Source organism: Equus caballus, chromosome X, assembly GCF_041296265.1.
Source record: "Equus caballus isolate H_3958 breed thoroughbred chromosome X, TB-T2T, whole genome shotgun sequence".
Classification (NCBI taxonomy): Eukaryota; Metazoa; Chordata; class Mammalia; order Perissodactyla; family Equidae; genus Equus; species Equus caballus.
Window position 1 is genome coordinate 32,589,176 of NC_091715.1, and position 71,041 is coordinate 32,660,216.

The 71,041-nt window shown below is 50.5% G+C and overlaps 2 long non-coding RNA genes across 4 annotated transcripts in view; one reads left to right on the forward strand and one right to left on the reverse strand.

Moving 5' to 3' along the window:
• Positions 1-6,602: 6,602 nt before the first annotated feature.
• LOC111771445 (uncharacterized) lies at positions 6,603-29,069 on the forward strand. 3 transcript variants are annotated; one of them, XR_002805306.2, is made up of 3 exons: positions 6,603-6,739; positions 7,068-7,236; positions 23,038-23,531. It is a non-coding gene; the product is annotated as an uncharacterized lncRNA (long non-coding RNA). The 3 variants fall into 3 exon arrangements; XR_011434821.1 differs by lacking the exon at positions 6,603-6,739 and adding an exon at positions 27,650-29,069 and having other exon boundaries at positions 6,858-7,236; positions 23,038-23,139; XR_011434820.1 differs by lacking the exon at positions 6,603-6,739 and having other exon boundaries at positions 6,858-7,236.
• A 35,441-nt stretch (positions 29,070-64,510) lies between these two features.
• The window catches only part of LOC138921939 (uncharacterized), a 7,041-nt gene continuing 510 nt past the window's right edge, over positions 64,511-71,041 (reverse strand). The window contains exons 2-3 of the long non-coding RNA XR_011434952.1: positions 65,605-65,808; positions 64,511-64,768 (exon numbers count right to left, since the gene is read on the reverse strand). This is a non-coding gene — a long non-coding RNA (uncharacterized lncRNA). The remainder of the gene's footprint in view (positions 64,769-65,604; positions 65,809-71,041) is intronic.

The following is a 71,041-nucleotide window of genomic DNA, read 5'->3' on the forward strand; positions in this document are numbered from 1 at the left end:
AGATCCCCTTGACCCACACTCAATGACTTTTTCTGAGCTCATTCAAAATGTAAATGGAGAGAATAGAATTGTGCCCAACACTGCAAAATGCCTACCCATGATCCATTTTTTCCTTCTGATGCTCGTAGAATCCCAATTTTGTTTGGGGTGATGATGTACATAGTTAAACAGCTTACTCCCAGACTCCCTTGCAGCTATGCACAAGCAAGTAACCCAGTGTGGGCCAAAGTGATATAAGTGGAAATTACTGAGTAGGACTCAGAGGAATTTGTTGATTGTTTTTCAAGGTGAAAGACTCAGCAGGAGTGAGCCCTTTGACCTGTGTTCTTGTTCTTCTCCTGTCATCCTGACTGACGTATGGTCACAATGTTGGAAGGCAGAGCAGCCATCTTGTAGCTATGTGAGAGCAGCAGAACAAGAAGCAAGAAGCGGTCTATAACCATGATGATTTCCTGGAGCAAATGCACCAGGCCTAGGCTGCCTATTTCAAAACTTCTTATCACAGAAGAAAAATAAAGGCCTTTGTGCTTAAGCCATTGGAGTCTGGTTTCTGTTCCATGTAGCCACATGCAATCTAGACCGATGGGAAGTACCAGAAAGAACGCACAGCTAATTAGCTGCAATTATTATTCCACTTACTTGTGTATATCCCCTGCTAGAATGTAAGCTTCATGAAGGTGATAATTGTGTTTATTGGTTTGCTACTGTATCCCCGATACTGAGTACTGTAGAGACCCAACAAGTCATTGTTGAATGAAGGGATAAGTGAACAAAGAATGATCTTCACGTCCGACTGCTCCATATGCATTGTTTTATTTCCCCAACAAGATTATTCCTCAAGTGCTGATACCCAGACTTCCTTGGTGTCCCCCAAAGCACACATCACAAAGGCAAAGCGTAACTGGATAAAAGAATGATTGGTGGTTGTGGGTTTGAATCCCAGCACAGTCAGTTACAAGCTGAGTGGCCTTCAGCAAGTCATTTACCCTTTCTGAGCCTGGTTTCCTCTCTGTAAAATGAGGAGAACACCTACCTCACAGGGTGGTTGTGGAGATTCTGAACAACGTCTATGTCTTAGATTGGGTGTGGCTAGTTTATTTGGGAGGTGAGCTCAGGGAGAAAGAGTGAGGCAGCAGAGAGAGAGAAACAGGGGAAGGAGGAAAAGTCACAGTAAAAAGGGATTACAGAGTCCTGTAATGTAGGCAACTGGGGGCTTGATTCCACCAGGACCTCTGAGAAACATAGAATGCCTCCTAGAATTGTCTGCCACAAACACAGGAGGCTGAGGTCTTTTTCTTCATTAGTTGAGTTGAGCATTCCCCCCAATAGAATTATCTCCCCCACATTTCTGGGCTTTTTTTCCAGGCTGAGCAGGTTCCCATGCCTTTACAAAGGCCATGAAGCAGAAAAACTAAAGATGCACACTGCGTGCTTGAGATAAGACACTATTTCAGCGTGAGTCTGAACTCATACGGACTGATCCATCTGCACTGGGGCAGATAGCAGATGTTAGGGGCACCCCAAGCATCAACTGCATTGTGTCAAGAGCCTGCCCCTTTATAACCATCCAAATGGCCCTCATTAGAAAGGTGAGTCCATCCAGTGTTGATGAAGATGTGGGGAGAGGGGCACTCTCATGCACGGCTGGTGGGCATGTAAACTGCAGCAGCTTTTCTGAAAAGCAATCTGATTTTGGCTTAGTGAAATTTAGCTGGCACATGTGCTGTGATCTAGTGACCCTCCTCCTGGGTGTAAAGCCCAGGGGAATTGTCCCATGCACAGGTCCAGAAGGACATCTTTATAAGGATGCTCACTATTGAGCTCTTGTTGGCAACAACTTGGAGGAGAGTTGGACACAACCTGGGTGTCTATCCTTAGGGGACTGGATAAGAAAAATAAAGTGGATGTACAGTGTGAAATACCATGAAGCCGTAAGAAGCAACACACAAAACTGATATACGGCAACATTGATAGCTCTTCCTGACATCGTGTTGAGTGAAAAAAGGTAAGAAAATGAATGAGATTTATAACACAATATCAGTCATGTAAACTGAAAACCCACTCGCAAAAAGGTGTTACCTATTTTACATGGGTCCATGCATATATAAAGGACACACACCAAGCAGACAAAGGGGATGCCTATGTGGGGGAGGGGAAGAAAAGTGAGGATTGGAGATGATGGGGGAAGGTGGAGGGAATAAGACAAGCAGGGCCTTACATGGCCTGGGTTTCCTTACGTGCTACGAACTGAGGATGATTAACCACCTCCCTCTACCTAAAGGCCTAAATAGATTTTTTTTTAAGTAAATAAAGTGCCTGGAACACAGTAGGTGTTCAATAAACGGTTGCTAAGACTGTGGCTACAGGGACAATTGAGCAATTTGCCACAAAGACAAAAGCCTGACATCTCCCCTAGAAACTAGAAGGCAGAGAGGAACGGCTTTCTCCACCCTATGTCTCATATCTGGGGGGGAGGGGCGGGGCGGTTAATATCAGGTCACTGGACCCCCAAGGCAGTCTGTCAATTTGGATGGGAAAAAATGATATATATTTTTACACTAACCTGTGACTGTCATTTAGCAAGTCCACAGTTGCATTAGTAGTATCTATGAGTTTATCACCAAGAGGAATCACAGATATTTTTATATCCTACTGTAGTCGTTGCAGATATCTTGAAATATCCTCAGCACTACTTGGAAATTATGGTAGTTATTACACCTGCCACTAGATCATATTTAATGCATTAGTAAATGTGCATTTATCACATATCTGGGTTTTTCTTAATTTTGTAACTGTATTTCAACATAATTGGTTTCCCTCTGATTTTCTATGTTTTGCTTTATGTGACTAAAGCTATTATTCTGAGAAAAGGTCTGTAGGCTTTGCTAGATGTCACAGGGGCCCATGGCATAGCAAAGGTTGAGACTCCCTCAATGGGTTTTGTCATCATCTCCTTCAGTTAGAGGATTTGTGAGAAATCCACAAATAGGACTTTCCATTGCACTGTCCTCCCTGGGCAAGAATGAGTTAAATGGTGGTCATCCAGCTGGCGTGGTGGCTGCTGCCTCTCAACCCTAGGGGGGTGGGGAGGAGAGGAGCAGAGAGGAGGAAGCACGAGGGAGGAAAAAAGGAAAAAGAAAGAAATGGGAAGATAATTTCCCTGGCTTCTTCACATCACTGAATTGAACTTTGCTTTTAATAAAAGTATTATTAAATAGAAATGGCGTGCTCATTATTTTGCATTTAGGTGATATTCAGAGACACGGTCCCAGTAATTATTTTCACTAGGCAATGCCGACACGTTCTAGTTTTTTTTTTTTTAAAAGATTGGCACCTGAGCTAACATCTGTAACCCATCTTTTTTTTCCCTCCTTCTCCCCAAAGCCCCCCAGTATATAGCTGTATATTCCGGTTGTAGGTCCTTCCAGTTGTGGCATGTGGGATGCCACCTCAACATGGCTTGATGAGCGACGCCATGTCCGCACCAAGGATCCGAACCAGCAAAACCCTGGGCTGCCGAAGCGGAGCGCGCAAACTTAACCACTCGGCCCCGGGGCCAGCCCCCGTTCTGGTTTTCCGAATGCAGTTGAACCAGCATCTCCCCTTCCAGGCATAGACTTGCCCCAGGCTATGGAGAGGCATAGACAGTCTCTACTGTCTTCGTCCCCTTGCTGCCCTGGAACCAACAGGCACCCTTAACTAGGCCCAGAGGTTTTGCACTGGTCCTGGGGTACCTCGTTCTGACATGGAGAAATATCCCACCTCCATCACTGTGACGTTTGCGTTGGAAGGCACCCCAGAGAGAGGCGCTCTGTTCTTTGTACGCCTCACAGCTCTGCAGACCCAGGTTTACTTTAGGTTCTCCTCAAGGCAGACCCTGACACAGGATTCAAGTGCAAGTGGCTTATTGAGGAAGCCCTGGTAGAGACAAGGGGCGGCAAGACAATTCCAGAAGCGAGGGCAGCCAACAATGGGTATGTTATTAATCCAGCCACCACAGTGGACAAGTGGATCTCCATATCCCGGGGAAATTCTGGGAAAGGTGCAGACCATGCACCTCAGTGCCACCCTACCCAAGGCACAAGGGAGCCAGGGCATTTATACACTAACCCCCAGAGTCATTGGTTCAGGACTGCTCCCAGGTGCTGTCACTTCTTCAGCACTTCCACCTTGCACAAGCAAAGCGGCCTTTTGCAGTTTTGAAAAAAGTCTCGGGCACAGAGCTGCTGACACTGGCTTTGGGGTTGAAGGGAGCCCGCTGAATCGGGAAGGTGGGTGGGGAAATGGTGGGCGACCAATAGTATCTGCTGCAGGCGCAGTGCTTGCAAGCAATCTGCTGGTCCTTGCGGTGACAGTCTCTCCACCTCTCCGGCTCCATTTCCCCATCTCTGCAAAAGGCAAGCGTCTCTCCAAAGGTTGCAAACTCGTGGCCTGCAACCACATGAGGTTCGCAGGTGTGTTTTGTTTGGCCCACGTGACTTTTTTAAAATTTTAGAATTGCACCAACTTAAAATGAGGAGGTTTCGGGGCTGGCCCAGTGGTCGAGTGGTTAAGTTTGCGTGCTCCACTGTAGGCGGCCCAGTGTTTCGTCGGTTCAAATCCTGGGCGCGGACATGGCACTGCTCATCAAACCACGCTGAGGCAGCGTCCCACATGCCACAACTAGAAGGACCCACAACGAAGAATATACAACTATGTACTGGAGGGCTTTGGGGAGAAAAAAGGAAAAAATAAAATCTTTAAAAAAAAAATGAGGAGGTTTCACCTGAAAACATGACTTTTTATTTTCTCTAGAAAAATCTAGTTGGCAACACTAGAACCCCAAACTGGATGATCCAACACTATTTAGCTCTGGGAATCTGCTTTCCCCTTTTCCGCCCAAAGCCAAATGGTTTAAGGGAAAACTTTTGCAGCTTGCCAGCAAATTCTCTCCTATCGCCTTTTTGGAAATTGTTTTTTGTCTGTTTTGTTCTGGTTTTTGTAGAAGACAATGCAACTTCTCTGCCTTTTTACATAGTTAGGGGTGGGGAATCAAGTTAACATCCCAGGTAGCCTCAGCCTGCCCGGCCAGGGTTTAGAACCAGGATGTTTTAGCATCAGCTGGCAGGCCCGCTGCTCACAGGGAAGGCCCCGCCATCTGTCCCCAGAGATGGGGAGGGGGCCGTCTTTCTCCCTCCACACCTGCCCTCAAACTCGGGCCCAGGAACATTTTATATTCCAAGAACAGCTCTGGTCTGTGCCAAATATAGGACCCCAAATGCCTCTGCTCTTTCCCACATCCTCCTTCAGCTCCTTGCTCTGAGATGAGTCAGATGTCTCCAGCTCAAAGAATCTCTCCTCGGCTGTTGGGTTCCAGCCAAGCCCCAGAGGCCACCAACTGTGCCCATCAACAGAAGTGGAAGTCGAGGGCTCTCAGCCAGTCGCTTCGCTGCCCTGGGAGTCAGCAGCTGATGACACAGGCTGGCCCCTGATTGCCAATCTAGATGGTGCTTTAAAACAGCCATCCCCGGCGATCCCCTCAGACGCAGATGTGATTAGTCTAGTCTCTGAGGCCTTCGAGAAAAACCTCAGTGACTGAATAATAATGGGAAAGCCGGGCTGAAAGGGTGGAAAGTCTGAATCCAAGGGTCTTCTCGAATGAAATAAAGTTTTATTCATTCCACGTGCGTGAAATAAGGCGCACAGGAGGGTCAAGGAGCAACTCTGGCTTAATGAATGGATGACAATCATCCACTGGGTCACTTTCTTCTTTTAAGAACAGAAATGGGTACCATTAAAATGATTTTCTAGTCCTTTGAAGCAATTTGAATTCTTGACTGAGTTGGGAGTTGCCTTTCTAAACATGATTGAGAACATGGCTCTGGCAGCAGACTGCTTGGGTTTCAAATTTGGGCTCTCACTGTGTGAGCTTGGGCAAGTCTTAACTTCTCTGTGCCTCAAAATCATCACCTGTAAAATGGAGAGAATAATAAGAACTCCCTCACAGGGTTTTGAAGATTAAATGAGACATCCATGTAAAACACTGCAGACAGATTCTTGTTCAGAGTCGGAACTCAGTAAATGTTATACATTATTGTTGTATTGTCATGAATGATTTTTTTCCAAGGATAGTGCCAAGATTAACATCAGTTCTGGTTCTCCATGACAAAAAAAAATAAATCCAAATTTCTGAATAGTGGGGTCTGAATTGATGAGCTCTTCCGAGCATCTTGCTTTGCTACCAGCCCCTGTCACAGTAAATCTGATAAGCAATGTAGGGGGTGCGCACTCACCGACAATAGCCCTCAGTGGGGCTGTTGGCATAGCCCAGCCTTGGCTGCCGGCCTTGGTTGAGAGGAGGGCAGGGGCCTGGCCCCGGTGGAGCAGAGTCTCCGTGCAGTGCCCACGGGCCCAAGGAATTCGTGTATCCAGCTGGCCTCCCCCCTGCATATTCGCAGGTGGAGGGGAAACATCAGAATCCAATTTTTTGTCACCTTGTGAAATTATGAGCCTCCATTCCAGTTGTGTTGGTATCATCAGAGCACAGGGGACACGTGGGGTGATGGCTGTTGCTGGGTTACTCCTTGTAAGTTCAAACAGTTCCACATGCTGAATGACAACATATTTGCCGTGACCTGGGTAAATTAAACTGATGCTTCCTGCCTAGGTAGACTTTGACGTGATTCGGTACATCTGCTTCTGATGAAGGGCATGCCTCACTCAGTAAAGCAGGAAATAAAAAGGCAGCACTACCTTGCCGGTTAGTCTCCCTCCCTCCGTTCCTTCCTTATTCCCGTCCTTCTCTTCCCCTCCCCTCCCTTCCCCTCCCCTTTCTTCTTTTGCCCTCTCTCTTTCCCTCCCCTTCTTCCTTCCTTCACTCCTCTCTTCCTTCCTTCGCTCCTCCTCTCTCCTTTCCTCCCTCCTTCCTTCCCCTTCTGCCTTCTTTCTTCCATCCTTCCTTCCCTCCCTCCCTTTTCCTTCCTTCCCTCTGTCTCTTCCTCCCCCTCCTTCCACTTTGCTTCTCTCTCTTCCGTCCTTTCTTCTTTCCAACCTTTCTTTTTCTTCTCACTGTCATTTTTTTTTCTAAGAGGAGAAACGCCAGTGCAAGCTGCTCTGTGTTCTTGGCGCCAGACCCTGTTCTCCATGTGTACACAAGTCTGAGTCCTGTGTCCAAACAGAAGACAGAAATGTGATCAGGGCCGGGTACAGGAGGGGATTTGACAGGTCTTCTGCATCCCAAGTCTCCAAGATGCAAAGGTAAAGTCGGGCTCTTTTCTTAAAGGTTAAATTTCACATTCTAATTGCCTCACGTGGAGGCTGCTCTGAGCCGGGGCTTCCACAGTCGGCTTGGCAGCACTCCCAGCTCGCTGAAGCTTAGGTCTCCCGCCGAGTGCCTCCCTGCTTGCTCCAGCTCCATGAAAACTGAGGCCACAACAACAACAAATACCAACGGGCTGGGCAATAAGTGAGTCCGCAGTGCTAGGGGAATCCCATTTTAGCCCTTCATGCTTTTACCGAGTGGATGCTTGTTCCAGCTACTGTCACTCTAAGACTTGGTGGCTTAAAACAACAATTATTATTGTCTCTTGGGTTCTGGTAGTTGACTGAACTCATCTGGATGGTTCTCGCCTGGGGTCTCTCAAGCCATCGCAGCCAGATAGTGGCTGGGGCTGGAATCTTCCAGAGGCTCAACTAGGCTGGATCGCCAAGATGGTGCAGGCACGAGGCTGGTGGTTGATGGGAGCTCAGCTGGGACTGTCCGCCTGAATGCCTACATGTGGCCTCTCCATGTGGCTTGGGCTTCTCTCAGTGTGGCGATTGAGTTCCAAGAGTGTCCTAAGAGGGAGCGCAAGAAGCTGAACCTTCCAAGAACAAGCATCCAAGAAGTAGTATTCCAAAGGAATTAGGCAGAAGCTGGGCAACCTTTGATAACCGAGCCTAGAAGTTACATAGTAGCACTTTCTCCGTAATTGATTGGTTAAAACAGTCACAGAGCCCACGCAGACTCAAGAGGAGAGGACCTGGACTCCAAGTCTCAAGGGGAGGATGTCAAAGAATTTGGGGGACATATTTTAAACGTGCTACAATGTTAAAAAACAACAACTCTGCTCATTTTCTGTGGCTTAAAGGTCCTGATTGTACTGAAGTCTAAAACACCAGTCTTTCTCTGCTACTAATGCCAGCATCTGGAGGGGAAGCTGGAGGATTTGGAGGGAGGAACAAATGGCACATTTTACTGCTTCTCTTTCAGTTGTCCTTTTAGGGCATAGATAACAAACCGGAAATGCCCAAGATGAGTGTAGCCTGAAATGAGTTTAAAAAATTCATCCAATATTTTAAAGGTTGGAGATTTCACATAAGACTCTGAATTTCCAGCATCTCTTTAAAAAGTAGATCTGAGCTGAATGGCAGCTGCCCTCTTTAGACGGGGCTGATGTGCACCAGTTAGCCACAGTCCCCACCCATTCCTGTTGCCCCCAATACTAAGATTGGATATCAATACCCATTTATCTATATGGCTACACTGTTTGGGTTGTTTTTTTTTTTTTTTTTTTTTTGCTTTTATTTTTGTTTTAGTTAGAAAAACATTTATCTTGGTACCATATCTTTATCAAAAGTGGGAGAATACAACACTAGACCAAGAGGGCCGCATATCCAACACAAATGGGAAAAGACATTTTTAATGGGCATAGAAAACTTCCTATGTGTTTTTAATACACTCCAAAGAGGATCTGTGTTGATTGTTCTTGGACCCTTCCCTCTCTCTCCTCTTCCCTCTCTTCCCTCCATCTTCCCCATTTCCCCCTCTCCTCTCCCTCCCTCCTTCTCTTTCTCTTGCTTTCAATAGTTAGCGGGAGGATGGGGAAAGGCGATCAATTCTTGTTAATAACGCTGAATTGATTTCATTTTTAGTCTTATGCTATTACTTGAGTTAAAACAGTTTTTTCCTCTCCTGCTGTTTGTCTTTTACACGCCAACCAACAAAATAAACATTTGGGACCTCAAAACACTATCTTTGGTATAAGAGACAGATCAAAAGCCCTCCTGGCCAAGCCTAAAGCGGTCCCCCAAATGAGGTGGGTGGTCTGCTCTCCCCCGGGAGAGGCCCCTTGCCAGCGCAGCCCTGGGCCTTTGTGGCTGTGTTTACGTTCCAGGCCAGGAGAGGCAGCTACTCCGGAACAACCACTCCAACTGGTTGTTCAAAGTGCAGCAAACTATGAGACAACTGACAAGTGGTTTCTTTGGACTGACAACTCTGTCCTGGCCACATTTGGTGTTCAACACTTGGCTACAGAGTCCAGCCCCCTTGGCCTGAGAGAGGCCTGTCACCTTCCCATGCTTGGCTCGGGATTCTTCTGTTCCATCCACCATTTCCAGCCCTCATTTGATTGATTGCAGAAATCTGTTTTCTTCTCTCTCTCTCTTCCCCGGAGCTTGGGTCCGACCCTGTTAGCCCCTTGTTCGCGGTTCTCCCTGGCAGCACTTGGCCCTGGTTCATATACTGCAAATGAGCGTGTTCGAACTCTCTACTCCTTTAACACAGACAGCAGTCTTCAGAATGTCCCTCCTGGATTTCTTTGAGGAGGAGGAGTTCCTTTGAGAGGGAGCTGGTGGTCTTTCTCTGCAGGACAACCTCCCACGCTGGCTCACAGCGTAGTCCTGGGAGTCCCTGGATGGAGGAGCGTCCATCCTCCGGGGGCCTGGTACCCTACAGCAGCACCCATCGGGCACTATGAGGTAGAAGAGCCAAGGTGGGGAGTAGGGCCTGGTTCACTTGTCTCCATGTCAAAAAAGCAAATGTTTTGGCAGAAAATTTCCCTTCAAGAATGTTCCGATTTTTGAAGGAAACATTTTTCCAAATCATTTCCTCAGGGGAAACTACTCAGCTATCTCAGGGAGGAAAATATTCCCCCTTCTGAGCTCAGGATGCTACTTCGACTCATAGAGGAGATGTACCTGTGAAGTAGTGAAATTGATTTCCCGACTCCTGCGAGAACCAGCTTGCATGTGGGTGTGTGTGCATGTGCATGGATAGGCATTTGTGTGTGGGCATGTGTGTCTGTGCACACGTGTCCACGTGCATGTGAGTGTGGGGGGGTCTGCATTTGCTTGCATGCACGTGTGTGTGTATTCGTGATTGTACATGTAGGCACAAGGAGTGTGTGAGCCTGTGTGTGCATATGTGTATGTGTGTGTACACATGTGCACTCGTGCATCACAGAAGATCACAAAGGAGCCTAAAGGGAAAGAGGGAAGGCAAAGGCTGCTCTGCCGAGAGCCTACTGAAGGGTGGGATGCTGGAAATTCCGCACAGTGCCCTTGCTCCCATGCCTCGCCCACAACTCAATGCCCTCTGGCGTCTGGCCCCATAAAACCCAGAAGTGAAGTCATTTCATGTGTCCACATGCCCGTCACTGCCTGAGGTTGGGTCATCAGGGAAGCATGTGAGACTGTCCCCCAACCTACAGCCCCCACCACAGTGGGACCCCGCAGCCAGGTGTTTGCCCATGGTGCCCACTCTCACACCTGCTCAGAGCTTCCTAGACTTCACAGTGACACCTACTTCTGGGCATTTCCTATTTTATGACATAAAGAATCCTAAAATTTTGAAGTTGACCAAGAAGGAAATGATTTGAATTTAATGATGCGGGACAAGGACCCTAAATTATTTGAGCTTCTGTGTCCTCATTTATGAAATGAGGATGCTAATATCTTCTTCCTCAAAGGACTCAGCGTGTGTGCAGCTGGCTGGTAGATGTATGTAAAACTAGCCTATTACATGGACTGACGTGGATAGGGTCATAATGGGAAACAGAATTTTCTCCAACACCTGCCTTTAACCCTGTAACCATCTGCTCCACTCTCTATCCTTGGACATCTTTACCAGCTCCCATACCTTCCAGTAACCTTTGGGGATTGAATTGCCCAATCTGATCCACTCCAGCCTGGCCTCAGGTTTGGGGACCTGCCGTGGGAACAAGGAGGACAGTCTGTGCCTGCACCGTACCACCATCTCACACGCCTCCAGCCCCTTTCTTTGGCTATTTCTAGGTCTGCCTTCTTTCCTCTCCTAACGCATTGGAGTCTGGGAGGAGAGATGGGAGAAAAGAGCACCTTTCATACCTGACTAGCCCTCCCATAATCCCATCCTTGGGCTCTCTCCAAGGAGGGACCCAAATCATGTGCTCTCGTGGGGCATATTTATGGGCGCTTGGGAGGTTCCGCAAGGCCCTCAGCACTGCACCGTCCCTGACGACCTCACCCTCTAGCTGAGCTCACATGGCACCCTCTCAATTCCTGCCCATCCTGGTTCCCCCCACGAGCCCTCCCAGCTGAGGCCCCTCCTTCAGCAGGCAGCTTACCTCCTGCAGGGCTCCCTCAGGCCCGGGCAGCCCACTCCCTCTGACCACTCCAAGTCCTGGGAGTGCGATCTGGCTGCCCCTTCCTGTGTCTCCCTCATCTGCCATCATGGCTGATTCCAGCCACCCTTCCTCCTTCCAGATTCTTCAGGCAGAAAGCAGGCGCTGGTCTCTGCTCTCTTATGTCTCCAGCCTCCCACGGCCAGGTCAGGCTCTCCCAGGAATTCCAGGGCACAGGTGCGGGCAGTCCAGAACCCTCTGCAGCTCAGGATCACATCTCTGAGGAGAGTTGCCAGGTGCCCCTTCTGGCAGGCTCTCATTGTACAGATGACAGCACTTCTCCTAAAGACCCTGACTTGTGCTGGTGGCAGGGTATGTGGCGGGAAGTGGAACATGGGAAGAGCAGGAAAAACACCAGGTGCCTCCCTCCAGATGAACTCCCCTCCATACAGACACACACGCGCACGCGCGCGCGCACACACACATAATTCTCACATTTCTAGACAGTCAGCTTACAAAGGTTTACAGGCTCAGGAGGGAGATGTTCATGAGGCAATTTTTCACTCACATGAAGTTGAGTATGGTGGTTGAGAGTGCAGGCTTGGGGACAGAGTGTCCGGGTTCAAATCTGGGCTCTGCCGCTTCTCAGCTGTGTGCCTTTGGGCAAGTTACTTCACCTCTCTGTGCCTCCATTTCCATGATTGTGAATGAGGACCTTCCCTATAGGATTGTTGTGAGGGTTAAAAGGAGTTGCTATAGGAATGTGCTTCATAGTTCCTGGTACGTATTGGCTGCTCAATCTGTGATAGCTATTGTGGGATCCAGCCAGTTACCATATGAAATGCTAGGCACTTAGTATATAGTGAGCACTCAATAAGTATTAGCCTTTGGCCCCAATAAAGACATACAACATTTTGGGGCTTAAAGTGTAGATCTTGCAGTCCAACTTTAATTGACACTTTAAACTCCCAGACAAGGAGATCTGATCATGCCATTCTTCTTCTTTTAATCTTTTCGTCATTCCCCTTATTGGGGACCAAGATGTCACTTCCCTCCGGCCCACAGGCATGGTACTTAACTACTTGTCGTCTCCCTGGCTTGATATGCTCACTCTTGCCATCAGGCGTCTGCTCATGCTGTCCGCCCTGCTGGAAATGACTTTCCCCACCTTCTCCGCCACAGTAAACTCCATTTAATGTGACAGCCATGGGAGGGCACCACCCAGGCTTCCTTCCCGTGAAGAATGTTCTGGGAGGAGTGCTGTTTGTTGACAGCCCCCAGCTGCTGCCCCTTCAGGATCTGCAGCTACCAAGGCCACACTCTTCCCAGGCTGTTCCCATCCATGACTGAGCACGGTGGTGGCACCAGAGCCGGGCCATTCTGCCTGACACGGGACTTCTCTCAGGGGCAGTCTTTGCTCTGGGGCTCCGCATTGGCCTGGCTGAGATTTCCTCAGAGCTGTGCTGCTTCTGTGGCTCTTCCTATGCCATCCCCCTTCCTTCCCTCTCCTTTCTCGGGGGCCAGCCCTGCATCCCGGTCTAAAGGCTCTCCCTGCCTGTTCCCGCTCCCTCCGCCTTGGTCCTTCACAAGTGTCTAATTCCATCTTGGCGTCTGCTTCCCTGAGGACCTGAACTGACATGCTCTGCCATCAAGTCCCAGCTCAACCTTCACTTCTTGGAGGCATGAGAGATCCGCCTTCCCCCAGGCTTCTCTGGGCTCCTGGACCACCTTGTGACCACCTCAGCCAGAGCCCTTCTATTCTGCTATACTCATCCACTTCCTGTCTATCTCACCCAATAGCTGAGGGGAAGAGATCTTCCTATTACTGTCTGAATTCACAGTGCGTGATAAAATACCAGGTGAGCAGTAGGCACTTAAGGTTTGTTGAATGACTAAATGAATAGCGTAGGAAGCCAAGCTAGAGAACTTATGACGATGGAGCTGGGAGGATGTAAGCATGGGAGAAATTCTTCAGAACCAAGAAAAGAAAAAAAAGATTTAAAGAGCAATTTCCACATTGTTCAGGGATTTCAAAACCCTGAACTCTATGGCCTGACCATAATTCTAATGTTTCATGAACCAAAATACACACAACTCAGTTTATTGCCAATCCTTTTCTTCTTCTAATGACGATATCTCTCTTCTTTTAGAATGGAATTTGCTGAGAAAAATAGGACCGGCTTTAGAGCAATTTGGTCCCCAATTCTTCCAGAATTTGGAGGACCACTAGTTTAACCAAAGATTGCTTGATTTCAGAAAACTGAAGCCTCCAGAGCTAGCTAAAGTAAGGGCTCTTCAGGTAAGGAAGCTGGGCTCGTTCAGAGGCCCCAGGGCACACAGCCCAGGCAGGTCTCAGGACAAAGGGCAGCCAAGAGCTGGGAGGTTAGGAGCTGGGGTCAGGACCTCCTAGCCCGCCAGGCCATGGGCCTCTGTCCACACTTCTGCCTGACAGGCCCTCCTTCTGAATAAAACCAGCTGTTCGTCACTTCTCAGAGCTGGCGTCTGACTCAGGAGATCAACTAAACCCCTTCGGGGCCTGATCCCAAAGTGCTGAGAAGGGTCTAGCTTGGGCCCTCAGTTTATGGCCAGAGGGTGTGGTCTCAGAGCCATGAGTGGGGCTCTTGGGGTGACACTGGGAGACAAAGCGTGGACCAATGTGGAATGCGTGCAGCCCTCATCCCCACCTCACAGTCACAGAGCAGGCTGGAGAGGCAAAAGGGGCCCAAACCTCTCTGTGCCTCATTTTCCTCACCTCAGAGATGCAGGGCACGGAGAGCGCGACATTTGGACTCTGTTTTCCTTCAGAGCCCGTAAACCCCATCACTATGCGCCCCCTGCCTAGACTCTTTAAAGTAATACTCAGCAGCACTTTCCCCGTCACGTTCAGCAAAGCCATGAGCTCTAAAAAATATACTACATTTAACATTTGAAGGCAAATTTTTATGTAATTCCCTCATAATAACAAAAATCATTCAAAGCCACTTTACCGACAGAAAAGAAATATCTATGCATACACTTAGATCATTTAAGCCAAATGCCTTTTTAACAACATTTCTCAATTAAATATTCAGCAGCGATAATATTAAGTCTGAAGCATTTTTTCCAGTTTAAAAAAAATCTGAGGTGAAAGAATCCAAAATGTAGAAGATCAGAAATTAGAATGAAAGTACCACAGCGTCTGACGCTTGACCGAAAGGGCAGAACGACAGGTCAAAGCCGCCTCTCTCTGGATTTGCTGGCATTTAACTAGATGCAAAATGTCAGCACAGAAAATGGCTTGTTCAATGCAAATATTAACAAGAGAGGAGTGTGTCGGCGTGTAAATGGAGCTTCCGCGACCAGGGCCTTTCTGGCTCACCCCCCGAGGTCGCTCCCAGGCCACAGGGGAACTTCCTTTTGGCTTATTTTCACCCTCTTTGCTGGAGGTAAAGCTGCAGGGCATTTGCTTCATGAGAGAAAGGGCAAGCTGATGCAGGAACCACTAAGCAAGATGGTTTTCTTCGCTTGTGGTGAGGTCTCCTTGTTCTATTCTAGCCTATTCTAGCCTAGCCTAGCCTATGCTAGGCCACTCTACTCTCCACTCTACTCTACTCTACTCTACCCTATGTTATCCTATCCTTTCTATTCTATTCTATTCTGTCCCATCCTATCCTATCCTATCCTATCCTATCTTATCCTATCCTATCCTTTCTATTCTAGTCTATCCTTTCTATTCTATTCTATTCTATTCTATTCTATCCTATCCTATCCTATCCTATCCTATGCTAGGCTACTCTACTCTCTTCTATCCTATCCTGTGTTAGGCTACGCTACTCTACCCTATTCTATTTTCTTCTATCCTATCCTACACTGGGCTACTCCACTCTATTCTGTTCTATTCCATCCTCCCCTATCCTATGCTCCTCTACTCTATTCTTTTCTAGTCTATTCTGTTCTGTTCTAATGTTTCTCCTGCATGTGTTCCCAGGAGACTGGCACTTAGTAATTGTTAATTTTATCAAGACTGGAAAGAAGGAAGAAGAGTTAGAAAATCTTTTCCCTTTTTCCCCCTCTTTCCTGCAGTGAGGTTTGAGTGGTAGCTCAAGCTGTGCATTTAGCTCTCTGTCCTTGCTCTTCTCTGCACAGAGTAGTCTCAGAAATACTTTCCTTCTGGTGCCTTCCCCAGCTCCCTGCATTTGTGGTCTTGCTCTGAAAAGGGAAGCTTGCATATGAGTCTGACTCAGTGACAGGTGGCAATCTTAGGGCTGCTCTCTCAAATATTAAGAGCCTTGATTCGAGAGACACGGAGGAGGGATGTCTGCCCACCCCTGTCTGAGATGGCAGTTTGATGAGTCCACCGCTAGTGACAGTCAGACCCTCAGCGTGGCAGCCTCAGAAACTGGATGCTTTCAGCCCCCTGAAAATGGATTGGCTCACTCCCCCAGCTCAACAGAGACAAATCTACAAACCAGTATGACTAATCAGACTAATGCAGAGTGATGCCAAACATTCCCACCAGCCTGGCGATCGTATTGTCTGCTTATGAGCAAATGATATGGGCAGCCACGTTAGCTGACAGCGGCTTGGTGTTTGGAACAAAGTCTGGCTTAATTGGAGCATTAAAGGAATTGTTGAAGGGATATTAGATGGTTCATTCACCAAGTTGCCGGTAAAGCTACTGAATTAGCCTTGGAAAGCAGGTAGGATCAGAGGGCAGCTGGGGAGCCAGACTGAAGCCAGTAAAAACATCAGCTTGTACTGCCAACAGATGACAGACACTCCACTCCTTTGATCACTGGTGTCTGCTGAAAACTGGATGTTGCCGCCACCATGGCTGCTGCGAGAAAGAATTCTTCACTTTTCCTGGCTCCAGATCTATGGCGAGTATACCTAACGGGCTGAGCCTAAGTGCATGTGGCCTACCACTAGGAATGTTTGAAGGGCCAGTATTTCGTTTGGGTTTCCCCAGGGAAAAATCCTGAGATAAGAATTTGAAGGCAGAGTTTACTTGGGAAGTAATCCCAGGAAGTACCAGGAAGGAAGCCAGATATTGAGAAAGGAGAAAGGAGAAGCTGATAAAGGATGTCTCTTGGAGCAAGTACATCACCACTGTGGGCAACTGGAGCTCATTCTTCTCCGGGACCTCTGGGAGGCAGTAAAGACCCTCTTGGAGTTGTCCTACCTGAGGGGTGAGGATACTGGAGTTTTAAGCCACCAATTCCCATCTGTCATTGGTTGAGGGTGGCCTTAACTCCCAGGGGATGTCAACTTCCCTGTCTGTCCAGCTTGCCCTATGTGGAGAGTCACACGTGCTTGCGTTGGCACATATAGGAGCCGTGAGTTCCAAGAGCTTATGCGTGGGCACCATAGTGTCTGCTACAGTAAGCGCCGTGCATTTATAGCTGCTTGAATGACAGGGGGCTCTGCCTCCTACCTAGATGCAGAGAAAGGGGATTCAGATGCCGAGCAACCAAAACTACAACATTCTCTACAAGTGGATACCTTTTGCTTTATCTGCCAAACTCTCCTTCCCCCCCTTCCTCTGTCAACTGCCCTGGCCCCCAAAGCGTGGTGGTCCTTATGGGAGTGACTACTTTTTAACATGGTCACTGGGCTCTGCTAATTGATCCAGAGTGGCATCTGACCCATGAAGGGCCAAATCGGAATTCTTCCTTGGAGTTTTCTAAACTAGAAAGGAGCAGGTCTTTCTCAAGTGGCCTAGGATTTAAGATGCAAAATTCAGAAGCTCTGAATGGGCACACGAGAGAGAGTAAGATGCACACCGAGAGTCCCAGATTGGAGGGGAAGAAAGCATCTCAGCAGCATTCAAGTCCCTGGTATGAAGACTCCAGTCTCTGACAGGAAGGCTCAGCGCTTTCCCTGTCTTTCCCACCTTTCAACTTCCCTGGGATTCTGTGATCCAACATGTTGTCCTCTTTGCCTGTTTGCAACCAAAGAATCCTGACTAATATGGCGACCACAGAACTAGAAGGAAGGAGTGGGGTGATTTCTGCAGTTTGGGCTCCCCAGGGAGCAGACCCCAAGAGGAGCTGGCACAGGACGTCCCAGAAGTTTCTGGAGGAGAGCTCTTGGAGTGAACGCTGGTGGGGAGTGAGGGAAGCCGGATCCGGCAGAGGAGGAGCTCAAGCTGCAACACCTACAACTGAGAGGCCTCAGCCAACCCAATGGGGGCTTTGGAGCCGAGAGAGCCTTGCAGAGTTGTCCCAAGTTGGGCTGAGGGCCCTGGGCCTATGTACCCCGCAATGGTCAGCCACTGGATGCAGGCTGCCCTGGGAAGGGAGCCAACCTTGGAAGAGACAGCTCTCTGCAGCTGGGGCCCTCCCTGCAGGGGCAGACAGCTGAGGCATTTCTGCCAGTGGCTGTCTCAGCTGCTGGGGGAGTCGGTCCTGTGGTCCTGAAGGGGAACCTGGGTGGCAGATCACAGCATCCACTACAGCGACCTTAGAAACATCTCTCAGATAAGCCTGAATGAGGACTGGCTCCTAGCGGAGAGGACACGGTGGCTCGCTAGTCGTAATCATTTACTGAAGGCTCTAGGCTTAGGCCTCTGCAAGCATCGTGCTGGCTTGTCCCTCCCTGAGGCTGGAAATGCCTCCCTGTGCTACAGCCGGGGAAACTGGAGCTTAGAGAGTTTAGGAGCTGGGTTAAGACAGCAGAGCTAATAAGTGGCTGAGCCGAGATTCAAAACACACCTCAGACCTCACGGACACCCTCAGCACATTGTGTTGTGATTGTCATTGGGCTGCCTCTCTGCACTCCAGGCTGCGTCTCTGCACACCCACTGGTGTATCGCCGTCACCCCACCCAAGGGTGCTCAAGACATATTTCTTGAATGAAGATTAACTGGCCCTCTTTAGAGCTTAGCTCAGGTGAATCCACTGTCCCAGTTGGCGTGAACATCATGCCAGGCCTCCATCTGTTTTAAAGGATAGAAGGGCATTCCTTCTCTTTGGGGAGAAAGTGCAAGGATTTAAGGAAATGTTTCCGCAGTTGAGGCTACGGACGATCTGTTGACGTGGTCTGAAGGGTTGTAGGCTGTTTAATGTCCCTCTGTACCATCCATTCTGCACTTTGTACCGACTCAGCAAATTGGTATGAATTTAGGCTACTGACAAGGACCTTGGAAATAATGTGGCTTCTGCAGGTTTAAGAAAGGAAAGAACTTGAAAGCAGTCCTAACACAGTCTGAGATCATGACCTCCGCAATCCAGTGCCTCCAAGGACTTGGCCCGGGATGGACTACAGTGGCACGTGTGGCTTGCTTGCCTCTGGTGCCCCTGCCCGAGGGCTCCAAACCTGCCTCAAAGTGCCAGCCTGGAGACTCGGCGACCCTCACTGCTGCACCCCTGTATTTCTCCTTGCAGTCAAATGCCCGAAGCACGTTATCTCAGGGCAGCCTTCCAACCCCAGAGGCACTGTTGCTTCTCTTCCGTGGCTTGATGTAGGGGGGCAAGCAGACTCTGGAATTAGAAGACTTGAGTATGACTCTGACTTGGCCATGTACTGACTGGGACTCCACATTTCCCAAAGAAGACCCATTGAGTGCTAGCATCCTACTACATGTTAAATAGGAACAGTGTATCAGGGAGCTCTTGCCACTAACAATGATGCTGGATTACAAGCAACCCCGAAACTCAGTGGCATACAATGGTCAGCATCTATTTTTTACTCATGCATCTGCAGGTTGGCTGGGGCTGTTCTGCTCCATGTGTCTCATTCTGGGGTCCAGGCTTGAGGGGCAGCAGCCCCCCGGGCATGTTCTTCTCACAGAGACTGGCAAAGCACAAAGGCCAATGGAGAAGCCTAGGGTTAAAACTGGCATGCTGTCACCTCCACCCTCATTCCATTGGCCAAAGCGAGTCACATGGCCAAGCCTTTCATTCATGGGGAAAGGAGGTCTACTCTTTCCATGATGGTTTAGAGAAAGGAAGTGAATTGTTGTATAAAAATTTCATCTGCTACACTGCATGGGGAAAAGGTTCCATGGTCGAATAAATTGAGATGTTTTTTAAAAAAGCCAAAAAGAGTTGAAGTGTTAGAAGTTTGGGAGGGGTGTCAATTAATTTTAAAAAAACGGTCAGAGTTCTCAGAGCCTTTAACGTATAGGTCTGCTCTGAACCTCCAATTGGGAGGTAAGGAATGTAATGTTTTCTAACATTTTTTCCGCCATGCTGCAGTGTTCTACAGAAGTCGCTTTAGGAAAGGTTGCCGTAGACCACGGTCAAGTCACCTAACCTCCCTGCGCCCCGGGGAGCCAGGCTGTTTTAACAGGAGGAACGCTATCTGCCCTGGAGGATGCTCTGGTGATCCCGTGAGACAGGGTGTGTGCAGTGTTGTAGCACAAGGTTGAGGGCACATGTATGCCAATTCACCAGGGAGTTCAGCCCGTCTAGAGACCCCATAGTCAGAAAGAGGGCTCCCTCGCATGGGACAGGCCAGATCCAAGCCACTGGGCATTCATGCACTGGACTGGGCAGCAGAATCAGCCATAAAAACGGATGTAAAGTTGCCCTGAACTCTGACAGTGGTGACACGCAGCAGAGGCCCCACAGATGGAGGAGTGGTAGGGGTTACAGGGTTCCGGGGTTCTGTGCGAGCAAGTTTTGAGAGACTCCAGGTCAAGCTGGTGTGGCTACAGCTGGGCAGCAACGTTTCAGGGAAGGTTCCAGTGGGACGCCGGCCTGAACTGACCCCTCCTCCTGACCCCAAGGAAAGGCCTTCAGGTCAGAGATCGGGAGCCCCAGTCAGGTTGTAGTGCCCTATGGGGCAGGAAGCCATGCACATCACAACACCCCAGGCCCCCGAGCACGGTCTGGTTTCAGTCAGAACCCTGTCTTTTCTCTGCACCCTCCAGAAGTCTGTGTCCTTTTGCTTCTGTCCCACCCCCTCCCAGCCAGTGGGAGACCTGGTCCTCTTTGCCTTTATCTTAACAAAGCAGGACCGTCCCTTCCTGTGGCCTCCACAAACAATGAAATACCAGAGTCATTAGCATAAGGACACGGAGGCAGGAACAAAGTTCACAGAAGATTTCCATTCCACTCAGGTATGAGGAGGAAATTCTCCACGGAATGGCATGCTTCTCCTTAGTTACACATGTGGTTTGTGTTTCTGTGGAAAAAAAAAAAAGTCTCCAGGTGCTGTTCTCGAAAATCTCACCCCCATCCCCGCCTTGGCAGGCTCCCAACTGCCCAAGTCTGTAGACGTGCCAGGGCTGGGGCCGACAGCTTCGAGCATCTTCCACAGCGCCCCCAGGAAACACAAGAGACTGCTCTACACAGTGGCTTTTCTCCCATCAAAAACACTCAGATATTTGTCCTCTGCACCTCTCGGGGTTGTGTCTCCTATTGTTCATCGGAACAATATTTTCGGGTTTCTCGCTCCATTTAAGGCAGGGATCCTCACCCTAAAATCGCAGGAAATGCGTCTCGGAGGCCTCCAGGGCTGTGCCGTGAGCTCCAGTGTCTCTGAGCGACGAAGACGGCGCAACATCATTTCGCTGTTGTTCTTGTGTTTCGCTTGTAGACATTTTTAAAGGAAACAGACACGGCATCTTTTTCCTTTGGGAAAATATCTTGGGAGGGAAATGAAATCCTGGAAATATGCAGATGCGTCCTTAAAATGAAAACATCTCAGGGTGGAAAAAAGCTTGTAATAGTCAGGTCTTCCTCCAGGCGTCTATTTGAAGGGAATAGTGTTGGAAGGAAAAAGCAAGAGAGCTGGGCCCTTAGGATGGCCCGACGATGAGGGAGCGAGCAATAACCTGCGACTTTACGGTTCCATAAAGGTGCCCAGCTCTGCTACTTAACCAGCCACGTGACTTGGAACAAATTACCCAATCTCCCCGTGACTCAGTTTCCTCCTGTATCAAATGTAGACTCTAACATACCCACTTCATGGGGTTGTTATGAGAATTAAATGAATCAAGCTTCATACAGCTCTTACCACAGTACCTGGTATGTAGTAAGCACCAAGTGTTTGTGAAATAAACTCCAGGAAGAGGGCTACCCTGAGAACATAACGTGGGCCAACACCCAGGACATCCTGGGAAGACAAGCAGCATTCATCTTTCTTATCATTGCTTTGTCCTTACTGGCTTCCCCCACCACCTCCGTTTTCTCCGTGCTCTTACCTTCACACAAATGCCCTCTCATGCTGCCTTTGCGTGTTCCACTTCCTTCTTTCAAAAGGGAAAATGAGAAAAGAAAGAAAATACAATTCTAGGAATGATAGCGAGAGGACTTGTATTTTAATGGCAGAGAAAATATAAAGTCAAAGGAATGAACCTCTAATTGTAGAATTTGTGGTTGCTGGTGAGGGGACAGCTTGGTGAGGCAGAGGTGGCAGAGCTGGGCAGGATAGGAGGCGAGGAAAGAGGCTCAACCTAAAATCCCTCCATGCAGGCAGCTGCCTATTGGACCTGCCAGAAATGCCAGCCCCTCCTGTGTGCAAGGAAACATGCTTCTCTGGAGGTCAGTCCCACTCCGAATGGAAGGAAACCCACTCATGCCCTGAACTGGTTCTCCCAGTTATGGAAAAGGCCCCCAAACATCCCCTGATTGGCATACCACAAAAGCCGCATCCCCGCGGTAATGGTGATGATAATAGCATTGGTAATAGCTGCGATGCAGCTGTTACTCAGCCTTGTGCATCTTCAGAGCCTCCTGGGGATTGGCTATGTGCTAAGAATAGTCCCAGCGCCAGCACTCAAGAACAATAGGCCGACCAAAGTGAGCCCCGCAACGCGGGATCCTGCTTGCCGAACCGGCTGCCAGCCGTGAGGGGCGGGACAGAGATCTGCTGAGTGTGCTGTGTCCAGGAGGATCCTCGGCTGTGGGTTCAGGCCGGGGAAACCCTGGAAGAAGGGCCAGGAAGGGATTCTTCTAAGCCATAGCATTCAGACTAACCCCGCTGTCAAATCCCACCTGTGGCCTGGCTCCTAGGACCAGCTCCCTCACTGACTTCACCGCCCGGAGCTGAGAGAGTCAGCCGCGTGCTCCATGACTGGCGTGGAGAAGACGTAGTGCCGCCGGGATAGCGTTAGCTATGAGTGACGGAAGATGCCATTGAAGACTGGTTGAAGTTTCTTTCTCTCTCATGTAAATAAGGTTCCAAGCTAAAAGGGTGACTTCAGAAAGCCGACAGGATCCAGGCTACTATTATTATCATTATCATTGTATCACTGTAATTTGCGTGAAATACACAGATCATGAAGGTACAGAGTTTGACGAGTTTTGACAGATGTGTACAGCGTGTAATCAACAACCCAGTCAAGATATAGGACGTTTCCATCATCTTAGAAAGTTTCTTCGTGCTCCTTCTGGTTGACCTTCGCCTCTCAGGGAACCACTATTCTGACATCAATCCCCATGGAGGGCATGGTTCTGCCGTGTTGTCATATGTATCAACAGTCTGTTGAGTTTTGTTGCTCAGTAGTATTCCATTGTATGAATACACCACAATTTGTTTAATCACCTGTTGATGAGCATTTATATCGTTTCCAATTTGGGGCTATTATGAGAAAAAGCTGTTGTGAACATTTGTCTGCAAATCTTTGCGTGGGCACAGGTTTTCATTTCTCTTGCGTAAACAGGAGTGAAGTTGCTGAGTATAGTGTAGGTATATGTTTAATTGTACAAGAAATTGCCAATTTTCTAAAGTGGTTCTACCATATCAGGCTCTTTCTATCTTGCTCCTCTAGCATCCTCCAGACATGACTTCTACCTCACGGTATTCCATGGCTGCCTGAACTCCAGCCATCATATCCACATTCCAACCCACAAGAAGGAAGATGGAGGAAATGGTATGCTTCCTTCACTTTGCTAACACTTCCCGGAAGCTTCACATAATACTTCTGGTGACATCCCATTAGCTGGAACTTAGTCACATGGTCAGGCACGGATCATTTCTGTCTTGCTCGGGAAGGTTTCTCCAGAACTTATCTTGGGCCTTAGCTCATGGGATGGGCTCAACAAATGCTTGTGAAATAGTGGAAGGAGGGAGGGAAAGAGGGAGAGAAGAAAGAAGAGAAAAACAGCCATGGCAGCCAGCCCCATGACTTGAGAAAGTTCTCTGGGATCATTATGCTCATCTGACAAGAGGACTGTTTTTAAAGGGCTTTCACAATGCTTCAGTTAAGTTGTTTCAAACATCTCTTGGATGCCATTAAATGTCATTGTGGGAATTGTCAAGAAAGTCCTTCCGTGGTCTGATAAGTAAGGGACATTTTGACTTTGTTATCTGATGTGGATAGTTTGGGAATTTTGTTTTCCAATGTAGAGTAGGATGTGTGTGTGTGTGTGTGTGTGCACTCGTGTGCATGCACGTGTGCATTCACTCACACAGGAAACCTGCTTTGGACCTTTTCCTGTCAGAGTCTCACAATCCGCGTGGTGATAAACGTGTTGTCATCGAGAGCTTGTGCCTTGGATATTGAAATGAGGACGGAAACGCCGGAGGGGAGGGAAAAAAGAGCGCCAGCCAGGTTGTCTGGGAGCAGAGCTGCAGCAGGCAGCGGGAGCGGCGACTTGCGACAGGGCTCGGTGTTTCCAGCCGGGTGCCCCTTCAGCAAATGAGGGGGTCAGCGGGTTATGTTATTTTATGGTACAAAAGCAGATACGGTCCGCTGCCTCCGCTCTACCCTGATAATTTTGTTTTCCTGGCGGGTTTGCCATCAAGGATCTGACATGCCATTAGGTTTTTATCTCTGTTGCCCAAGGAGGGGCAATGGCGAGCGGGGTCTGCTTTTCATTAAAATGAGACTGGGCACACTAGCACTTCTTTGAACAAAACAAGCACGGTTCACGAGCAGGTTAGGGGGAGGCGGGGCAGAGGGAAGGTTATTAGTTATTACCTCCGCTTCCTTACGGGAGTGGGGGCTTCTCTCCTGCGGGATTTGGCCCCCTCCCTGGGGGGCCGAGAACTAATTCTGCGCTCAGGCCACGATCCCCAGGCCCGCCTCAGAAGCGGCGCCTTCTAATCATGCCCAATCATCGGGCTGATGCTGTGACATCAACTAGTATCCATTAGGGAACGGGCTGACACCAAGGAAGGCATGTAGCTTACAATCTCGGCCGGCGCAGGAGTCGCAGCCCTAGAGGTGAGAGGCACAAATCTGCTGGAGGGAGCTCAGCTAGGGCAGCTCGCCCCATCCCACCAGAGACACGGGCCTCCTGCCTGCTCCAAAGCTTCTGCCAGGGTTTCTTGCCCCAAGGGACAACAGTGTCTGGGAGGGCCTGTGAACAAGAGGGAAGACTGGGGCCCTGGGCTGCAGTCAGCCCGAACTGGCTTTGCGCCTTGTGGAAGCCCCTGGTCCATTCTAGGTCTTTCATCTGCATTGCTTTCCCTACAGCAGAACAAAACAAGCAGAGGCATCCACTCAGTAGCAAGTCGGAGGGGAAAAATCTTTTGCAAATATCTCCGTTTTTTCTGTTGAGATGCAGGCGATCATGGCGGTGTCAGGAGGGGTCCCAGCTGTTTATGGTGCTGACAAAAACAGCCCGACTGACTTGAGTCGTTTCTGCTCGGGGCTGGTTTGGTCAACCCAAGCACACCAGGCCACCTTTTTGTGTGGTTCCCATCAGCAAAATCACACCGCACTGATGCTCAGTGTGGCGGGTCGGGCTCCCATGAAATGTTGTCATCATAGCTGGTGGCACTCGGAACCTTCCTCCCAGCCAGCGTCCCCTGCCTCCTTCGCCACCACCCTCCCTCAGCCTCCTCCGCTGCTGGGCATGATTTATAAGCTCGGAAATCCTCCTGATCCCTGGGATCTGTGGTTGACTTCACCCAAGAATTCGGAGAGCGGCACCCTCTCCCTCGCAAAGTGAATTATAACACGAGCATAGAATATTGATTCCAGGCGTGTGGAATTTTAATCCGCAAGTTCCCACGAAACGCTCCTGTCCATGGCGAATTGGCCCAGCCTTTCGAGCAGCGAGGAGCGATGACCACCACCGCCCCCCACCCCCGGCCACCACTGTTTACAGTCACTTGGGGGGCCTCTGAGTCCTCTGCATCTCCCTCTCTCGACTTGGTGTCTGCTCTCAGGTGCTGCGTGCAACTCTGGTTTGTGTTTCTGTGGAGCCTGACATCCATCGGGCATTTTGAAATGCCCCTGCTGTCAGCAAAGCTGAAGCCAGGCTGCCGTCTTCAAAATGTCACCAGCCATTAACTGCGAGCAGGGATGAATTATGCTCATCACCATCGCCAGGTGCCCTGGGAAGAGCAGCTCGTGGAGGCAGCCTGCCGCGCCCTGTGAGGGAACTCCTGCTCCGTGTGCTGCCCCAGGTGGTCCTGGACTGCCAGCCCGGGTTTCCAGAGACGCGGCAGCTCTATTTGCAATTAGGGTGGGCTTTATTGGGTATTAGCCCCTATGATATGCCAGGCCTTGTGCCCAGCACTGTGATCCCAATAACTCCTCTTATTTCTTGGTTACAGTTGAGAATTGAGAGGCTCAGAGCTGTTGGGTACGCTGCTCAAGGTCACACAGCTTGTGTGTGGCAGAAACACATCTGCCACCAGGATCTGCCTACTTCTTCTTATTCCAGCATCACACCCAAAGAAGCTTCTGCCAATCTTCTGCGTGGTTTTGACAGCCTGCCCCAATAAGATCACTAGGACGAGGCACCCACATTTTAATGATGATACAGCTGGAGCCCAGAGAGGTTAAGTGACCTGTGCAAAGACACACAGCCACGTAGTTGGAGGGAGAGCAGGCACTATAACCTAGAATGCCACAGACATTAGTTGAGTGTTCCCAGTCTGCCAAGTTTGTGCTAAGCTTTGGGGACACCCAGCTGAATAAGATCAGAAGACTGGCGCCCACATGGGGCAGACTGCAACATACGCGATTATATGCAATTCCAAGTGTGGAATATTATTTGTCTGGCGTGTGGGGAAGGAGCCCAGGGTTGGAGTGAGTCATTCACGGAGGAGGTGACATTCGAGTTGGTCCAGGAAGGATACAGAGGAAGGAACCTGCTGCAAGGAGAGCATCCTGCCCTGCCCCGCCCCGCCCCCGCAAACCTTTCCTTCTGCTGGGCGGCCATTTTGCTGTAAACGTCAGCAAGAGAATGTCAAACAGCCTGTGCCATCCGCTAACTCAGTGCTGTCCAACAGAACTTTCTACAATAATGGAAATGTTCTAGAGCGATGCCGTCCACCATGTTGGGCGCATGCCCTACTGAACACTTGAAATGTGGCTAGTGAGGCTGAGGAAACAAATTTTTAATTCTCTTTACCCTTCATTTATATTTCAGTTTAAAAAGCCACCTGTGACTAGTGGCTCCCATCTAGGACCGCCCAGCTCACAGGAGCCTGTCACACACCCAGCTGCTCCCAGCGTTCCCTTGGGAGAATGGGTCACTGCCACCAGGAGGCAAGCAGGAGGGCCGGCTGTGGTTGCTGGAGGTCCGCCCCGGGTGTGGAGCCCTCCTCTCTCTCTAGGAGAGGCAGGGGAGTTGCGGGCCCTGGCTGTGGCGGGGAACACGGCTGCGCGGCGCACCCCAGGACCAGGGTTCTGGGACAGCGCCGTCTCCATGTTCACTCCATCAAGGGCACTTGCAGCAACCCGCTGCGCCCCCGCCCCACTGGAATAACCGCCTCTAGCTTCGAGTCGTCTTTTCCCTACATGTTCACGGCGGCAATGGGGAAAAGAGGAAAACACGAATACAGAGGGCACTAGAGCCAGGACCTGACCCCTTCTCACGACCCCCACGGCGGCCACCCTGCTCCTACTGGCATGGCATCTGCTTCTACAACAGCCTCCTCATGGGGCTCCCACTGCTGCCCTTGCCTCTCTCTAGCCCGTTCTCTCGAAGCCCTAAGCCAGATCTAGGCGCTCCCGGCTTGTAACTCTGCACTACTGCCCGTCTCACACCAAAGCTGAAGTCCTCATCGTGGCCTGCACAGCCCATACAGTTGGCCCCACCCACCCTGGCCTCTCTGACCTCATCTATTCCTCCCCCTCCCCCGCCACAGGTCTGTCCCAGACGCATTGATGTCCTTGCTGTTCCCGTAACGTGCCTGGCACAGCCTTCCTCAGGCCATTTGCACTGCCCACCTCCCCTGCCTAGAGTGCTCTTCCCACAGAGAGTGGCATGGCCCACTCCAGATCTTCCATCGTGCCTTTGTTGGAGTGCCCCCTCCTCGGGGAGGCCTTCCCTGGACACCTCTTTAAATGCACGATGCCACCCCTCCCCCAATATCCCTTCCATTTGCCTGGTCTCTTTTTCTCCCTAGACTTAGCACCTTCTGCCATACTAGATTTTACTTACTTAATCGGTCTGTTATCCATTTTCCTCCCCTTGAAGGTGAGCTCCATGAAGCTGGGGTCTTCTTTCTGTTCCATACTCCACTCAACCCTCAGTGTCTAGAACGCATCTGGCACAACGTAGGCTGTCAAGAAATATTTTGGGAATAAGAGAATGAGGGACTGAATGAATGAAAATCACCCATATCTCATCACCCAGAGAGAATCATTGCTGCGGGTTGGCTGTATTTCCTTCCAGACTTTCTTCTATTGAGTCTCTTTTTGACTGAGTTAAGTAGGAGTCCTGTGGTCACCAACAGGGGGCTGAAGAGAGCAGAGAGACAGCTGCTGTAAGAACTCTTTCAGGATCTGTCTCTGCCTGCGATCACCTTGGCTGGCCAGAAATCAACGCTTTTCGTTTAGTAGGATGACCTAAACTAACCAGACTCACAAGAACCTGATGGATAAAACCAAAGACCACCTTACTAATCCCTCCCCCTTTCCACTGATCCTGCCATCGAAGAACACTGCACTGGAAACCAGAGCTTCACCTGGAGGAGCTGGGATTTGTTGATTGCCCACAGGGCTGAATTCAGATTTTAGAGACCTCCAAGCACTGAAAAGATTATGGCACCCTGCACCGTCCCATGTGTTATTCAAAGTATAAGTAATGCTCAACCATAAAACAATGAAATTGCAATGAAGACAACGTTCCAATTTTTTCCCCTATGATCACTTCAGTGCTTTTAAAAATATATATTAAAAATCAAATTGCTACTTTTTTAAATTGTTTTTTGCTGAGGAAGACTGGTCCTGAGCTAATATCTGTGTCCATCTTCCTCCACTTTATGTGGGACGCCACCACATAGCAGTGCTATGTCCATGCCTGGGATGCGAAGCTGTGAACTGCGGGTTGCCAAAGTGGAGTGCGCAAGCTTAACCACTACGCCACCAGGCCAGCCTACAACTTGCTTCTTTTAACAATCACCTTTGTTCCTTCTGCTTTGTTGGTGCCTTGGGCATGTGCTCGGGATTCCTGTGGGACAATTTAGCTCTGACTGTCACCCCAGCATGCTTTTCCCTACCCTTGCAACAAAAGGACACTGATTTTTTCCCTTGGGGGACTCCTCCCTCATTTTCAGCCAGGGTGATTTGTGGGGTGGACCTCTCCTCCACCTCCAGGGGCAAGGTCAATGACATGTGAGGAGAAATTTGGTGGGACTTCTGAGGAAGCCCCCTGGGCAGTGTGATGTGAGGATACTTACGATCTGGTGCTGGGTAGCATTCTGTTATCATAAAGGTCCTGAAGCAAGTAGGGGCTGCCACATGGGGTTGGAGCCAACATGGCATAATTCAGAGAAGAGAGATGAAGGTGCTTAGTAGCATGCTTTGTGCTTCTGGATCAAACTTTGCCTGAATCCCACCTTTCTGCTCAACTTTTTTTCAGTTATGTGAGCCAATAAATTCCGTTGTGGTGTATGTTAGTTTGAGCTTTCTGTCACTTAAAACCAAAAGATTTCTAACACATATACCTTGGAAACATGAATCATAGCCTAGAGAATTGAACAGACTTCAGCACCTTTCTAGATATACTAAGACTGTTCTTATACTAAGACATATTCTTACAACTTGTTCTTTTAGCTTCTGTGATGACTGCTTCCTTTCTATTGAGAGTCGTATCATCTTGGGTGTGTTATAATTAATTAGATCACTTTATAAACTCCATAAGGGCCCATTCTTAACTCATCAAGAAGAGGGGAAAGAGCTAAGCTTTGCTGTGCTCCAGCCCTAGGTCCGGCACAGTTTGGGTGTGTTTATAGCCAGCATCTTATGATTATACGTGAATCCCCCACCACACACACACAATACCAAGAGGGTGGTCTTCTTACTCTCATTTGACAAATGAGGAAACTGAGGCACAGAGATTTAAGCTACATTCCCAAGATCACAAAGCTACTGTGTGGCAGAAAACAGTTCAGTTTAAAGGGGTTCTGACATGGAAATCACAAGGGTGCCTGGGACATGGTCAGCTCTTGGAAAATTCTAGAGATCAGTAGAGTCACGCATACGAGGTAGGCTTTTATTAGATTCCTTTTCAGAGACGGAATCTCTGTGACCTAGGCCCTCAAATGTGGAGGAGGCAGCCTTCCCTGCACACATTACACATGCGTGGGGGGAGGGGAACACACGGCAGCATGGCGGCTGCAGCATCAGAGTCCACGCAAGCTGTGTATCGATACGCAAGGGCATTGGCACAAGCATCACTGTACGTAAAGTGATGGAACCTTCTGGTCACATCCAACCACCCAGATGTATTCCCAGCACGGCCCCAATTTAAGCAGAGCCTGCGATGCGATACTTCTCCTGTGAACAAAAAAAATGACCGAAGAGTCCGGGCACTGGGGCCTAGGGGGACTCAACATAAACCAGGAGAGAAATGCGACCCCACCTTCCACTGCCCGCAGCGAGAATTCACACACCCTGCTCGGGCCAGTTGCATTCCCTCGCCCCCTCCATGCTTCACGTGGCTTCATGGAGCAACACTCCCAAGGGCCATGAGGATGACCCCGAGCTCAGTTCCATGGGAAGAGCCCCGTGGGAGTCAGAAGAAGCAGGGACACGTTAATGTTGAGCACCTCCGGAAAAGCCTCTGTGCTCTCTGGGCTCGCTCAGCAGCCTCCCTGGGGAATGGAGTGAGGGATACAGAACTGGCAAGCTCCGTCCCTCCACAGCACCGCAGCAGAAACTTAGTCCTGCAGACCAGCAGCCTGTGACTGGGACTCTTCCGATGGGGGAGCCAGATCTGGTTGCAACTGTCCGCTGAAAGGCACCCATAACTCTGAGGGCACCCATCACTCATCCCAGGCCTGATTTGGAGGCTGTGGGTGGGTGTACTGGGGAGCAATCCAGCAGGAGGAAAAGGAGAAGGTGGGGAGAGAGGGATGGAAGGAATGCCCAGGTTTCACAAACTCTGACTTGCACAGGCGGCTGCCTGTTTCTCCCCTCTTGGCAGGGAAAAACAGAAAACCGTGTGTGTGTGTGTGTGTGTGTGTGTGTGTGTGTGTGTGTGTGTGTGCGCGCGTGCGCACACACGTGCGTGCACTTTTTTTTAACTCACGCAGGTCACAGGGGAAACTGAGAAAGCAAACATCTAAGAGAAAGAAAAGATTTCTCTCCTTTGTGTTTTCCCTTCTGTTGAGCCAAGCGCCCCAGAACGTGTTGGAAAAGGCGGGGCTGGGGCCTGGGGAGAGAGCAGGGTGCTGTTAACACTCCTCGCCCGCCTTTGAAGGCGCCTGGGCCTCTCTGTAAACACAAGTGACTTCTGACTTCTCACGGCTCTAAAAATAATCAGAGTGTGGGGGTTCTAAAGCAGGAACAAAGAAGAAACAAAGGGTTAATGAGAGGACACAAGTTTGATGTTTCGTTGGATAAACACAGAATCAGCTAGAGCGAAGGTGCCAGGGGCCGGCCCTTGCCAGGGGGACCTGGTGCAGCTTTTAGTCCTTGAAATACTGTGCGTGGCTATTTCTTCCTCACATTCACAAAGGGCACCTCACACCCCATTCTCTGGACCAGCCCCTTTCAAAACCTTGCCGGCGAGAAGTTGACCCTTTCATCTATCTCGGTCCCACTCCCTAGTAGCTTCACCCCTCTCCCCTCACCCTGATCAAAGCCTCGCGATAAGATCTAATTCATACTAACTTGTAAGTGACTGATACAGCCCTGGAGGCAGCAGCTCATGTTTACGGCAGGGCTGGCTTTCTGCACACTCTGTGTTCTTGTACATTCTCGCAACACCTCAGGAAGCATCACTACCACGCCCACGTTACAGAAGAGGGGATGAAGGATGACCTTGACGTCCCCACAGTCCCGGATCCAAGTCATCAGATCCTGGAGCCTCACCTCTTAGCCCTTACTCCTCTGCATTTCAAGCCAGGGGCTTCAGTAGGGAGGAGTTGCCTAGAAGCTGAGAGACGTAGGGTGACGGGACAGGGCAGCTGTTCCCGGCGCCCCTCAAAAGACCCACCCTCTCAAAAGAGGAGAGCTGTCCTTGTCCAGCATTAATAAACTTTGGGGGCTGTCCTCTGCCCACTGCCCCAACCCCACAAAGTGGGCAAGGCTCTTTCAGGGATTCACGCACACAGCCATCAAGCTGTTTACAGTCCAACAAGCAAGTTGCAGTCCCAAGCACTAGCGATCGGCTGCATGTGTGACGTGTGTTCTGGGGGAGGGGGGGCGTGGGCGGGCAGTAAGGCGGGAAACTGTGAAGGCGGGAAAAGCCCCCCTCCGGGGTTAGTCCCAGCTGCAGGTCTCTTTACTAATCCCGTTGAACTAACAGGTCACAGTTCCTGGCCTAGAGGGGGCACTCAAAGAATATTTGTTGAATGAATGCGCAAGGGAATGGAGGAATGAACAAATGAACAACTCACCGATCGCTCCCTCCCTTCTTTCCTTCTACTATGTTCTCGAAGTCGGAGGCGGAAATTCCTGGGCCCATAATGTGCACACCCATCGGATGGCGGAGCAGTTTCTGGTTCCGGGCAGCTGGCTTGACACCTGAGCTTGTGCACTTCTAATCAGCTCCCAGGTGACGCCGATGCTGCTGGTCTGTGGACCACACTTTGAGTAGTGAGCATCTAGGTCCCCTGGGTCTTCCTCATGGCTGTTGTCACAGTTCAAGGTCACAAAAGAAGACAGTCGCATCTTTTCCATGGAATTATTTGGATCCACCTTCCATGGGAAGAGCCCCGTGGGAGTCAGTGTTGAGCCTCTTCGTCAGTGTTGGTTTGCTTTTACTGTCCAGTTTTGGTCTGAGGTCCCAGTGCTGTGTAAAGATCTCACCTGTGCTGGCTTTTGTCCCTGGCTGGTGCAAAAGTGGATTTCCCGGGAAGCTAATGAAGCTTAAACTTCAGGAGCCCTCACTTGCACAGATCCCTTCCCACGTCCTCAGGTATAGATACCAATATATTTTCACGATTACACGTTTTTGTAGATTTGCAAAAGTACAAGTATAATGTATTTGTACAAACCTATGGCCCCATAGAAGCCTGACTCCAACCCTTTAGTTGCCCTGTTGAGTTTCACAGAGTAGATAAATATTTCTCTGGTACCCATGTCTCTATCAAAAAAGGAAAATAAAGGAAAAGATGGCCATGAGTTTTAAGAAAAATGTCAAAAAGCGTAATTCTTTAAGGAAGGGAAAACACACCTGTGCATATTTAAATATGCAAACCTCGAGCTCTGATTTAAGATTTGTGCTCCCCACCTGGGCCCATGTAGGTCTCTGCGTTTGCCATCACTAATCTGGCCTTCAGTAGAGAAGCATTACAAAGAGAAAAGTTCCATGTGCGTCAGCCCGTTGCCCTGTAAAACTCCATGGACCCCGGGAGCCCTGGTCTCCTGGACAAAGGGGCTGCTCAGGGAGGGGGCTATGAGTCTACGGCACAGTTGCACAGTGCACCGTGTTGACACGGAGGCGTCAGTGAATTACATCTGCTCTATTTAATGGATTGTCACAAGCGAGCCTACATGGGTGACAAACCTCCAAAAAGCTGGCTCCATGTATGAAGCCATGTGGAGACTTCGAGCAGTTCTAGTCAACCTTGGCTGCACCTTGGAATCACCTGAGGAACTTTGAAAAATATTGTCACCTGGGTCACGCCCCCAAAGAATCAGATTTAACGGGTCGGGGATGCCGTGTGGGCGATGGCATTTTTTAAGGCTCCCCAGGTGATTGAAATGTGCAGCCGAGGGTGAGAGACATGGCCTTAGAGCATCAGATCTGGCCAAGAGCCTAGACCCTGGCTACTCAGGGTGGTCCTCAGACCAGCAGCATCAGCAACACCTGCCCGGCTGTTAGGAATGCAGACCCCCAGGCTCCACCCTAGACTTACTGAATCAGAATCTGCATTACAACCAACCCCCGGGGATGCGCATGCCCACTAGAGCTTGAGAAACACTGCCTTCGAAATCAGTGCTTTCCAGATCAGCCTCCCCCAGTTTCGAACGCAGAAATCAGAACCCAATCACTCGCAATGATTTGGTCAAGGTCCCCCAGAAGCATGCTGAAACCCCCAGCCTCCATCTCCCAGCTTCGGCCACACTTCCTTTTCCCCAACTGGACTTCGAGTCATTCCAGAAGGGCACCGAGAGTCCTCAAGGATCCCCACTCCCATGTTCGGACAGCCCCGAGTCGGAGACACAGCTCTCCTCGCAGGGTCGTGGAAGCCACAGTTTACTGTAGAATTTCTGGCTTTTTCTTGCTAAGGGAGAAATATGTCTCAGTGAGATCCATTATGTATTCTGGGTATACACAATGAGTTTGTCTTGAGACATATTTATGCCCGAGAATATTATGTATTCTCTTTATATACCATGCAAGGTTAAATTTTTTGAAAATTTATATTTGCTTTTTATCACCCAGACATATAAGCAGTTTATAGCCAGGCCTGATGGATTGGAATCAGATGGCAAAACCCAGATTAACCCCATGGATCCTGGTGGCCCTTGGTCAGCCCTTGCTATTAATGATGTTTTCACCTGAGTGAATGCGGTAGACTTTGCTTTAGAGATAAATATGCAGGTGGGTATCATTTTTGCAATGCAGGCACTTCCTCTTGCTGCTTTAAGTTCGTCCAGCATTTTTTTTTAAAAGATAGACATATTGAAGCAGTCATACACTGAATAATTCATGTGGAAAAATTTGGGGGAGAGCTAAATAGAGGTGACTCGTGGTATTTTCCGACTTGCTGGTTGTTAGAAGATGGAGAGCCCCTGTATTACATAATTGCTATTCACCAGAAACGCAGTGGTGGAAGCCGCTAGGGACCCTCCACGTGGCATCTTTTGTGCCAACCCTTTAGTCCCTCAACCAACTCTTAAGAGGCATCTTTTGGAAGTAAGAGATGCTCAGAGGACACTGGACCAGCCCAGGGGAGGTCAGGGAGCACACCAATAGGAGCTTCCTACTGAACGCACAACTTTATCACACCTGCAGGTGCACGGGGCAGGCGCGCATCCCCAGCGCCAGGGCCATCTATCTCCCACAATTTTCTGCCAGACCCAAAGAGGATCTTTATGTGCAAATCCCTGGCCAAGGGTGGTCCCACAGAACTGCTCAGCATTCACCCGGGTGACAAGGCAGCCAGAGGATGAATCATTATTATTTTTTTAATCAAGTAACAGACCCAGGTGTAGCAGCAGCCCAGCTTTCTAATATCACCGTGGCTTTGATAAATATGTCCCATTCCTTGATAACTTTTCCAAATCCTTTAATATCCTGCAGCTCAGTCCCTGATGTCTGGCTGTCGCAAAAATGTCTGAAGGGAGACCAAATGTCAGTCAAATCTCCCTGCCTGCCTCAACCCAGTACGTAATCAGCCCCAAGGTAAATAAATGGGACGTTAGCCATCCGCTGCCTGGGACGGAACAGCTGCTGAGCTGGCTTTCATCTTTGCCTTCCTATGGGGCTGACCAAAAAGTCTTCTTATCCCACTGTCTTCTGGGGCAAGGTGTTGGATTTATTTTCCCCCTTTTCCTTTTTTTTTTCCTCCCTTGGAAGGACAGCCTGTTCTGCTTTTCTGAAACGGCTGTCCGCTTTCAGCTTCGCTCTCCTCAACTCTATTAAATCACCTTTCATCACATTAAATACAGGTCTTCAGGGTGGTCAGAGAGCTTCGCTCTGAGGCATGATGTTATAATGAGGGCAATGTGTATGAAAAATCCTTTTTCAGCTCAATCCCAGGCAGGCCGCAGGGAAGCCTGAAGGGGAGGGGCAAGGCGCGAGCGTGTCTCGCTTTCCACTGGAGCCAAGTTCCTCAGGAGAGGTTTCATTCGTTCATTCATTCATTCGTCAAACACAGAGAGAGCACTACTCCATGCCAGGCTCTGGGAATACATTAATGAACGAAAGAGACAAAGGCAGCCCTTCCCTCATGGAGCTTCCACAGGTAGAGGCATTTGAAAGCTTCTCGGGGAAAACGCTTAACAACAGACTCACACAAAATCAGAAGCGCAGGCGATCTGAAGAGCTTTGAGTGCCCCTGCCGGTCAGTTGCTCCTGTGCCAGCACCAAAGAGTGGTATTCTTCCAGGAGACACTCTTTCTTTTGAGCTCCATCGTCCTTTTTTCCAAGAGCAATTGTCCTTGGAAGGGATTAGCTGTTATCACTCTCTAGCACCTTAGTGTAAATTTATTTATTGGCTCCTCTTCCTGCCTAGATAGGAGGGCCTCCAGGGCTGCCAAAGACAGGAGAATCCCAAAAAGGCAGGGACGAGAGAGGCTGAGGACAATTGGGGCCAGCCTTTCTCCTCAAAGTCCCCTGGGCCACCTGTTAGGCGGATGCCGCATCCCCATCTGGCCCTGCTGAGTAAGGGTCCCACTCCACAGCCCAAGAGCCCCTGCATGGTCCCTCCCCATTAAAGGACCCAGGGGCATTAAAGGAACTCATTAGGGATCAGGCCAAATGACATTGAGGTTCTCCAAGTTCAGATAACTTTTAGCTGCCCTTCCTAGTGGTGGTGACAGCTCCCCACTGCTACTTAGCGGCAGGTACTGCACTATGCTTGGTTGGTGTCTTTAAATCTTGCCCACACCTTGTAAACAGTCTCTTTAATAAATGCATACCCTGTTTGAGTGTGCCATCTGTTTACTGCCCAGACCCAGATCCATGCAGGGGGTCAAGGGAGAAGTGGAGAGAGCAGCTCTAGGGCTGGAATCTGGACACAAGTGGGGGAAAAATGGATGCCTACAGAGCCTGATGTAAGGCGGTGTTTTCACACGTAGTAGGCACAATAAGGTCCATAAAATGTAGATTCCTGCCTCACAGCCCCTGCTAACTCACTGGTTCTGATTGGAGGCCTGAGAATGTGCATTTTTAACAAGCATCAATTTAATACATGTTGATTTAATAGGTCCTAACTAAGCATGGTGACTCTCTTTTGCTACAATGTCATTCTCCTTTCCTTTTTATCTAGAATCTCTACTATCACAGCCACTAACAACTTAAACAGCAGATGCATGGCAATAAAATACAGGAGGATAAAGAAGAGCTAAAGAAAGAACTATTCCATTTTCCAGAAGAATTTAGACAAAATGTAAAGGAGCCAGGACTTGCTGGGTTCAAATATAAAAGTCTTTTTCATCCCTGCTCTTTTCTGGCAAAAGAGTCTCAAAGTAGTAATTGGCATCTAGGCTGCCAGTAAAACATGGCCTCAGAGTAAGATCAGATCAAGGGTATAGCTGTAAGACCCTTTGTTGAGATCTCAAAAGATTTAGTACAGTGACTTGTAGACCATCTCATGTAGACAAAATGTTTTCTGAGAATCTTAAAGATGCTGTCCCACAGCCCTGACTTGCATCCTAAAATAGAGACAGATCTGTCTCAAAGAAATTTGTGGATGTGGCTTTTGTCTAATGAGGTACATTTATAACTTGATACACAGGAAATCCACTAAGTTCTGAAAGGAATTACATTGGCTTGGACTGAAAGGACAGAGAGAGTTCAAAATAAAAAGAGACCTCTGAGTCTTCAACTTCCTAAAGAGAGGGAACAGGCTGAAGAAGCTACTCAAATGCAAACATGAATATTTACTATGGAAAAGGAAAGGTGACTCAGAGGGCAGAATCAAGAGCTACAGGGAACCCTTCCCAGAGAGAAAGCCTGGCAGCTTCGATTTTTGTGCTCTTAGGGAAGTCAGGTGCTGTGTAAGAAATCCAACTACCCTGACAACCAGCATGCTGTGGAGAAGTTCAAGCTAACCACGTGAAGAGGCCACATGTAGAAGAAGTGAGGAACCAAGCCCATGGTGAGAACTGAGGCCCCAGACATCTGAACCAAATCAAGCCATACTTGCTGGATTCCAGCTGTTTGAGCAGCTCCTGCTGATGCCAGATGGAGCAGAAATGAGCTGTTCTGGCCAACCCTTGCTCAACTTATAGAACTGTGAGCAAATAATTAACTGATTGTTGTCTAAAATCATTAAGCTTGGGGATATTTTGTTACACAGCAATAGGCAACTAACAGATGAGCTTAGCATTATGCATTTGTAAGGAGTCTGGGGACTGGTTGTCCTGGGGCCTGGGACCAGCTAATGTAAATGTCCTCTCATAGATACACACTCACTGTCACATCCATGGCCATGCATGAGAGCATTTGGGTCATAACTGGAAGAGGGAAGGGTTTGAGAGGAGAAAGGAGGAAGACAGGACATGGTCTGATCTCTGATCTAATGTTGTCCTCTTGGACTAAGCAGAAGTGTGAGAACCAAAGCTGAATCAGTTGTACCGATAAGAGATACCGTGAGTCCGGGTGAGGGCTGAAGGCCCAGGCTGACAAAACGATCCCTGAGAAATGTTTGTAGAACCCAACCTACTCTGAGCAGAACAGAGAGGAAGCCATGGTCATCACCCCTGCATGCTCTGCTCAGGCCGTGTACCTCCCACCTCATGTGCCAGGGATCCCCAATGTCCATATCCAGCCCTGATGTACAGTGGGGTGAAAATGGCTCAGAGAGGTTAAGTAATCTGCTCAAGGTCATACAGCTATTAGTTGCTGAGACAGGCTTTGAATTCAAACAGACTAACTCCTACAGCCCGACCCAAGACAAACTATTGACTCCCTAGGAGAGATAGGTTCCCCTCAGTGTCAGTCCTCAAGCCTCTTTAATTTATTTCACAGGAATTTCATATGAATTTCATTCATATTATTTATTGCAAAATTCTAGGCAATTTTCACCCTGTCAAAGAATGAATGGAACCAAGGTTAGTGTTCTAAAATTTACACAGATTGGGGCCGGCCCGGTGGCCGAGTGGTTAAGTTCGCGCGCTCCGCTTTGGCGGCCCAGGGTTTTGCCGGTTCAGATCCTGGGTGTGAACATGGCCATGCTGAGGCAGCGTCCCACACAGCACATCCATAAGGACCTACAACTACAATATACAACTATGTACTGAGGGACTTTGGGGAGAAGAAGAAAAATAAATTCTTTTCAAAATTTACACAGACGATTTCATGAGCTATCATGGCTCACCTTCCATCACACTTACCTGCTCTAGGATTATGGGATGGTGTGGGGTAGGGGGGGAAGGAACAGGCCCCAAGCCCCCAGCTCCCTTCCCCACCACCCTTGCCCCTAGACTTCTCAGTGTGCTCTCTGCAGTGACTTTGCTCACGCTGGCGCTGTCACTGGAGTTGCCCTTTTACCTCCTGCTCTAGGCAGTATTGCTGAGTAACAAAGTACTCCAAAATTTAGTAGCTTAAAACGATGATGCTCATGGATTCTGTGGGTCAGGACTTCAGGCAGGGCACAGCGTGCTGGTTTGTCTCTGCTCCAGGGTGTTCGAAGCCTCAGCTGGGAAGGCTCAAAGACCAGGGATGACTTGCAACTGGGGGCTGCAATCAGGAATCAGCAGAAGGCTCCTTCACACCTGTGTCTGGCTCCTGGGCTGGGAGGACTCAAAGACCGCCAGCCGGACACCTACTGGAAAAAGCCCATGGGGCTTGGGCTTCCTCACAGCATGGCAGCCTCAGAGTGCTCAGACTCCTTACATGACAGTGCAGGGCTCCCAGTGCACGTGATCCAGTGGCAAGGTAGAAGCTACATCCCTTTCCATGACCCAGCCTTGCAAGTCCCCCAGCATCACTTCCACTGTATTCTACTGATGGAAGCAATCAAAGCCCCACCACCGCATATGCAAGAAGAAGGCACAGAGACCCCACCTCTCAATGGGAGGGGCGTTAGGGTCACATTGTACAAGAGCCTGTGGGTTAGCAGATATTGTTGGCAGCCATCATCAGAAAATATAATCTGTCAGTCTGCTCTCTGACCACAACAATTCCTATCCTCCCACCCATCCTTCCATGCCTGATCTAAGCCCCCTCCTCCAGGAAGCCTTCTCTGATCACTGCAGTCCACTTTAACCCCTATTTTCTCTCTATCAGTTCTACTTAATATCACAGTGGTGGAGGAGGAGGAGTATAGCTAACATTATGAGGCATTCAACATTTCTCTCTCTTTTTCTTTTGGGTGAGGAAGATTGGCCCTGAGCTAACATCTGTTGCCAATCTTCCTCTTTTTTCTTTTCTCCCCAAAGCCCCAGTACATAATTGTGTATTCTAGTTGTAGGCCCTTCTAGTTCCTCTAGGTGGGACGCCACCTCAGCATGGCTTGATAAGCGGTGTGTAGGTCCACATCCAGGATCTGAACCTGTGAACCCCAGGCCACCAAAGAGGAGTGCATGAACTTAACCACCCGGCCACGGGGCTGGCCTCCAACATTTCTTTTATATTAACTCATCAAATCCTCAGAACAATTTTATAAGGTAGGTGCTATTATTCTCACCCTTTTACAGCCGAGGAAAGTGAAGCCCAGAGAAGTTAGGTTACTTGCCAAAGCCACACAGTTAACAATCAGCAGAGCCAGCATTTGGACCCCGGCAGTCAGCTGCAGAGTCTGCCGTCTTCCCCGCCTCCTAGCCTGCCTCTCAGTAGCTCTTATCACAGTTCCGTTTCCAGTAGTTGGTCTGAAACAGCTACACCCCTTGGCATGGCCACGATCCCTGGCATGGTGCTAGGCTCACCCGCACTCTGGTCGAGGGATTTCTAAATGTGCGTCCACTGGTGCCAGCAACCCCCCACCCAGAACTGAACACGTTCACAAAAGCCAGGGTGCATGTTCGTGTAACTGACCTGCTGACTCCAGCCTGGACCAGGCCAGGAGGATGCTATTTGTGGAGTTTATAAAAGGGCTTCAAGAGAATCATTCCACACCCGAACCCCTTGAGCAGGGCAGGGCACCAGAGGCTGATGGCCAACGGGGATGTGTGAAGTGCCTGCATAAGCATACCAAAAAGGCAAAGGGAAATAGGCCACGAGATGGAGAAGTAAAAATTAGATTTCAAGATGGTTTTAATTCTGGGCTCCAAGAGTCCCGGGGACTTGAGTGGAGAGAGAGAGAAAAATGATTTAGAACCGCAGGGTTTTTATGGGCGGCGGGGCCTCTTTCAGCCTGAGCAGGCAGATCGAGAAATCCGTAAACAACCACGGAGCGAACCCGAGATAGAGCGCGATCTCACAGGCGAGGGATAACAGCGCTCGAGTCCAGGGAGGCCCTGAGCCACATGGAAATGATTCAGGGCAGGAAAGACTGCGCCTGGGCGTGGCGTCTCTTAACAAAAGCATTCCACGTGTGCGTAAAAGTGGCTTCAGGAAAGAGCAGGTTTGCCTCACTCGCCATTCGGGCCTATAAATTAACGCTTCAGACCTTTACCTTGAAGCTGCCTTGGGCCTGCAAGAGCTGGTCTTGGAGGTGAAGTTGGGGGGCATTCAATATTAGCCAGAATATCCGCAATTCTTGGCTGCCTAGTGCCTGAAAGTGTGTCTTCCATCAGCCCTGGCCTGTCTGTGGGACTCTGGAGAAGCAAAGGGACTCTGGAGGGCAATGACCTTGGCCTTAGGCAGTGGAAGCAGGAAGAAATGTGCAGGTGGGCAGATGACCATGTCATCCTTAATGGGCTACTTAACTCCTTGGGGAAAGGGTCAAGAAGCCACCAGCGGCATGCCCCCGGCAGCAGAGGGCAGCGTGGGCAGCCTTCCGCACTGCCTGTGGGAGGGTGGCTGAGATTGGGTTACCCCGGAAGATGACCCTGAGACAAAGAAATGGGTGCAAGTAGTTTATCTGGGAAATGTGAGAAACACTGTTAGGAGAGTGGGGAAGAGAGACGGGGAAGGGAAGGCAGCCAATAATGGGTGCATTATGGAGCCAGCTGGCACTGCGGGCAACTGCCACTTCATCCCACGGGGGAAACTAGGAAAGACAGGTATGTGGGTCAAGGACCAGGTTGTTCGGTGTCGTTATCAATCCATTGTAGATGGATACTTTTGTAAAGTACAATACCAATGGCACGGCAATGCCAAATTGCTCATAAACTTCCTAAACGCTGACTCTCTCTTTGTGTACTTATCTCAAAGTGGGTGAGTAATAAACATTTCACAGCTTGTCACTGGTTCACAGACCACACTGGTTTGAGTAACACTGATGTCGAACACGCACCTCTGAGTTATCCTCGCCCCCACAAGGAGCCAGCTATTTATACACCAACTCAGGCTAGTCATTGGTTGAGGGTGTGTGTGAGGGTGGGGTAATTCCTCCACGCACACAGGTAGAGGGATGGTGCATGGTTTCTAGAAAGCCACTGGGCAAAGAGATGCAGTTACTGGCCTGAACCCACCAAGGGAATAGGGCAGGGCCTGGAGAGCATCTGCTAAAGCCCCATCCTATCCTTTCCCCCATTTTGTCCCGGTTAGCAACCCTCTGGGGCTTGAGGTCAGAGCAAGGCAGAGGCCAGATAGGAGTGCCCAGAAACCAGGGCGTTCCGGCCTCCCAAGTCCGGGCTTCCTCTGGCTGCTTGTAAATGCAGAGGCAGTAACGGGGGCCCTATTTTAGCTGCCAAGCCCAGCGTCTGAATTTAGCTCTCATCCAAGCAGCCAAGTCACTGTTAAAAGGAAAAAAACCCAAAGCCACCTAGCACCCCGTGTCAGCTTGGCTCAGCCCCGAAATGCAGAAGGACCATCTTCCCTGACCTGAGGCTGTTTGCTTTGCTCCCACCTGGAACGTGTGCTCCACGGGCCTCGTCTGCTGCGGGCTTGTTTTCCAGGGGACCTGGCAGCTGTTTCTGGCTGCGCCATCAACTCTTGGTCTGCAAGTCGGAGGCAGGGGGTGACTGCAGTTGTGGTGAGGGAGATCAGGGGACTGAAGAGTCTACCTGGGCGGTCCAGGTGTCCTCAGACCAGCCTGGCCACTCTGCGGTCAGCACCACTCCTGGGACAGTTCAGTTCAGGGCGCACGGGAAGATGGGGATCACAGTGCTGCTCAAATGATGATGGTATCAAGGACGGATCCCTCCAGACTCCAGCGGCATTACCTTTCTGCTGGGCCATTTAGACACACTATTTCAGGGTTCCAGGAACAGTTCCAAGGCGTGTGTGACAGTGACTGAGGGCGACGGCTCAGCGGTCACACTGCCTGGGGCTGGATGCTGGATCTTCCACCTCCAAGCTGTGTGACATAGTGTGCCTCAGTTTCCTCATCTGTCAGATGGAATTCCAACTACCTCATCGAGTGGTTAGGGCATTAAATGGGCTAATATCAGTGGTGTGCTTAGACCTGGGTAAGGCCTAGAGTCAGCGCCTGCAACTCAGGAGTCCTGGACCCATCCTGGTCAGGCCCCCAGCTCAGCATGCTGGCAGCTGCTGGGCCTCAGGCCAGCAGGGCCCCTGGCTCTCTGGGGAAGTGACTAGTAGCAGGTCGGCTGGGCCCCCCTGCAGCACAATTTCACCCTTGTCACACAGATGGCAGCCAAAGAAAGGAGTGTGACTAAAACTTTCCATTTTCGACTGTTAGCTCTGTGATGACATGCAGGCCCCAGACTGAGGGCTTCCGCCAACTGCGGCCGCCGCCACTGCTGCTACTCTTATTATTGCCACCTGGGAAACTTCTTAAGCTCACTGCCTCGAAGGCCAGTGGGGTTTTCACCTCAGGGGACGGACCCTGGGGTCGTGGTCGTCCCCTCAACCTCTTTGGGTAATGTTTCTCCCCACCATTCTCCCACCATCGGCTGTAGGGGGTGCCCAAGAGGATGATGGGATGCAAACCATTCCCAGATTAGGTAGGTTAAAGGTTAAAGGTTCGCAGATCTGCCTTATCCAGCCCGGAGTCACACATACTCCAGGCCTCTGTAATCATTTCCAGTTTCCTAATTCGTTCTCCCTTATTTCCAACCTTGGTTCAGGCTGCCAGATAAAATACAGGATGCCCAGCTAAACTTGATTTTCAGATAAACAACGAATATTTTTTTAGTATAAATATACCTTCAATATTGCCTAAGACATGCTTATACTAAAAACTTATCCATTGCTTATCTGAAGTCGAAATGTAACTGGGCATCCTGTATTTATTTGCAAAACCTGGTAACCATTGTCCAGGGCCACAGAGAGGTCTCTCAGGATCATCAATAAACTTGGTCCCCTCCCATGTCAGTTTAGGGGCTGTCTTAGTTCATTCGGGCTGCTCTAACAGAATACCATGGAGTGGGCGACTTCTAAATGGTAGACTTTTATTTCTCACAGTTCTGGAGCCTGAAAGTCCAAGATCAAGGCAGATTCTGTGCCTGGTGGGGGCCCTCTTCCTGGTTCATAGACTGCTGTCTTCTTGCTGTGTCCTCACATGGTAGAAGGGGCAAGAGAGTTCTCTGGGGTCCCTTTCATAAGGCACTGATCCCATTTGCGAGGGCTCCACCCTCAGGACCTGATCACCTCCCAAAGGCCCCACCTCCTAACACCATCACCTTGGGGGTTCGGTTTCAGCACATGAGTTTGAGGGGGACACAAACATTCGGCCCATAACAGGTGCCCCAAGAAGCCAACGCTGAGAAAAGACTCCGATGCAGGTGGTGCGACTGGGAGGTGACCCAGGAAGCACAGGCAGGGAGCAGGGAAGGGAGAGAAGGCAATGAAGGGGGCGTTAATGAGGAGATTACCCCTGTGGGCAACTGGGACTCAGTCCTCCCAGAGAACCTCCCAGAAACCTGGCAGAACGTGCCTTAGAGTTGTCCCACCAGAGGACAGGAAAGCTGGGGCATTTATCCAGTGTTAGCTCCAGCTGTCATAATAAAATACCATAGACTGAGTGCTTTAAGCAGCAGACGTTTATTTCTCTGAGTTCTGGAGACCGGAAAGTCTAAGATCAAGGTTCTGGCAGATTCGGTTCCTGGTGAGGGCACTCTTTCTGGCTTGCAGAGGGCCACCTTCTTGGTGTACCTTCACACGGTGGAGAGAGAGCTCTAGTCTCTTCTCTTCTTATAAGGACGCTAATTCCATCATGGGAGTCCCACCCTCACGATTTCATCTAAACCTAAGCACCTCTCAAAGGCCCCACCCCCAAATACCGTCACGTTAGGGGTTAGGACTGCAACACACCAATTTCGGGGGGACACAAATATTTAGTTCATAACATCCACCAACTCCCATCCTCCACGGCTGCGGGTTGCCCTGGAGACATTAACTCCCCTGCACTTCCTGGTTGCGCCTGAGCTCAACTGAGCATGCCCAGGGCAGAGAAGCAGGGAGAAGCCGGTGCTAGAGGGGAAAAGCTGTCAGTGACCTGGAACCCTCTACCTCAGCTGCAGGTGAGCAGCCCTACACCTGAGCCGAGAGAAAAAGCTGTGGGACGTCTAGAGCATCTCCTTCATTTTCCTTTGCCCAAGGCTGAGCCTTCGGTGCAGGAGGATGGAGGACCCTGCTTAGCTGGCCTCAGAGGGGTGTTGTCAAGGTCGGATGAGATCACGTGTGAGAGGCTGCTGTAGACTGAATGTTTGTGTCCCCCTCAAATTCATGTGCTGAAACCGAACCCCCAATGTGATGGCATTAGGAGGTGGCGCCTTTAGGAGGAGATTAGGTCATGAGGGTGGAGCCCTCAGGAATGGAATTGTAGCTCTTATAAAAGAGACCCCAGAGCGCTCCCTCATCCCTTCTGCCACGTGAGGACACAGCGAGAACATGGCCGTCTGTGAGGAAGTCAGCACCCCACCACACGAACCTGCTGGGGCCTTGATCTTGGACTTCCAGCCTCCAGAAGTGGGAGCAATAAAGTTCTCTTGTTTATAAGCCACCTAGTTTGTGGTATTTCTGTGGTATTACAGGAGCCCGAATGGACTAAGACAGAGGGTGTTCAAAACTGTAAGGCAGTAGAGAAATTGAAGGTGTAGTAAGTGTCAGTTAAGGAAGAGAGGGAGAGAGAAAGACAGAAGGAGAGGAGGAGGGCGAGGGAGGAGGAAGAAGTCAGAGGAGGAGGAAGGGAGAGAAAAATATACTGGTTACTAACAGCATAGAATAAGACCCAAGGAAATCAATTTTACGTACTCTACACATTTTTATTGGGCACTTTTCTTCATTCCAGGCCCTGTTCTGGATATTAAGGATTCAACGGTGAACCAAACAGGTACAAATTTTGGCCTTCACAGGGCCTACGTTCCAGTGGGGGAGTAAAGTACATAGCGAGCTGGTGAAGTGCTATGGAGAAAGATAAATCAGGAAGGGGGCTAGGGAGGGTGGGGAACAATAGGGTGGTCTGGGAAGGTGTCACAGAGAAGGGGACTTCTGGGTCAAGCCTTGAGGATTGGAAGGAGTTGTTCTAAACAAAGGGAAGAGCCAGGGCAAAGGCCCTAGGTGGGCGTGCACCCAGCCTGTTGGAGGCAGGCAAGGACGCCATGGTGGCTGGGTGGAGAGAGCACTGGGGAGGATGGCAGGACGTGAAGCCAGGGTGGTGGGGGGAGGGGAGGTCATGCAGCGCTGTGTAAGCCACTGTGTTGACTTTGGCTTTACTTGGGGTGAGACTGCGGGCTGTTGGAGGCAGTGAACAGTGAAGCGGCATGGTCTGACATGTTCTGAAGAAGCACTTTAGCTGCCACATTAAGAACAGGCTCCAGGCTGCTCGGTCGCTTACGAGGCTACTGCTGTAATCCAGGTGAGAGCAGATGGCGGTGGCACCAGGACGGCAGTGGCAGGAAGGTGAGAAGTGGCCAGATTCTGGATCAGCGTTTTAGGGTATTGCCAATGACAGGGTTGACTGCAAGAATGGATGAGGAAAAAAAGAGTTAGGGAGGAATCTGAGGTTTTGGACCTGAGCAACTGGAGGACTGGAGCTGCCAAAATGGTGATAGAGAAGACGGGGCAGCAAGGTTCGTGTCGGGGCTGATGGAGAGCGTGGCAGAGTTTGACATGCTGCTTGGGGTTCCCGTGGAGATACCTGCACTGCAGACAGGAATCAGGCAGTCCTCAGAGTGGAAATTCAACGCCACAGGACTGGATGAGGTCACCTAGGAAAAGGGTGCAGACAGAGAAGAGATGCAATGCTGAGGGAGTCCTGGGGCTCTGCAAAGGTGAGAGGTCGGGGGGCCAGCTCCATGGCTGAATGGTTAAAGTTCTGCAGGCTCTGCTTCGGCAGCCTGGGGTTTGTAAGTTCAGATCCTGGGCATGAACCTACTCTACTCATCAGCCGTGCTGTGGAGGTGACCCACATACAAAATAGAGGAAGATTGGCATAGATGCTAGCTCAGGGCTAATCTTCCTCAAGCAAAAAAAAAAAGAAAAGGAGGATTGCCAGCAGATGTAAGCTCAGGACAAATCTTCCTCACCAAAAAAAGAAAAAAAAATTGGTGAGAGGTCAGGGAGGCAAGAAGGAACCCACAAAGGGGCTGAGAAAGAGTGGCCAGATGGATGAGCAAAACCAGGAAAGGATGATGCCCTGAGCCAAGAACAGGGTGACCTTAGCATCGTGGGCTATTGCAGTAACACCACCACAAAAGTTCCCCCAATAACATCAAAAATCCTTTCAGGGAGAGCGAACTCCTGGAGGCCTTTCTGCCTGGCTCAGTGCTTTCCTGGCCTCCCCTTGTAGACAAAGCTGCACCCAGGCCCCCAGGTGCCTGTTCCCTGTTTCTTTCAACATGCTGCTAGATCACCTGCCCACATCCAGGCCTGGCTTCTGTCCTGCCCTCCGACGTCATATCTCCTGGCACCTGCCCCAGTCCTCAGCGAAGCACCCATGAGCCCCAGTCTGTGTGTGTCTGTCCCAGCTTCACTCTGGTTCCCACCTGGTTCTGGACCCACCATCCACTCCTTCAAATCAGCGCCTGCCCGCCCGCATTTGCAGCTGCACTAGCCTCAAATCACCTAGCAGCGCCTCCACGGCGCCCCCTCCTGGCACAGGCTTGTTTTTGACTGTGCGCTTGTTGGCCAACACATCCTGTCCATCTATGGCAGCCTTCATCCTCTGGAAATGCTCCAGCAAGCACACCTTCTTTTCTCTCATTTGGTCCACCTCAAAGTTACCCAGCATTCCAAAGACCTGGTAAGCAGAGCCAATTAGACTGGAGCCGACTTGCTGGTGAAGAAGCACAGAGGCGCCCATGCACACACGCCACCGCCACCACCAGCATCCTTTGCAACCAAATCCATTGCTGAACCACTCAGCTGTCAACAGCTATTGGGAATCATGACTGAAGAGGCCAAAATTGCGTGTGCACATCTCTTCTCTTCTTGCCACTCCGAGGCAGCAAGGGCCCTTAAAACCCGATTAGAACATCCTCCCCTCCGACAGAGTAAATAAATGCTGGTCTCTGAGGAGGGAACGGGGAAGGGAGGCTGGGAGGCATTGGGTGGGTTTTTCCCTTGTCACAGCAACCTCTTCACTCATCGGAGGCTGGCTCAGAGGTTTTAGAGGGAGGCAAGGCCGTAACTCACGAGATTAAAACATGCCCGCTTCTCCTCAGACATGTATTCTATATGAAAATGTGGTTTATGGGCATCAGGTCCACAAATCTAAAGCCCAAGCAATTCTACCTATGACCATCAGTCATGGAAGCTACACTCACTGAGAATGAAAATTTACACGACCACTGTTAGCCCATAACCAGCGACGGAGCGTCCCCCTCCCCAGGAGCCAGGTCTCCCTGACAACAACTATCCGCCCAGTTTTTACTGGCTGGTACCCAGACGAGTGGCAATGACTCTCCAATGTGAGTATTTATCATGAGACGCTCTCAAGGCCCATCTCTTCTACTTTGTAGAGAGGGGACTAAACTAGGAATCAGAGAAAAGAGGTTGATTTCTACCTCTGCTACTGACCGCCCAAGTGCAACTCAGCCTTTCACCCTCTCCATCTCAGTTTCCTCCTCTGCCCACCTGCCAGGAGAACCTCATTTGCAACAGTTGTTACCAGAATTGTCAAATTCCGCAGAGCAGAGTGGTAAAGCCCTTAGGCTCTGGAGTCAGACTGCTTTTCAAATTCGGACTCTGTCGCTGACTCTGCAACCTTGGCTGAGTTAGTTAACCTCTCTGTGCGTAAATTTCCTCCCCTGTAAAATGAAGGTAAGAACAATACTTGCCTCGCAGTGGTGTTATGAGAATTAAAGGAGTTCATATTGGTATAGGGCTTAGAACAGTGCCTGGCATGTGGTAAGTGCTAAATAAGTGTTAAATCAAATTCATTCCTTCAACATTTATTGAGCACTGCATTCGTTTCCTAGGAGAGCCAGAACAAAGTACCATGAACTGAGGGGCTTATTACAACAACAGAAACGTGCTTTCTCACAGTTCTGGAGGCTGGAAGTCCAAGATCATGGTGTCGGTGGGGTTGTTTCCTTCGGAGAGCTGTGAGGGAGACCCCTCTTGGCTTGCAGAAGCATCACCCCAATCTCTGCCTTCATCTTCACATAGTGTTCCCCTCTGTGTGTGTCTCTGTGTCCAGATTCCCCTTTGTTATAAGGACACCAGTCAAAGTGGACTAAGACCCACCCTCATGACCTCGTCTTAACTTGACAACACCTGTAAAGACCCAATCTCCAAATAAAATCACATTGTAGGGCACTGGGAGCCAGGACTGCAGCGTATCTTTTCTGGGGGAAACAATTCAGCCCATAACAATACCTACTAAGGACCAAATGCTCTGCAAAGTGCTGAGAATAGCAAAATTAATGAAACGTGCTTGTGCCTTAGGGAGTTCACATTTGAATGTGGGAAACAGATTTATGGGCATTAACTCAGTAAATATGGTACCAGGAAATACACAAAAGACAAGACAAAAGGAACAGGGGCAGTGGCACCAGAAAAGGGATTTCAAAAGGCTTCACGCGTGTGCTGGGCCTTCAAGGATTAGCTGGATTGACGTGCCCCAAAGGGGTAACACACGATCAGAGCCACGGGAGTCTGGAAGCACATGGTGTTTTCCAGGAGCTCAAGTCCTTGATGTGGCTGTAGTGTCAGATGGAACTCGGGAAAGATGAATCCAGAAACATTGTTAGAACCAGATTTCGAAGGGCCTTGATGTCCAGATGGAGGAGTTTTCATTTTATCCTCTAAGTACTTGTCTTAGGTCAAGATTCCTAGAAACAGACTCAGAGATAAGGATTCCTGTGAAAATAATTTATTAGGAGACGTGACCAGGAAGAGCTTGAAAGGGAGCAGGGAAAGGTCAGCAGCCAAGCTGAGGGGCCGTAGTAAGCACCATCCCTCCAACGGCAACTTTAGCCCCATCCTGCAGAGGAACTCTGCAGACAAAGTTGTCCAGATGGGAGCAAGGGGGCTGCAGGACTTACAGCACCCACCCGTCAGTCACCGGCTCAGCGCTGTCTCCAAGCACTTCGGGCTGTCCACACTCCATGGCACAGGTGAAGTGGCTCTGGCGGACTGAGGACAGTCCCTCAGCAAAGAGATACTGGCTGTCAGGAGTGGAGGCATGCTGGAAGCCGACGTTCACGTGAATGGCAAAGAGATGAGGGGGTGGAGCACTGATAGTGTCTGCTACACTTATGGAGAGTCGTTACACTGTGAATCAAGGAATCAGTGACCTATCTCTGTGTCAGAAATCTAACTGGTAATGGTGTAAACAAATGGAATGGCAGGGAAACAGTAGCGGCTAGGCAAGCACTTAGAAAGCCATGGCAATGGTCCAGGCAGGAGCTACCGGGGACCCAAACAAGGGTGGGGGATGGAGAGGGGGAGACTAGAGCGGAGAGGGGGAATTAGAGAAACATTTACAGCTAGGATCTGAGGACCATTTGGCTTTGAGGGGATAAGGAATATAAAGCAAGTTTACTGAAGAAGGTGGGAGGATGGTGTTGGACATGCTGAATGTGTACAGGATCGCCAGCTGGAAATGGCCAGTAGGCTCGTGAAAATATGGTCCTGGACATCAGGAGAGAGGCTGGAGCTGGAGCTATAAGTTAGGAAGGCATTGGTGTGTAAGTGGAAGATGACAGTAGGAGCCAGGCAAAAAGGGTATAGAGTCCGAAAAAAGGTCAAGAAGAGAACAGTAGAGCATGGCAATCCTTGAGAGATAAGCCAGGGATAAAGAGGAAGAAAGAGCAATAAGATAGGTTTAGAACTAGAAGAGATGTTAGCAGGAGGCAAGTGAAGAAGAAGTTGCAGGAAGGAAAAGGCGGTTAATGGCATTTATTGATGCCTAGATGTCAAAGGAGGGTAAGGATTGAATAGAATTCGTTACATTTGACTATCACACAACCATGGTGGAGGGAAAAATCACATTGTACTAGGCTGAAGGGAAAACAGGAGAAACAGGGGTAACAATGTATACCGGTGCTACCCAGAGCTTGGTCCACAGACTAGCAGCATCAGCATCATCTGGGAGCTTGTTAGAAACACAAATTCTTGGGCCTCATCCCAGACTTACTGAATCAGAAATTCTGAGGGTGGAGTCCAGAAATCTGTTTTTAATAAACCCTCCAGGTGATTCTGATGAAGGCTAAAGTTCGAGAAGCACTGATGTATACAACTTTCAAGAAGTTTGACTGTCAGCAGGCAGTGCCAAGTTAGGATCGAAAATTGGACAGTACTTCACAAATAGAAGGAGGTCCTGAGAGAACATAGAGAGAGTCCATTGGTTTTGTAACTAACGAAGAATAGACAGCCTGCACATTATCAGTTGGCGTGGGTGAGACTGACATCCGGGAGCAAACTGCTAAGACAAGCACCCAGTGGAAATGGGGCGTCTGTTTCTTCTAGAGCACAAAATCGTCATCTGGATGATAATTTTCACGTAGATCCCTTCCAGCATCTTAACCCGAGCAGTGACTGGTTATGACTATGTGTACCCAGTGCAAAACCAACCATCAACCAGGTCATGAGAAACAATTAAACGTCTGTGTTTTTAGAGGCAGCTAAGTTGAGATACTAAAGTGAGATGGTTGTGGCAAATCTTGCCGCAGAACCTAGACTTCTATTTTCTGATGTTGACTTTCATTCCAGTTTTCTATTGCTGTGAAACAGGCCACCCCAAACCTACTGGCATAAAACCACAAGAATCAGTTATTGTTATCATGGCCGTTGGTCCTAGCGATTGCCTGGGCTCAGCTAGGCGATTGGAGCTGTGGTTTCAGCCATGCGGTGGCTGATGCTGGAGTCATCTCAAAAGCTTGCTCATTGCATGTCTGGCTGTTGACGCCGGCTGTTAGCTCAGACCTCAGTGGGAGCTGTTGTCAGGAACATCTCCATGTGGCCTCTCCATGTAGTCTGGGCTTTCTCACAGCATGCTGGCTGGGCTCCAAGGATTGTGTCCCAAAAGAGAACCTGGCGGAAGCTGTACTGCCTTTTTTTGACCCAGCCTTGCAAGTCACATAACCTCACTTCTGCTGTACTCTACTCGTAGAGGCAGCCATACAGCCTGCCCAGATTCAGGGGGGCGGGGGGTGGTGCACAGACTCATCCTTTGCATGGGAGCGAGACAAGGTTCCAGAAGAGCATGTAGGGCAGAAACTATTGTTTTAGCCATTTGTGCAAAATACAATCTGCCACAGAAAATAAATTCTCAATGGTCAACCCCATTATGACCTTGCTCCTTGTAGCAGGTAAGCTCCAGCCCGTCTCTAATTACCCATGACCAGGCTGATTTGTCATTCCGGTGACCTTCCTTCAGAGGAGGAGCATGGACAGTTGGAAGGCAAATCCTCAGAAGGCCTCCACGGCCAGCAATACTGCGTGGGTCCAGGCTGGAGGCTCTGGAAACCCCCCGCTGAGAGTCCCTTCCTCCTTTAGGAGTTAAGCACGGGAAGGGTGTGGTGGCTGGAGGGACAAAAGGAATTGATCAACAGCCGGAATGACATCACCCCCTCTCTTTGTTCATTTTTCATTATTGTTGTGGTTCTTTTTCCTGTGTTTAATTTCTCTCCTTCCTCATTCTCCCCTAGGACCTCCCCCTGAGAGATGGGGTTGGGGGGTTTGATTGATTGGTGCTGAAAGCAGGGAGGTTGCAAGTAGAGAGAGATCACCTTACCCCAGATAGTTTCCATGGCAACAGGGACAGGTTGGTGGGAGGGGCGGGCGATAAGGGCCCCACTTTGGGGTTCGGTGTGCGGTGGAGGTGAAGGCTGGAGTGTTTACAGTGGAGAGAGAAAAAAACAGCCTGTTCAGCTGGGTCAGGGAGTGGAAACATTATTCGAGACAGCTTGGAGGCTGGCCTTCGCTGACCTCTCGCCCTTCCCTCTCCCCTTGTTCATTACCCGACAACCTTAGCAGCAGCATTTGCGTGCCTGCCACCCCTCGTCCTGACTTGCAGCCCTTCTGGTCATTATTTCCTCCAGGAAAAGCTCTCTCCTCCTCCTTCCTCTCTCTGCCCTCACTTCTCTTGCTCTGTGTTGGCTTCTAACCTAGGAGAAGCAACAAGCCCAGTTCCCATCCCACCAGGTCCTGGGTGAGGGAGACAGCCCAGCTTCCTGCCGCAGCCTGGGTGGGGGGTGTCCCCTGGCCCTCCCTCCCGCCTCCCACAACAGCCTTCACCTGGCCTTGTTCCTCGGGGCCGGAGGTCACTGGGAAAGAATCTGAGGAATCGCCGAAGGCCATTAATTAGCCCAGAATACACAGGAAGGCCCGAATGGTGACCACCCAGGCACTGGACACCGGTGTGTGCTCTCCCATGCCTAGCACTCCAACACTGCCAGACCTGGCCCGCTAAGGCGAGGTGTGGCCTAGCAGTTCCCCTTGAAAGCAAAGAGAGATTTTCACCCTTTTGCTTTGAGGTCACTCCTCCCTCCCCAAGGACGGATCCAGAAATTGACTTTCTCTGCCCTCCCCCCACTGCCTTCCCTCCTCCATCTCTTAACTCACTGGTGCCGATGGGCCCACACTCAAGGACTACAGCACACTTAGGTGCTCTCCGCTCAGTTTCTTTAGCCCCCGTTGGTTTCCTTCAGTGTTACTGAGCAACAGAAATCTCTGGGGTTGCCTCATCCTAGCGTAAATGTTCCTCCAGTTCCCCGAAGGAAGGTGCAGAGTGGGGGAAGCAAAATGGAGGCCCTCCAGCCTGGACTGGCAACCACGAGGACTGGGGGGTGCCCCGGGTATCAACAGGCAGGTCCACTGACTCTCCCCTAGATTGGGGCCTGCAAGGCCAGGGGCCAGGTGATGTTTCTCTCTGGATCTTAAGGGTCTTTTCAGTGCCCGACACATAGGGGGACTTCAAAATGCATGCTGTTTCTCAACAAGTTAAACAAGTACAACTACCATACGACCCAGCAATTCCACTCCTAGGTATAGACCCCAAGGAATTGAAAGCAGGGCCTCGAACAGATACTTGTACAGGAGTGTTCACAGCAGCATCATTCACAATAGCCAAAGGTGGAAACAGCCCAAATGTCTATTAATGAACAAATGAGTAAACAAAACGTGGTCTATCCGTACAATGCACTATTACTCGGCCATAAGAAGGAATGAAATTCTGACACATGCTACAAGGTGTATGAGCCTCAAAAATGTTGTCTTAAGTGAAAGAAGCCAGACACAAAAGAGTGCCTATTGTCTCCTTCTATTTACGTGAATTGTCCAGAGTAGATAAATCTATAGAGGCAGAAAGTAGATTAGTGGTTGCCAAGCGCTGGGGGGAGAAGGGATGGGGAGTGACTGCTAATGCGTGTGGGGTCTCACTCAGGGGCGTGGAAAAGTTCTGGAATTAGAAAGTGGTGATGGTTGCAGAACATTATGAATGCACTTCATGCCACGGAACTGTACACTTTAAATGGGAAATTTTCTGACATTTGTATTTAACCACAAGGAAAACAAAATGCGTGCTGTAAGGATGCTGCGCCCGTTAGGAGCCAGGGCTCCAGAGACTTGGAGCTGTCTGCACTTATGGCGACCGGCCGAAACCGCGCTGTCTTTCCTGGGGCCACCTTGGTTTTAGCCTGGAAGGGTCTCCATTCCGGGCACAGCGGGCTGATTGCTGACTCCCTTCGCCCTGGAGTCCTGCCTCCGCCTGTCTGCGGGAGCTGGGGCAGCAGCCTTCCCTTATCTGAGTCTCGGTTTCCTGCCCTGGGGGTGTGCTGTGGGGTTAGATGGAACAATAAATAATAACACAAATCTCAGCCTGAATCTGAGCCTGAATCTCAGTACTGAGTACCCCAGGCGCTGTTCTCAACCAGGGCTCCTAGGGTGCACTGGAACTCTCTGGGGGCTTGTAAACAGGAGGACTTGGCTTCAGCAGCTCTGGGGCAGGGCCTGAGAGCCTGCATTTCTGACGAGCTCCCGGGGGATGCGGAAGCGGCTGGTCCACAGATCACACTTGGAGTACCAGGGTTCTCAACTCTCTACCCATGTTAATCTGTTTAATCCCACAACATCCAAATGAGGACAGAACGATTCTATCCCCGTTCTACAGACAGAGCCAGAGGAGAAAGGAAGCTCCGGGACTCGCCCAAGGTCACAGAGCTAGGATAGGGTGGCAGAGCTGGGACTGGAACCCAGGGCAGTCTGGCAACAGGCCACAGTGGTAACCAGCCCCTTTTTCTGCTGCCCAGATAATGTGGGGAAAGGATTCAGCGCCAGGCCTGCCACGGGGTGACCTTTCAAAGAATAGTAGCTATTGTTGTCATGAGTTACATTAGAAGCCTCCTTGTCCTTGAGAAAGTCAGTCATCTTTTCAGAGTCTTCACTCAACCACACGGTCTCTAATGGCCCTCCAGCTCTCATCTCATCTGCAGGCAACGGGCAGCCCTCCCAGCCAAGAGTTCAGAGCAGAACACTTGTCTTTGATTTCAGTAAGTTTTTCGGGACTTCTCAGGAGCTGGGCCCCAGGGATGGGCTGCTCTGCGACTCTGACTCTTGTCTACAGGACGCAAAGCAAGGCGGATGAGTCTCCCACCCTCTCATTCAACAGAAAGCCCCCTCCGCCGCCCCCCCACAGGGAGCCACGGATGACGACTTCCTCATATCTGTAGTCCCCAGTGTCTAACCCAGGGCCTGGCACAAGTGCTCGAAGAACACCGAGTCCCTGTTAGCTACTCCTGTGCCTCTCAAGTCCGTTTGCCACTCTGTAAAATGGAGACATTAATACCGACCTAGAGTTCTATGCAGTGAAGTCAGTTACGAACAATCCTTTCCCACGGTACTGCGAATCCATGATTAAACACCTACTGTATGCCTAGGACTATGCTGCAGCCAGAGAGAGAGGCATCTGAAACAGAAACCTCCCTGGCCCCCATCTGGCAGTTTTGTGATTTCTCATGGCAGATGGTTCTAAAGAAACTGGGGGTCAAGAGGCAGACTGCATAGCACAATTGAGTGTTTTTAGGCCTTCTGACCAGGGTGTGGGAGGGAGCCCACGACGGCTCTGTGAGAAAAGGGGAGGACAGGCTTGATCTGGGTCTTGATCAAAGTCCAAGAAAATATTTGGATTTAGAGAATAGAGGAGGTTTCCCAAGCCAGAGAAATACCAGGAGCTGACAGCTGTCACCCCGTCCCCTGTAGGCCCTGTTCAGAGTCTCCTGGACTGTTCTGGGCTGGGAGGGAGTGCGAGGCTGGAAGCTGGGCAGAGAGGGCAGCCAGTAGGACCTCCGTGGGCTGGGGCTCCTCGGAGTCAGTTTGTGCCAGAGAGGGCTGTCTTGAAGTGGTCCCCGCCCGCCCAGGCAGACCCACAGCCTCCTCAGTCTTTTCAGCTCTCGCTGCCCCCTCCTCCCCGCCCAGGCCCTCCGCAGGGACAGCTTCCAGAGGTCTCCCTGAATCCATATGTGGGTTTTGGCTCTTCCTGTTTTTGGCTCTGCTGAGCGGCGGGGGATTTGAGGGGTGCTTGTGTGATTTGTACAGCTGTCATTAGGGTAATTGCACGATATTTTCCCAAATTTCTCTTGCAGCTTCAGGCTGGGTTTCCAAACTTCCTGCCCTAACAGGGGCTCTGGTGAGAGGGGGCTGGCTCTGAGCCTTCTCGGCAGCTGCTGATGGCGCCCGGGGCAGCCCTCCCCGCTATTCCCATGGGACCAGGCCCCAGGGGAGAGGGGTGGAACGGGGCCCCTGGATTGGAGGCGCGGTGGCTTCAGACAAAAGGCACAATTGTGGCCATTGGTAATTGTACCCAGTGTCGTTTCCCTCTCTCAAAATGGAAACAGATACAAATCAACCCATGTCTCTTCTGAAAAAGCAAAGATGTCTTCTTGTGACACCAGGATTTGGAAAGTCCCTTCACTGTACTCAAAGAAGGATGACAGACCAAAACGCTGCATCCCATTTCTCAGCAACTTATCAGCTCAGCCCAAATTATCCACAAAGTGAGGGTCTGAAGGTGGCTTAGGTTAGTGCCCAGGCAGCTGGCGTTGAAACGAAGTAGGGAGCTGTGTGGGCCAGGCCCAGGTGGGTATTCAGGGCACTTTCGGCAAGGCGAGTTAATGGATGGCAGGAGGAATGAACGCTGGGGACAAGTTTGGGTCTGACTGGTGAAGGATTACCTCCTTCCTTCTCAAGTGAGTTTGCCCACCCGCTTCCCACTCAGCCTGACAGGTTAATTCTCTGGACTGACTCCTCTAGCTTTCCCAAACACACACACACACACACACACACACACACACACACACACTGTGAGAAGGAGAGTAACCCCTTTTTTTCTGCTTGTGTGTGGGAGCTGGGATGAGAAGAGGCGTGGTCCACGGCTCCAAACCAAGCCCTTTCAAAAAGGGAAAAAGTGCTGGGGCCGACACTCCCCGGACCTGGCTTTCTAGACAGCTGGGGAAAGATTCTCAGCCGTGGGTCCTCTGAGGCTGGAACAGCCAGGGAGATCACAGGGCAGATCTGCCGGCTTCAGGCCTCGGGGCTCGTGTTCCTTCTGACCTGCTGGCTGGGGAGTGGGATGCACCGTGGAGAGCCTCGTCACTTAGCATCGTGTCTGCTCCGACATGATGCCTCCGAGTAATGTAATTTATATTTCATGCACAATTGAAGCAGCTAATGGTGTAATTCTCCAAGGGGGAAACAAGTTGTTATAGTGTTAATTACATTGCAGGCGTGTTCCCTCTCCTTTGCCCCCCAAGTGCTCCAAGGGAAGTTACAAGGTAGCAACTGAGTGGGTGCCCAAGACAGTGGCTTTGGTGGGCTCCCCCAGTGTCAGAGCTGGGCAATGGCGGGAGGGCCAAGGATGCCTTTTTCCTCCAAGCTGGGGGCGGGGCAGGGGCGGGGAGGGCAGGGGGGTGTGGGGTGGTTTGGCTTAAACTGCCTGGTGGTCGGGGTTTCCTTGTCCAGCCTGATAGTGGAATCCCACTGGGATAGGGTGTGTCTTTCTGTTCACTGGGACACTGCTGGGGAGCGCAAAGTAGAAATGATACATTTGGGAAAGGAGGAAAGACGATCGAAACGAACCAAACCTAGTCTAGAGGTTGACAGAGGACACTATGGAGGGTGGTGGCTGAGCATGTGGCCTCTGAGGGCAGACTGCTGGGATTTGAAGCCCAGTTCTGCCACTTGGAAGCTGGGGACCTCCCAGGAAGGTTGCTTCACCTCTGAGCGCCTCAGTGTTCTCAACTATAGAATGGGAATAACGAGTCATTAGCCTCACAGGCTTGCAGTGAGGCTAAAGGGAGTCAACAGGCATGTAGTACCTAGAACACTGGCACATAGCATGTGCTCAGTAAATGTAAGTTCTTATGGCAGGAGGGTGTAAACGGAGTTAAACTGTCATAAGTTTCTGGGATTTTCTGTGACGTGGTTAAGTACATATTTTCTCTATGTTCGTGGAAGCTAAATCTACTGAAAAAGAATAAATGTCTTGCTTTTCAAAAGGAGAAATGTAGATTTTGAGGAATTATAGAAGCATAAATTGAGGATGATTCCTAGGAAAAAAATCTTTGTCAACTATTTAAAAAGTGGTTTCTGAATTCCTGGCAAAAGAAAGAAAGAGAGGGGGGAGGGGAGCAGAAGAAGGAAGGGAGGGAGGGAGGGTGAGAATCAGCATGGATTCATTATATACAGGTCAGGCCAAACTTCCTCTATATCTTTTTACAAATAAAACAGAGTGAGTCACCCAATAGATCAGGGAAAAGGAATACGCCTAATGATTCTTAATTTATGCAAAGCACTTTACAAAATCTCACAGCTTATCCTTATGGAAAATATGGACAAAAGTGGGCTGGCTGGTAGTACAGTTTGCTGAATTATAGCTGATTGAATAACTGCGTGCCTATCTGGGTTTGAACCCCACTTCTGGTACCCATTCCTGTATTGCTCAGGGTAGGCTAACAGCTGTAACCAACATCCCCAAAATCTCAGTGGCTTAAGCAAGAAAACTGCTTTCTCCCATCACAGCACAATGTAATCAGCAAAAGGGGCTTTGCCCCCACATAGTCATTTGGACACACGGGTCCTTCCATCTTCTGATGCTGCCATCTTTAATTTATGGCCTCCAAGGCTTTTGGAGAAGGGAAAGAGGAGAATGTTGTGTGGGAAGATTTCTGCAAGCCAGGACTAGAAATGTGTATATCATCTCCACCCACATTCCACTGGCCAGAATTCAGTCACATGGGACCATCTGGCAGCAAGGCGCTGGGAGATGAGGTTCAGCCATGTGGCCAAGAAGAAGAGGAGGATATGGATAGTGGTGATCACCAGCGGCGTCTTCCACAGCTATTGATATGCACACATGTCAGGCTTCAGGGAGGTCTCTGGTGGCAAGCCAAATTCCATCTCTTGCTCTGCCCTAAGCAACACTATTTTTTTTCAATGACTTGGTTGAAGACACAGAACGTGCCTTATTATCCCTTTAGTGTGTAACTCATTCAGGCAAGCTTGTGTAAAGGCAGCTTACTGCGAGGGTCTGGTAAGAGAGCCATATGGCTAGATCTCACACTGATGGATTATTGCAGAAATGGAAGAACCCAACGCACCCTTAGGGGCTGGATTATCCCGTCCACCAGCTCCCCTTCCACAGGCAGCAGGAGTTCACTGATGTCCACTTGATGCCCTGTCTTATGTGTGATTCAGCCACACTTGGGGACTCGCCTCCATCTGTATGTCCTTCTACTTCCTCTCCTCCCACCAGGTGAACGCTTCTCTGGCCGGCTTCTCAGTGGCTGTTCATGAGAGGGAAGGAGGGAGCACATCTGATTTCTTCAGGGGAGGGTTGTGATCCCTGCTTAGGCAAAGGGTGAGCTTTTCACGCCAGATCCGCTTATGGGCATTTGGGCAGTATAGGCCTTGGCTGACTTCAGATAGGAAATTAAGCTTTTTAGCAAGTTTCCAGGTAAAACCAAGCTGGAAACAGAGGCCATTATGATAGATGAAAAACTAAGCCTTGCGAAGATTTCGCTGGACTGGAGTGATGAGCTGAAGTCAAGGAAATTAAATTGCATCTTTCAGAGGCCCAGCGGGGACAAATCACACACACTCAGAAGGTTTAATTGAAGAGAACGTAACGCAGGGGCTGTTTACAGAGGTGGAGGTGGGGTTCAGGGAACTTACGTTGAATGGTGACACACCCAGGGGCTAGCAGGAGCAGGAGGTTGTGACTACTCCTAGGCCTGTGCTGTGGACCGAATGTTTGTGTCCCCCCAAAATGCACATGTTGAAATGCTAACCTCCGAGGTGATGGTGGTAGGAGGTGGGGCCTTTGGGAGGTGCCTAAGTCATGAGGGTGGGGCGCCCCTGAATGGGGTTAGTGCCCTGATAAAAGGACACAAGACAGCTTGCTTTCTCTTGCTCTGCTCTCTGCCATGTGAGAATACAAGGAGAAGACAGCTATCTACAGACCAGGAAGCTGGCTCTCACCACACACCAGATCTGCTGGCACCTTCATCTTGGGCTTCCAGCGTCCAGAACTGTGAGAAATTAATGCCTGCTGTTTAACCAGCCCAAACTGACTAAGACAGCCTCAAAGGGCAGGGGAACGAATGGTTTTGCCGCAATTCAGCATGGCAACCACGGAAGAGGGGCCACCAGATAGGAGCTGCGGCTACAGGTAGAGAAATGCAGCCGCTGCCAATGTTATGACCTGGAAGAGAGATTTGGGGGTAGGACACATGCTCAATCTCGCCCCCTTCCCTCACTCCAAACTCCTTTCGGTGCCTCCCTGTGGCCGCACCCGACAGGGAGCCAGAGGACCAGGGAGCCCAGTGATGCCTTCTGCAGAGGTCAGCCTCCCAAGGAAACAGAAGAGAGCGAAGATCAGAGAATGGATACGGAGGGGGAAAGGAGGATAACTGGCACAGAGATGAACACAAATACATGTAAAATGTCACATTCCATTTAGAAAGTCAGTTGCATAGAAACGAGATAGGACTTATTTCAATGCACAATGAGACACATTTCATGTGAAAAGTTTCGGAAGTGTGACTAACTCTAGGTTCTGTGTGAAGCAACCGTGGACACATTAAGAGGAGCAAGGGGTCTTATTCAGGGGAGGTTATGGTCCATGTGCCACTGCTTTCTGTCCTGATCAGATCACCTGGGGTTCTGAGCCAGGCTCAGTCCCATACTTTAGGAGAGATATTGACAAACCTGTATTCAAAGAAGCAACCACATATTGAGGAGTCTGTGAACCAAGTCGAATGAGAAAGGGCTGAAGAGGATGGGGAGCAGCCCTTCAGCTAAGGAGAAGATGCCTTAGGGAAAGGACTATAACTTTCTCCAAGGATTCAAAGGGCGGACAGGAGGACTCCTTTTTGGGACACACCCTCCAACCCCTCAAGACCCCCAGACTGCATGGTACCACTTCTCTGAACTCCCACCGGAAACCAGGATTTTTCACAGACTTTTTCTGCCCAAACTGTCCATTTGCTTGTCCATCTTTCCTACCAACCGAAGACAACAGATACTTTGTCACCGCTGCATCCCAATATCTAATGCTTGGCTCCTGGGAGGTGCTCAGAGTCTCTGTTCAATGAATGAAATCCTCCAGCAGAAGCCCCCTGCAGGAATGCAGGAAAGGGAATGCGTGTGGTGGATGGAAGGGGGCGCACCCCTTCCAGTGTGAAAGTCCGCGACTGTAGACGCGTGAGTCTGGACACAGTTACCCGCCCTCTGGAAACCCTCCGTTTCCTCACCGTTTCTCAGGGCCAGTCTATTCGCAAAGAGCTCAGAACACGGCAAGTGCTCCGAAAATGGCCATTGTTGTTATCGCTGTTATTTGAATGACTCAGGCCGGTGAAACTGTCTCCAGGCGGGTCCCCCGAAGCAGACCCTGAGACAAAGATCCACATCAAAGTGACTTCTTAGTAATTGTTCTCAGTGAAACCCAGGAGGGCAGTAGGGAAGTGGGGCTGGGGAGAGAAGGAGGCAAACAATGATGTGGTATCAGCAGAAGTCCCTCAGAGGGTAACTTTGGGGACAGCAGAAGTCACGCCTCAGAGTCGTCCCCATCAGGAGCATGGAGCTGGAAGATTTACCCCACCGTCACACACACCCGTCAGTTATTAGGCAAGGACTGCCGCAGGGGAGCATAAATTCCCAGGTGCTTTTGCTCTCCTGGCCACCAGGCAAAGCAGCTGCAGCACCCCCCCACCCCACCCCCGCCTGCAAAGGGCACAGACTCTGGGGGTTGGCACGGAAAGTCCAGCAGGAGCAGGTATGCCCGGAGATGGTAAAAAGATGTTCTGCTACACTAACACAGACACAGACGGGGGTGGCCGGAGGCCAAGGTTGCCAGGGAAACCTCACTCACCTCTCTCCAGGCTGCGGCCCCGGCCCCCGGGGCTCTGCAGAGTGTGGGAGCTGGAGCAGCTGCGTCCCCGAGGAGACGTCTGCTTCTCCCCCGCCACGATCGTACCAGTCTCTTTGGAGTATGTTTGTCCTTCGAGACCATCCCTGGCTGTTAGCAAATAGGACTTGCCCCTCCTGGCCTCAGGGACCCCAGGGGCCTGCAGAAGCTGCTAAGAGTGGATTGGGCCAGTGGAGCAATACTCCCCGAGCTGATTTTTCGGAAGCCATTTGCTCTTTTTCTCATCCTAAGTGTGTGAGATGACACCCCTGTGGATCCAGCCCTGACCTCCCTCCTCTGGCTCCAGGCGACACATTCCTCTGGAGCTGGGGCCAGTGTCTGTGGTGCTGAAGGCCATCAGGGTGGGATCATGACACTGACTCCTCCCTGGCTTGGCTAAGCTTCTTTCGAATGGTTTCTGGTTGTAGGAGGTTGCACAGCTCCTGCTCTGGAGCCCCTACCCTGCAGGTGGGAGGGGAGGAAAAGACCCACCATGTCCAGAATCCAGGTGCCCTATGTCCCAGGGGTTATTGATCCAGACCCTGGAGGTGCCCCCAGCACAGACCCAGGAGGTGCCCCCAGCACAGACCCAGGGGCCCTGAAGGATGTGTGTTATGGACTGAATATTTGTGTCCTCCCCAAATCCACATGTTAGCTGCCCTAACCCCCAGTGTGATGGTATTTGGAGGTGGGGGGTGTGGAAGGGCTGAGGGTTAGATGACGTCATGAGATTGGAACCCCCATGACAGGGCTAGCATCCTAATAAGACGAGACCAGAAGTTTCTTTCTCTCTGCCATGTGAGGACACAGGGAGAAGGCAGCCGTCTGCAAGCCAGGCAGAGAGCCCTCAGCAGACACGGAATCTGCCAGCATCCTGATCTTGGACTTCCGGCCTCCAGAACAGGGAGAAATAAACATCTGTGGTTTAGCCCCCTGTGCGCGTCACTTTGTTACAGCCCCCTGCTTTCAGGAGCTGGTGATTTTTAAGATATCCTATACTGACATCACTTGATACCCCAGAGGTTGCCTCAGGGCACACGTAAACTTCACCTCCCCCCATCCTCCCCCGGTGTGGAGGAAGCGGACATCCCCACATCTGTGCCGACTTCATGATGCGCTTTCCCTTGTATTGGGTACCCAAAAAGTGCTTATGAGAGCTCCTGGCCCAGCCTGAGGGCTGTGAGGGCCAGTGACACTGCTGCTGGGGACGTTCTCCCCATCACAGCATGCTTGGGAAGCCAGGGGCAAGCATCGGCGCCCCCTGTAACAGAAAGGAGACTAGGATTTGGGGGAGTCAGGAATGTCCATGCTGGGACTCAACCTCCATTAGCTCCGTCACTCAGTCAACATTGCGTAATTTGTGTGTCAGGCATCCTACAGAGTTCTGGAGATTCATGTTCTCAGCAAAACAGACATGAGCCCTGCCCTCATGGAGCTTACAATCTAGTCAGGAAGATGGGCTATAACCAATTAATCCCATGACACTTGTGCAGTTGCAAACTAAAACAGTTCCTCTGCAAGAAAGGATCCCAACCTCAAGTTGAGTGGTGCGAGAGCTGAAACATGGAAGACAAGGAGGAGTAGACTGGGCCAGGAAGTCTCAACCTCCAGCGAGCATCAGAATGCCCTGGAGGGCTGGCTAGAACTCAGAGTGCTGGGCTCCACCCCGAGAGTGATTGAGCAAGTCTGGGACGGGGCCTTCAGATTTGCATTTCTAACAAGGTCCCAGGTGATGCTGGTGCTGCTGTTCCCAGGACCCCACGGTGAGAACCACTGAACCAGCTCAAAGAGAGTTGGAGGAGTGTTCTGAGCTGAGAGAATAGCATGTGCAAAGGCCCTGGGGGTGGGAAGAAGAGTCCGAGGCTGTGTGAGGCCAGTGGCTGGAGCCCAGTGGGCGAGGGGAAGTGCCCATCAGAGGTGGAGAATGAGGCTGAAGATGTCCACAGGGGCCAGATCATGTAGCACAACTGTCACAAGTTTGGTTTTTAGCCCAAGAGTGATGGGAAGCCAGTGGAGGTTCAAAAGCAGGTCAGCGCTATGGCCATATTTGCATGGCTCTGGCTGCTTTGCAAAGAAGGGGTATGAGTGGACACCAGGAGACCAGTCAGGCAGCTCCAGGCTTACAAATGTCCCACTGAGGTTTTTCTCCACTGCCTGGTTCTGCCACCAAGCAAACTAACTATCCCACATCCCCACCCTGTGCTCGTTGAGGCAAAAGCTTTTGTGGCTGTTGTTGGCTACAAGGTGAAGGTTCTCCTCGGGGGCTGAACTTACAGAGAAGGCCCGGACTCTCTCCTTTAGGAGTCTCTATTTGAGCTGCACCGTTTGACATTTGTCCCCAAAGTTAGCAAATTTAAGACCAGAGGCTGGGAAATGTGGGCTTTTGAAAACATCAAAACCACGGCAAGAATCAGTACAAGTTGACATTCAGAGTTTATTTCTGAAACTGGAGTGTTTGGGAAGGGATGGGAATCAGTGTTTCTAATGCTGGGGGTGGAGCTCAGCTCCGAGCATTCCAGAGCGCGTGCTGGAGGGCACTGGGCGTAGCGTGGTGGTTGCGAATGGGAGCTCGGGAGCTGGTGTTCCTGGCTTCAAATTCCAGCGCTGCCTCTTAGTCATAGCGTCTCCTGGGGAAGGCACGTCTCTTTGCCTCAGTTTTTCCCACCTGCAAACTGAGGATGCTGATCATAACTATTTCATAGGGTGGGGATCGGATGAGAGAATCAATGTGAGGTATGTAGATTTGTGCCTGTTTATGTTCGTGTTCGGTGACTGCATCACCATCATTGTCATCATCAGGCGCTTTCACAGGAATTGGAGGGGGATGGTTGGGCTTACCACGGGATAGGTGACCGATGGCTCCACACGTCATACCTGTTCTGCTTTGCTTTTGATTTGTCTTTTAAGAACAATGGAAGTGAAGCTGAAGGCTTTAGGGGAAAATTGAGAAGGCTGGGGGAGGTGAAGAGGAGCTGAACGGAGCTGGCCTGGCTGGCGTAGCAGACAATGTCGTGCTCCGCTCAGAGCCCCTGGGCTGCCTGTTCCCTGCCTCTGGCCCCCACTCCTGAGCCCGCTTTCAGTGGCCTGCACCTGCAGCCTGTCTTCCGAGGACTGCCCTGGGGCTAATGGCTCTCTGCCTACAAGTGTGGGAACCCAAAATGCCTGGGAACTTACATCCCCCGCCCTGGCTCCCCACCACTGTTGATGAATGACTGTCCCATGCCCCTGACCTGAGGCGGACAACGCCGAGGCATAACTTGCCCTCCAGGGTCCCCTGCACTGCCAGACTGAGGCTGCCTTCCAAGGACCTTGACTGAGATCGTGCCTTTGCCTGTCTCCCCCTTCCCAGGTCTGTCCGCCCCCGCCCCTTACTAGTGTCCCCGGGCACTTCCTTCACAAATTTCTTACACAGAAATCCTCATCTCGGGGTTTCTTTGGGGGTTTTTGTGTAACCGCATTCAAAACAGTCAGTTTTTTAGGAGGGGGTACCAGTATGAGAGTTTCGTACCATCCGAACTTGGGTCAAAGGGGTTGTATTTGCCTTGTGTAGGTGCCCTCAAGTCAAATAATTAGAGAAGGCAGGAGGGAAGAGCACAGTCCCTGAAGCGGGGAGATGGCCAGGGCAGCGCCAGGAGGCCTCGCTTCTGGGGTGCGCCCGTATGTGTGCTTGTCTCCGACCCACGCAGACAGCTAGAGCCTCGAGCCAGCAGACCTGGAACGAAACATGGTAAAAATAGACCATACGCCTGGGAGACGAGGCTGCCCAGTTTGACTGCAGCCCTTGCTCACTGACTGGCTGGCAGGACTGGTCAGGCAGAGAGGCAGGCGGGGCGGACAGAGCTGCTGGGTGAGGAAAAGAAAATTCAGTGCTGGGCTCACCGGCTCCACAATCTGCCTGGGATGCACTCTGAGGCTGTACACTGCCACAGGGTCCAGGAGAGAGAGAGACAGAAATTGAGAGAGAAAGAGAGACAGGGAAAGAGACAGGCAGAGAGACTCACAGAGAAGCAGAGAGACAGAGAGAAATGGTGAGAGAGACAGAGAAAGACAGACACAGGGACAGGGAGACAGCTACAGAGAGAGAGGGAAGAGAGACAGCAAGAGAGAGACAGGGAGAAGTAGAAACAGACAGACAGGGAGAGGGAAAGAAAGACAGGAAGTGAGATAATACAGAGAGATAGAGACAGAGAGACACACAGGGGCCAAGAGATTTGGGGACAAACACAGAGGGACACCAAGACAAAAGGAGGACCAGAGAGACAGAGAAAAGCAGGAAGAGAGAGACAAAGGAAGACAGAGGGCGAAAATGAGAGACAGAGAAACAGAAAATGGGGAGAGATGCAAAGAAACAAAAACAGAGGGCAGTTGGAGGAGGGGCGAAGACTGCCGAGGAGATAGCCAGAAGGCCATAGAAAGGTGCCAGGGAATGCTCTCAAGGACTCAGGTGGGAGCAGGCAGCTCCAGAGCTAGAGGTGGGGGCTGCCCCTCAACCTCTCCAGCTAAGGGACAAGGCTGCACCATCAAGGCTCACCTTGAATCAAAGTGGAGAGTCCCAACGTCCCAGAAAATCCTCGGGACCCCAAGGACCAACCGCATCCCTCTGCTGTGCTGGCATCATCAAGCTGAGAAGTGTGCGAGGCCCACCCTGGCTCACTGCCCTGCCCCTCCAGCTTCCGGCCCCAACTCGGGGGCTCAGACACCCAACACCAGGCCTACACACAGAGCACACAATCTCCCATCAGAAAAACTCTCCGCGGCGGGGTGAGCGGCGGAGAGGGGCCAGTGGGCCGTACATTGTCAGGGAGCTTGTTTCCCCAGGAGCCATCACTGTTCAGATGTGCCATGAGCAATTGCCACTCGGCGTGCCTTCCCCTGGCAAATTATTCTGCTGGAGTTTCTTCCAACGTTCGGAGCTGCGCTGCTGTAAATGCCAGAAATCATGTACATTAAGCCCAGAGTGACGGCAGGCTTATGGATGGATTTACCTTCAAACAGAGGCCGCGGAGGCGCCCGGGTTGGGGGGCGGCACTTTATGGATGCCGCTCGCTGCTTGCCGAGGCCTTAAGCGGTCAAGTTGGCCGCGTAATCAATTTCTCATGTAGGCCTGGCTGTGGGCCACGTGCTCTTGGGCAGGGATTTGGGAAGCAGCCACTCTACCCACAATCCCCCCCGCCAGAGTTTGCCCGTCCTTGGAGAGGGATGTGTTTCCATCTGCCTGGGGTGCTGGTGGGAGGGGACAGGACAGGGGTGACACCAAGCCAACTCAGACAGATGCAGAATTCCAGGGCCTGCCTCTCCTCCTCGAAGCCCCTTCCCCAGTGCCTCTTGCAAAGGCAGCAGCCATCCTCAATGCTAACTCGCCATTCTGGGCCTGGCCCCCACTCTGAGCCCCTCCCCTCTCCAAAGCTGTGTCTGAGGTCTCCATAGGGCAGTCTGAGCTCAGCTCCTCTTCCCCACGATCCACTGCTCCACCTCCCTGACCTGAGATGCCTGGGTCACTGGCTTTGCCACCTCCCCTGCATGGCTGCCACTCAGCCCCTCCCCTCTGTCACTCGCCACCTGCTACTTAGCTCCTCCTGCCCCTTGGGAGTCCTCCCCTCACTGCCTTCCCTCAGCCTGAATCTCCTAGGGCTCCTGCTCTAGGCAAGTCTCTGTTCAACACCCAGTTAGCACCACTGAGCAGTCCCCTCAGGCAGCTAGATGCCCAAGATAGAACTCTGGGGGGGTACAGTCTGGGTCAAGATACCCCTGTGGGACTCTCACACTGTCCTGGAGCCCGTGCCATCCCCCAGCTGTGGCAGATTGTATTTTGCAAAGATGGCTGTTCTTGGTGACTCAGACACTCTTTCCACGGAGAGATGAGGTCTATGTTCCCTTCCCTTAAACCTAACTATGGTGGAGGTGACCCTTTGTGACTTCAAAGAGTAGGTCATGAAAGACGATGCAGCTTCTGCCTGGCTCAGTGGAACACTCAGGCTTGGGGCCCTGAGCCCCAGCCCTCATGAGCCTGAGGCTGCCATGCTGTAAGGAATCCCCAGCCAGCCCACACTAAAAGCTGTCATGGAGAGACCTTGAGACTGCAGACAGAGAGAAACGCCTGGCCAGCCCCTCCTATTCCAGCTCCAGCCCCTTCCGACAGTAACCGCATCAGAGGCCCCAAGCAGAACCACCCAGCTGAGCCCTTCCCAAATTCCTGACCCATAGAAACCATGGGAGATCTGAGAATGCCTGCTTTCATTCCAGCCCACTAACCTTCCATGTCCACAAAACCAATTTTCAAAAGCCAATGAATGTAAATACAGTAAAAACAGAAGACATGCAGTAATTACCGAAACAAGATGAAGCAATCCCACCTTCCTTTGATCATCACAAGGCAGTCAGGGAGCTGCCGAGCGCAATGGGTTGAGTGTCTATTCTCACTGCACAGGGCCGGGTGTCAGAGAGAGCCTTCTAAGCCACCACAACCCCCAGACCCTCCCTCCGTTTCTTCAGAATCCAGCAAACTGGAAAGCACGCGTGACCAGAATTGTTTGGCTTCTTAACTCCTGGGAAGGGTGAACAAAGAAAGGACAAAAAGACAGGAATCGTTCCCAAAAGCAATGCCTATGGTCCACACATATTTAGTCCAACACTTCCAGATATTCTCTCTGGCGCCAAGAACTGTGTCCTCTACCAACTGGGTGGGTTTTGATAACTGGTAATCCGGGACACGAGGTGTCTTTTTTTTTTTTTTTAACATGAGGAGTGGATTTCCCCAGGGCCTGGGTGCTGCTGTACGGCTCTGCTTTGGAGCTTTCCAGAACTTCACTACTCTTGGGGAAGATCCTTTCATCTTCTTCTCCCACTCGGGGCAAAGGACCACTGAAAGACTGAAAGAGATTACAGACCCTATAGGAGAGTAGTTAAGAATAGTAACGCTGCCACTTCCGGCATGGATAACCTACACCAAGTTACTTAGCTTCTCTGTGCCTTGGTTTGCCCCTCTGTAAAATGGGAATGATAGTAGGCCTTTCCTCATCAGGCACTGTCAGGGTTAAATGGGCTCATGTATGTAGGAAGCTTAGAACAGGACTGCATACAGCAAGGGCTGTGTAAGTGCCACCTATTATTATTACTGCTGCTGTTGTTACCAGCACTGAGAGATGCCGTTCAATACATTCTCAGTGGTATAACTGCCAGGTGAGAATTTAGCATTCTTTACGCTATCTTCAGCCCAACTCCTGTCCCTCACATACATGCACGCACACACACGCACACTCGGTAGTCAGTGCTTGTTTGCCACAGGCCACACCACGGTGATGCGTTAGTGCGGCAGGAACAAGCCTCTTTATCTTCCTCTCCAGGCAGAAGCGCGTGTGGAGAAGATGGATGCAGAGCATCTGCCTGCATTGACAGAGGAAAACACATCTGGGCTGGCTCCGCAGCCCCTGGAGAAGCAGAGCAGAGGCTGGTCCTGGGGGCCAGACCCCGGGAGTCCTAGGGGACCTTGGAGGCCGGGTCCCGTGGGTCACTGCCACTTCTTTCCTAATGGCAAGCCCAGTCTCCCGGCACTTGTCAGTTTCCAAGGCCCCCTCCCTCTCCTGGCTGTTGTGTCTGCCGCAAGCTTTCTGCTGTGGACACAGTCTCCAAGGGGACGTTGCGCTGACTGTGGGGCAGAGGGGCGGGGATGGGAGCGAGCCATGGAGATGAAAGACATACACAGCCTTTCCTTCTAGAAGCAAGCAAGCCTCTACTTGGATTCTTGTCTCATGGCAGATCTGCCCCCAAGGTGGCTCTGCTGGACCAGGGCTCTCTGTGAGTGAGCGAACCCAGCAGAGTCATGTTGTCCACAAACAGTGGAGCAGAAAAGGCCCTGGGCCTCTCACCCTGCGGGACTTTCACAGCAAGCTGCTCCAGTCCCCGACAAGTTTTGCAAACATAGATTAATATCACCAAAGGGAAAAATTTTAGAAATAAAGGAATCAATCTCATCTTGGGGCTACATTTAGCAAAAAGAAAACAAACACTTCAGGATGGATTAGCTTTCCAGTTTTGCAATCATTTAACGAGTATTTATGGAGTGACAACTACATGCGAGGCCCTGCAGTTGGCTTAGGGCCTCTGTCCCAACAGAGTTCAAGGTCTTTCCCTTTCTGGTAGGCAACTTATTGGAAAGCGACTGTTCTGGAAGCTGTGCCTCACAGCTCTCCAACTTCAGGGAACATAACTGCACGAAAGCCCCAGCTGCCGAGCTCTGAAATCCATCCCAGCATTGGGGCCAAGGCTGCACTTCCCACTGGCCGCCCTAGCCAACGACTGAGCGAGGCGCAGGGCTAAGGCAGGCCTGTTCCTGCGAGAAACAGGGCCCCCCTGACAGCCGACGTCGCTTTGAGGACAGTCTGCCAGCCTTGCTGAACCTTCCAGAGACTGCACAACAGTCTACCAGGCTGCCACCCACCTCTCTGCCCTATCACCTTCACACCTTCACTCGGGTCAGACCAGCATCACAGCCTCTTGGCTCTCGACCTTTCCAGCCTCCTCCCTATTTCTCTCACAGGCATTTCCCCCAATAAAATCTTTGCACATTTCTTCCTCTTCTGGCATCTGCTTCTCAAAGGACCCGGACTACCCCAGAAGCATTGCCATGTCCTCCTCCTTTTTCCTTCGCACAGCCTTCCCAGATGGATCACCCCACCTCTAGCCCATATGGACCCTTTGCAGACACTTGAATTGGCTCATTCCTTAGGAGCCTCTTTATAATCTGGCATCTCCCTGGTAGACTCTAAATTCTGTGAGAACTTACAACATCCTTAAGGCTCTTCTCTGACGGTTCTCAGAGGTGTTGCTGACCCATGGCAGGGAGGTCCTTGCCATCAAGCTCTTACATCATATTTCAAGATGACTCTATCATTTATTAATATAATTCACAATAACTATAGCACAATGAGCCCCTAGCACCTTGCTAA